The 72,089-nt window shown below is 44.7% G+C and overlaps 4 protein-coding genes across 5 annotated transcripts in view; all 4 read right to left on the reverse strand.

Annotated features, from left to right (window-relative positions):
• Positions 1-6,287: 6,287 nt before the first annotated feature.
• LOC120049522 lies at positions 6,288-30,184 on the reverse strand. Its single transcript, XM_038995774.1, has 18 exons — positions 30,088-30,184; positions 29,567-29,725; positions 25,360-25,449; positions 25,004-25,131; positions 24,766-24,909; positions 24,311-24,487; positions 23,988-24,084; positions 23,575-23,798; positions 23,244-23,397; positions 22,948-23,156; positions 22,687-22,804; positions 22,314-22,519; positions 22,102-22,219; positions 21,833-21,999; positions 21,071-21,153; positions 9,480-9,554; positions 6,657-7,051; positions 6,288-6,532 (listed from the first exon to the last, which is right to left on the reverse strand). Exons 1-18 carry the CDS (start codon positions 30,182-30,184, stop codon positions 6,288-6,290), a joined length of 2,886 nt encoding a protein of 961 aa, XP_038851702.1.
• Positions 30,185-33,462: 3,278 nt separating this feature from the next.
• LOC120049523 lies at positions 33,463-38,701 on the reverse strand. The gene is made up of 16 exons (XM_038995775.1): positions 38,686-38,701; positions 38,353-38,480; positions 38,001-38,144; positions 37,840-37,911; positions 37,566-37,742; positions 37,242-37,338; positions 36,817-37,040; positions 36,495-36,648; positions 36,196-36,407; positions 35,452-35,569; positions 35,079-35,284; positions 34,867-34,984; positions 34,600-34,769; positions 33,949-34,046; positions 33,722-33,837; positions 33,463-33,638 (listed from the first exon to the last, which is right to left on the reverse strand). Exons 1-16 carry the CDS (start codon positions 38,699-38,701, stop codon positions 33,463-33,465), a joined length of 2,226 nt encoding a protein of 741 aa, XP_038851703.1.
• Positions 38,702-45,864: 7,163 nt separating this feature from the next.
• On the reverse strand, positions 45,865-59,480 carry LOC120049525. The gene is made up of 17 exons (XM_038995776.1): positions 59,384-59,480; positions 58,863-59,021; positions 54,756-54,845; positions 54,400-54,527; positions 54,162-54,305; positions 53,707-53,883; positions 53,384-53,480; positions 52,971-53,194; positions 52,640-52,793; positions 52,344-52,552; positions 52,083-52,200; positions 51,710-51,915; positions 51,497-51,614; positions 51,228-51,394; positions 50,473-50,555; positions 46,234-46,622; positions 45,865-46,109 (listed from the first exon to the last, which is right to left on the reverse strand). The coding sequence occupies exons 1-17, from the start codon at positions 59,478-59,480 to the stop codon at positions 45,865-45,867; spliced, it is 2,805 nt and encodes a 934-aa protein (XP_038851704.1).
• A 12,154-nt stretch (positions 59,481-71,634) lies between these two features.
• LOC120049679 overlaps positions 71,635-72,089 on the reverse strand; it is a 5,957-nt gene continuing 5,502 nt past the window's right edge. For both annotated transcript variants that reach the window (XM_038996029.1, XM_038996028.1), the window contains one exon: positions 71,635-72,089. This exon is cut by the window's right edge and continues 944 nt beyond it. The gene's annotated coding sequence lies outside the window, so the exon portion shown is untranslated.

Genomic DNA, 72,089 nt, shown 5'->3' on the forward strand with positions numbered 1-72,089 from the left:
TTTCTCCTTTGCCAAGATAATCCATCCACTTGACAGCTGTGGCATATCAAGAAGCTGATTAAACAGCATGATCATTACACAGGTGCACCTTGTGCTGGGGACAATAAAAGGCCACTCTAAAATTTGTCACACAACATAATACCACAGATATCTCAAGTTTTGAAGGAGAGTGCAATTGGCATGCTGACTGCAAGAATGTCCACCAGAGCTGTTGCCAGAGAATTGAATGTTCATTTCTCTACCATAAGCCGCATCCATCCGGCCTCACAACCACAGACCACGTGTACGGCGTCGTGTGGGTGAGTGGTTTGCTGATGTTAACGTTGTGAACCGAGTGCCCATGGTGGCGGTGGGGTTATGGTATTGGCGGCATAAGCTACGGACAACAAACACAATTGCATTTTATCGATGGCAATTTGAATGCACAGAGATACCGTGATGAGATCCTGAGGCCCGTTGTAGTGCCATTTATCCACTGCCATCACCTCCTGTTTCAGCATAATAATGCACAGCCCCATGTCGCAAGGATTTGTGCACAATTCCTGGAATCTGAAAATGTCCCAGTTCTTCCATGGCCTGCATACTTATCAGACATGTCACCCATTGACCATGTGTGGGATGCTCTGAATCGATGTGTATGACAGTGTGTTCCAGTTCTCGCCAATAGCTTGGCACAGCCATTGAAGAGGGGTTGGACAACAGCCTGATCAACTCTATGTGAAGGAAATGTGTTGCGCTGCATGAGGCAAATGGTGCTCACACAAGATACTGACTGGTTTTCTGATCCACCACCCTACTTTTTTTTAAGGTATCTGTGACCAACTGATCCATATCTGTATTCCCAGTCATGTGAAACCCATAGATTAGGTCCTAATTGATTTGATGTTGCATTTATATTTTTGTTCAGTATACATAGTCTATGATTGATATTTATACATGTCATTTCATATTCATGGTACAGATTAATCCTTCACTATGGCTGCATTTACACAGGCAGCCCAATTCTGATATTTTTTTCCACTAATTGGTCTTTTGACCGATCACATCAGATATTTTTCAGAGCTGATCTGATAATGTCAAAAAAATATCAAAATTGGGCTGCCTGTGTAAACACAGCCTTTTTAGTGACCCAAGTCAAGAGTTATATTTTCACTTGGCTATGGGCTCATTATATGAAATACATTTAGTTGGGATTTTAACCAACTTCACAAATTTGCAAACATGTTTTCATGTTTTATTGGGCATTCAACAGAGCATCTTCCCTGTAGCAGCAATCAAAGCAAGAACCAATATCATTCAATCAAGATCATTCACCACATAACATATTCAAACAGTTACAAAAACATTACAGCTATGGTATTTTGAATCTGAAAATAGTCACATTTATAGGTACATTTTGTTCTTGGATCCCAACTATCACCACACCCACATACTGCCCACTGCCCTGACCTCTGCTGGAGACTAGTGTATTAAATAGGCAGCAGAGGTTAGAGGGCAAAGGTTGAGTTGACAGGGTGTTCAATAAAGACAGTGACGGTGTCATTGGCAGGGTAGGGACATTGAATGGTCAGCCTGAAACAAAACACAATTGTTAAGAGAACTGAACATTTGAATGTTAGTGTGTAAATAGTGTGTGTGCGTGCATGCATGTGTGTTGTTACCTGTAGGGAGAGTCTGTGGATGAGGCCCTCCCTCACCCTTCCTTTGGCAAATCAGACCATGACTATCTACCTGCTTCCTGTTTACAGACAAAATCTCAAAACAGGAAGTACCAGTGACGCGCTCAATACAGAAGTGGTCCGTTGAAGCAGACACAAGGCTACAAGACTGTTTTGCTAGTACAGACTGGAATATGTTCTGGGATTCATCCAATAGCATCAAGGTGTTTACCACATCAGTCACGGGCTTCATCAATAAGTGCATAGATGACTTCATCCCCACAGCGACTACGCGAACGAATCCAAACCAAAAACCATGGATTACAGGCAATATCGGTGCTCTGCTAAAGGCTATAGCTACTGCTTACAAGAAAGCCCGCTACGATCTCCGATGAGACATCAAACATTCAAAAGGACAATATAGGAGGAAGGTGGAATCCTATTAGACCGGATCTCACTCTCCGTGGCTGATGATAGTAAAGCTTTTAAAATGTTTAAACTCACAAGGCCACCGGGCCAGACGGAATACCAGTGAGCATTCTTGGAGAATGTGCAGACCAGCAAGTGTCTTCACTGACATTTCCACTCTCTCCTTGTCCCAGTCGTTAATCCCAACATGTTTCAAATGACCACCATTGTCCCTGTTCCCAAGAACTCCAAGGTAACCTGCCTAAATGAATATCGCCCTGTAGCGCTCAACTGTAATTATGAAGTTCTTTGAAAAGGCTGGTCATGACACATCATCACCATCATCCTAGACACCCTGAACCCACTTCAATTTTCATATCTCCCCAACAGTTCCACAGATTACGCAATCTCAAATGCACTTCACAATGCCCTCTCCTACCTGGACAACAGGAGAAATAACTGTGAGAATGCTGTTTGTAGATTACCATTCATAGACTGATGGGCCAGCCCCAGGTGTTGAGGGTAGGCAACAACATCTCTGCCACGCTAACCCTCAACACAGGGGCCCCTCAGAGGTGCGTGCTTAGTTCCCTCCTGTTCACCCAAGACTGCGTGGCCACGCACGATTCCAAAACCATCAAGTTCGCTGACAACACAATGGTGGTAGGCCTGATCCCCGACGGCAATGAGACAGCCTACAGGGAGGTCAGAGACTTGCCAGTGTGGTGCCAGGACAACAACCTCACCCTCGATGTCAGTAAGACCAAGGAGCTGATTGTGGAAGAGCATGCCCCATCCACATCGACGGGGCTGTAGTGGAGCGGGTCGAGAGCTTCACGTTACTTGTCATCCACATCACTTAGGACTTAACGTGGTCCACACACACGCACAGTCATAAAGAGGTCACGACAGCACCTCTTCCCCCTTAGAAGGCTGGAAAGATTTTGCGTGGGCCCCCAGATCCTCGAACAGTTCTACAGCTACACAATTGAGAGCATCTTGACTGGCTGCATCATCGCTTGGTATGGCAAAAGCACCACCCTCGACCGTAAAGCGCTACAGAGACGGGGGGGGGGGGGTATGGACAGCCCGTTACAACACTGGGGCCAAGCCCTCTGCCATCCAGGACCTCTGTATCTGGCGGTGTCAGAGGAAGGACTGAAAAATTGCCAAAGACTTCAGCCACCCAAGTCATAGACCGTTCACTCTGCTTCCGTCCGGCAATCGGTACCGGAGCATCGGCTCTCAGACCGACAGGCTCAGAGACCGCTTCTACCACCAAGCCATAAGACTGCTAAATACTTAATGAAATGGTTACACAGACTATCTGCATTGACCCTATCTTGCACTGACTCTATGCACACTCACAAGTATTCAGCGCATGTGACAAGTATAATATTTTTTTTTTCATTTTAGTCATTTAGCAGACACTCTCATCCAGAGCAATTAGAGTTAAGTGTCTTGCTCAAGGGCACAGTGGCAGATATTTTACCTAGTCGGCACTGGGATCTGAACCAGCAACCTTTCGGTTACTGGCACAACGCTCTTAACCGTTGAAGTTGCAAATGCATTCTGTCATTACTAAAAGTGTAGGTATTTTAACATTACTATTGTTTAACAGACAACACTTTTGATCAATTAAATATTTAATCAGTCGTCTTCCTCAAATGAAGGGGATGATGAAATCTTTGCAAAAGGGAGGGAATCTGATTTCATTGGTCCTCAAGTCACGGCTCAGGCAATATATTCAGGATAAATTGAGTTAACCCTGAGTAAGCCTGCCCCAAGCAGGTTATTTATGAAAGATTAATTGCCATAAAATTTTACCTGGCTAAGAAGGTGAGCCACTTTCACGGTACTGGTTATCCCGAGTTGAACTCAGAGTTGACCAAAGTTACCTATAACTCCTGAAATCTGATTCGTAGTATCGGGCTCTGATTCTCATACAGTACACTAGCAAATTCCCCTCAACCTAGATGAGACATAATATATACTCAACACGTATGTTTATTTCATAACTCCAACTGGAACTGGTGATATGCCCACAGACGTTTGTATTGACCATTATGTTGGTAACAATTGAATAAACTTGAACCAACAACTGTATTCCAACGAGAAGTAAGAGAAGTCTGATTTCCAACTGTGGCTCAACACACACACACACTCTCACGGTAGATACAGCCTGTCTCAGACTAGACGTAACATTGTAAATGTAAATCTGGGACGCTAATTAGTATGATATTGTAATGACCTCGATAAATCATAAATGAGCGAATGTCCACAACAGTTCTTGAGTCCTCGAATGAAAACTCTCACAGGCTACTGCAACAAGTACCATGCACAAAGAAAAAGCCAGGTTATAAATTGCGGTGCCCCGACCCCCTGCCCAGATCCCCTGCCCCCCACATAACTGACCAGGAGGGTCACTACACAGCCCCCTCACCACAAAGTCCCTTGTTCCAGGGGGAACAAAAAGTCCCGGAGGTCTCCTTTTTTCTGCGCGGGCGTGATGGGGCTCACAGGCAAAGGGGGTTCAGTCTGTGGTAGGGGGCTATCCCTCTGGGGCACCCGGAGGTCTCCTTTTTTCTGCGCGGGCGTGATGGGGCTCACAGGCAAAGGGGGTTCAGTCTGTGGTAGGGGGCTATCCCTCCGGGGCACCGGGGACACAGCCTGTGGCTCTGGGGAACCACTCAGTGACACAGGGGGTATAGGAGGAGCGGGCCATCTGGAGCTCTAATTGTGGGGAGAATGTCATTTCCAGAGGGAGGGGTTGTTGGGGTTTTTTGGGGCGAAGAGGCCCCTCTGTATGGAGCTTACCTGTCCAGGTGGTGCAGTGCCACATTTCTCCCTCTGGGGAGCAGCTTGACCCAGTACACCATCTTCTCCCATCCTATCCAGGACCATGCACCGCCCCACCCAGTGACTGTCCAGCTTGGGGCAACTACGTTTCTTTCTTTCTTTCTCATCAGCGATGATGGCCAGCTGCTGTGCTAGCGTTTTGTTGAAGCGCTCCACGAGGCCATCGCTCTACGGGTGAAGCGGAGTGGTGCGGATTCTGTGCCTATCCAGTCGCTCACACATGGTGGCGAACACACGGGACTGTCGCTGTGAATGGACTCAGCGCCAAACCTGCTGAACATATGGCTGTGAGGGCGTCGACGATGGTCTCTGCTTCCTGGAGTGTAGGTTTCAGGCCATTTTGTGAAATAGTCCATGGTCGAGAAACACCCAGCGGTTTCCACGGTCTGTGGTGGGGTACGGCCCGACTACATCCACTCCCAAACTGTCCAATCCCTACTCCTCCACGCATGCCCTGGAGCACAGCCTCCCACAGTGCTTTGGGGACCACCACCTGCCACCTATCCTCTCCTGTAGCTGGCTCCTTCCATGCTCACTGTAGCATGCCATCAGCCAGCCGCACCTCCACCCACTGTAGCACTGGCTGCAGGTCTGTGTCCTGCTGCTGCCTCCATTTAACCAATTTGACAGCCTGCAGCTCACAGCAGACAGGCACGCTCACCTGGCATACTGAGGCACCGACCCCCTCCTCCGCACACAGCTTCTCTCATGGGCCTCTCAGCTCCCGTGTGCAGTACAGGGCCGGCGTTAGAGTGGCCAGATGTACAACTGTGAAGTCGTATAGCTGAAGATCCTCCAACCAGCATGCGACCTGCCCCTCTGGCTCTTTAAAAAACATGAGACTGGAGAGCGGAGTGATAACTCCTTACAGTGAAGGGCAGGCCACACAGGTAGTACTTGAAGTGTTTGATGGACTCCACTACAGTGAGGAGCTCTCGCCATGTGACACAGTAGCAGTGTGTGTTTGTTGAATGTCTTGCTGAAGTACGCCACTACTCTCTCCCCTTCTGGCCCCACCTGGGCCAGCACCCCACCCATGCCCACATTGCTCGCATCTGTGTCCAGGAAAAAGGGCAAGGTGGGGGAGGTGAGCACATGGGCCTCGATCAGTGCACGCTAGAGGGTGTTGGAGACCTCCTGCCACTCTGCTGTCCTTCGGCAGCAGGCGGTTCAAGGGAGCGGCGACACTGGAGAAGCCCCGTACAAACCTCCTGTAGTACGGGACCGGGAAGCTCTTCAGCTGCTGCTGGTTAGTGGTAATGGGCCAGTCTTGGACAGCCCACACTTTGTCCTCCATAGTGCTGATTCCCTCTTCCCCTACTTGGTGCCCCAAGGACACCTCTCCTCATGAAGTGGAATTTCTCAGGGTGGCACTTCAGGCCTGCGGCAGCCACCCTTTCCAACACTCCATAGCGCCCCCAGGACAGACTGGAAGGAGCTGCCATGGGCCAGGATGTCGTCGAGGTAGACCAGACACTCCTGTCGGGGAATGCCAGCCAGCACCCTATCAATCAACTGCCCAAAAGTAGCTGGAGCGTTGAGCAAGCCGAAGCACAGGACCTTGAACTGCCAGTGCCCTCTGTTGGTGGGCGAAAGCAGTCTTGGCTCTGGGGAGAGGAGAACCTGCCAGTGACCACTGCGGAGGTCCAGTGAGGAGAGCTAGGAGGACGTCCTAACCAGGTTCAGTGACTCATCGATACATGATATAGAGTATGACTCCTTCATGGTTACCGCATTCAGCCGCACAAAACCTCAGCTTATCCCCCTTCTTAGGAATCATGACTATTGGTGCCGCCCAGGGGCTGCCTGAGGGCTCAATGAAGTCTGCCCACTGCATCTCCAACGGCCTTGTCTGCTGCCTCCTGGTGTGCCAGTGGGATATGGCTGGGATGCATCTTGATGGGCCGAGCATCCCCTCGTGCTGCACCAGAATCTGACCCACCTCCTCTTCACTCAGAGCAAAGCTGTCTCTGAATTCCAACAGCAACAGCTGTTCCTGCTGCTCGGGGTCAAGACCATCACAGCTCCTCTCCCATATCTCTCTCACTGTGGACAGTGTCCTCTTCTCTCCCATCTGGGGTGGCCGGTCTGGCCCAGGCTCACAGAGGGACGTTTCATGGAGGTAGCTGGTGAAAGTAACACACAGATGGGGGAGGGCTGTGCGGAGCTGCACAGTTGTGGGCTTGAACCGAGTCCAACCTGGTACAATGTCTGGCCTCACCAGGGTTACTGTGGACTCAGTGTCCATCAGGGCAGGGCACCCCCTCCACAGTGACAGCGAAGTGACAAAAGTCCCCAACACCGTTCCGGCCCACCACAACAACAGGCTCCATTCACATGCAGTAGTCTGCTCCTGAGCTCTGTGGGACATTGGGTAATCCCTGCGTAGATGGCCTGGCTGGCCACACCCCCAGCAGACCAAGTGGCCAGAGCGTGTGCTGCATGCTGTCTGTAGTGCAATAGAACGATTGAGTTTAGTTATTTTCACGCAGGTTTTTCCGGCTCTGGGCTGCACTGCACCACAGCCCACACAGTGGGTGTACTGTATTGACATGCCCCCACGGAAGCTCCAGTCCACACAATCTCCAAGGCTTTCTGTAATGAATCAAACACGACAGCGTCTAGGGTTTACCGAGAATGGTGCGACCCCCCCCAAAATCTAGTCAGCTGCAGTCCTGTACGCAAAAGGGTGGGGAATGGAACTAAAACATTTACAGAGGGGGGGGGGGGGGGGGGGTATTTCTCGGGGAACTATGGGAGGGGAATCTTGGGGGGCTGGTGGTCTGGCAGTTGGGAGCTTGGGCCGGTGGCTGATGGGGACCCGAACCAGCAATCTGTTTTTTGGCCTTGTGGGAGATCTGTCAACGTGCCCTTGATTAGGGCGGTGACCCTGGTTGCTTCTGTGGGTCACTCTGGAAGATGGCTAATGTGATGTAGATGTTGAGCAGCTTCACTGCAAGTAGATATCATTTTTTTTATTGAATACTACAACATAAAGAAAAATAATTACAAAAAAAAGATTAGTGCAAGCTAATATATACGGGCCACAAACAGGCAAATAACGGTGCAGCACAAAAGTGTTGTGCAAAACGGCATCTCGGAATGCACAACTCATCGGTGCTTGTCACAGATGGGCTAATGCAGCAGACAACCACACCGGGTTCCACTCATATCAGCTAAAATCAAGAAGAACTGTGGGCACGCAACCACCAACACTGAACAATTGAGGAGCGGAAAAACATTGCTTGGTCCGACAAATCCCGGTTCCATCATGATGGCAGAGTCCCGATTTGGTTTAAGTAGCATGAGTCAATGGCCCCATCCTGTCTGTTGACAACAGTGGTGTAATGCTGTGGTGGATGTTTTCCTGGCACACGTTAGGTCCAACACCGTTCACCTGACGACCGAGGTCAGCCTGCAGGCGCCCGGCCTGCCACAAGGAGTCACTAAAACGATGAGTCAAATTAAGCCCGCCCGGCCAAACCCTCCCCTGGACAATGCTGGGCCAATTGTGTGCGACCCTATGGGAGCCCCGATCACGATCGAACCCGGGTCTGTAGTAGCACCTCCAGCACAGTGATGCAGTGCCTTAGACGGCTGCGCCACACAGGAGGCCCCTTTAGCGGGCTCTCTTGTATGCGGCCATGTCCCATTCCTTGTAAGTGGTAGATTAGCCTTTAGCCCAGCACTGATATTGTCTGTAATCCATGGTTTATTTTGGATACATTCGTAGTCACTGTAGGGATGACAGTCTATGCACTTATTGAAGCCTGTGACTGTTGGTGGTAAACTCAATGTCTGCGTATTGTCATCACAGGATGACAATCTTGCACTTGCTGAGTGCAAGAAGACTCTTAATGTCTGGAATAGAGCAAATGAAACAGCTGGAAACCATGTATTTGATACCATTCTACTCCAGCCATTAACACGAGCCAGTCCTCTCCAAATAAAAGGTGCCACCAACCTCCTGTGAGTCATGTATATCGTCCTAAGGTCATGATTTTGTTGCTCGTATTGTTTGGTTTAATAATTTTTTTTATATTTGAAGAATCCCGAAACATATCCCAATCTGTGCTAGCGAAAGTCTTGTAGCCTCGCGTTTGTCGTCCTACCACTTCCGTATTGAGCGCATCACTGGTACTTCCTGTTTGAAAAACAGTAAAACAGAATCACGTTTAGATTTGCTGAAGGACCTTATGCGTAATGACTCGGGATGATCCAGCTGGGTATGTGTGACGCACCGTAGGAAAGTGTAAGAAATTGTATTAGATATTGGTAACTTGTTTTAACAACTGCTCAACATTAGCTATACTTGACACAACATGCACACACCCCCTCTTTCTCTTGGACATATGCTGGTCTCATTAGACGACAACCATAGACACACACACAACTCCCCTCCCCCATGACAATCACAGACACACACAACTCAAGGTTGGAGCACAAGACAAAGGACTGTGGGAAGAGCCAATGGAATGTCGACATCAGGTCCGGACAGGACAACCCACGACCCAGATCGACCAATCGGAAGGCCAGACGACAAGATCAACCTACTTTGCTAGTTGACTATATAATCTGAATGTACTGTTTAGAGCGCTCTCTTTTCCTGACGATTCCATACGAATCAGACAGAAGGAGCCGTGCTGCACGCTTTGCCTAATATTTTTACACTTGAATAAACCTGCCTTATTATACAATTATCCACCTCGTCCTATGTCTCCACTTGTTCTCCTGTCTCCAGTAAACGTTTTATCAACAGAAACTTGGTAAGCAGAGGATGGTTAAGACATCTTTGAATTCGGTCCAATAGAAAGTTGATCAGACAGGAGACGCGTGGGAGAAAGATTCCAGAAGGAGAGGTGACCTGTTTTGAAGGAGAATCGCGATTCAACTCACCCAGGAAACTGATCAAAAGAGCTCGAAACTAAAGGTAAGCAGATGCCTGTTTAATCAAAATCTGTATATTGTATTATAGCCAATATCTAAATTCAATGATCAGAAGTACTGTGGTGAGTGTGAATTGTTGCTAAATTTATGTGGAATTGTTTAGAATCTAAGGCATTGTGTAAAGATATTTGCGAAGTATAAAATCAAGTCGTATTAGTAATCTGGAACTAGTTGAATTGTTCTTCAACTAGGAGTATCGGGGATAAATCTAAGCTTGATGCTGTTCAAGTCGAATTAGTAATCTGGGGCTAGTGGACATGGCACCCCACTAGGAGCATCGGTGATAAATCTAAGCTTGAACTAGGAGTAATGGTATTAAACCTGAAACTCAAAGTGTTGAAATGTAATGTAGTCTGTTCAAGTCGTATTAGTAATCTGGGGCTAGTGGAAATGGCACCCCACTAGGAGCATCGGTGATAAATCTAAGCTTGGCGTATCGGGATTCAAGTTGCATTAGTAATCTGGGACTAGTCGAAATATTCTTCAACTAGGAGCATCGGTGATAAATCTAAGCTTGAACTAGGAGTAATGGTATTAAACCTGAAACTCTCCAAATTAATGTGAGTGATTGAACGTTCCACGAGACCGATTGCTACTAATTAGCTATATGCTAAGTTCAGGCTGTGTTTAGAGTGACCGCCGAGTCAGAATGTCTGAGCTGCTGTGGAGCAGCTATTTTCTGCTGATGAGTTGACCTGGTTTTTCCCTCTCGTGCTGTTGGTAAATCCTTAAGGGTTAGAATTAATTTGACAATTATTTTAGGAGCGCTTGAATTCATTAGTATATTGTTCCCAAAGGACAGTTCTGAAATATTTTGCCAAAGTATTTAATTAATTGAATAAGCGAAAAGCAATAATAATTTTTATAATATAAGTACCTAAAACTGTCATTCCAATTATATCAGGAGCGCGTGAATATATTCGTATATTGTTTCAAAAAGATATAGCTGAATTATTGTTGGAAAACGAAAATAATTCATCGAATACACGGTAATAAAATTCTTTGTGCACGCGGGTCGGACACGAGATTGGTGGGTGTTAGAGCCAAGAATACATCGCTGGTTTCGATCAGTGACGGGCTAAAGTATACAAAGATATTAATAGACCCAGACATAGCTTAACGACAAAATGACTACGACTATCGTCCCCAAACACAAATTCAATGAATACTTAGATCAGAGAATGAAAGACAGAGCAGGGGGGAGATTACATTTTAAGGACATAAAGAGGGTTTGGGAAGAAGTGAGGCTAAAATGGACGCAGGCAGGTTATCTTAGTGGGGCGACCCCATCAAAAGGGCAACTCCTCACTATGGAGAGAGAATTAGAGGAAGCAGTGAAGGAAGGGATACAAAGTGAAGTTGAAAAGAATAAGAGTCACTTATTTAAAAAGGAAGGAACAAAGCATAGGGAAAGAGCAGAGGCTGAGCTGAAAATAGGAATTTGGGCAATTGAAGAGATTAGGAGAGCTCTCCCTTACAGGAAACCTGACACGATGGGGGTGGTCACTGGAGCACCAACTGACACAAAAGAGGGCAGGCCCAACAATAATGATGCCCCACCTACCACCACAGCAGCCCCATCGGCCCCCACCCATCTATACCCAGAACTGCCACAGGGAGAGAGAAAAAAACACCACCTCCCTATTTTCAAAATCCATTCACTCACCTCCCTCAAAACCCTTTTTTGACCCCTGCTGTGGTACAGGCACCGGTGTTTGTGGTGCATGAAGGACACCTAAAAGGAAGCATGACTTTGGGGATCCAAGAAGGGCAACTCGTGTGTGAAGAGAGGCCTGATCATCAAGACAGGGAGGAAAGGGATAGAGCATACACACAGGGACGTGGGGGGGGTTCGAACTCCGCCTCACTACAGGGACACGGTGAGTCTCTACCAACCTACCCACAAGGACGGGGTGGTGGGTCTCAACCAGGCCCTTTGAAGAAAGAAGACAGAGAGCTGATTCAGTTTTCTTCCACTCCAAACCCAGACTGGTTCAGAAACAGAACACGGGGGGATAGTCAAATAGTCTCTGAAGGGTCATGGTCGCCACCAGGACAATGTTCCTCTGGGGCCTCATTAAGAGGGAACCACAGCAAGGACAATGAAGGTGAGAACAGAACAGGACAAGATGAAGAGGAGGTGAAGCGAGACCTCAGGGAGTCAGTGGCACTGGCCAGATCTATGATTGAAGATGCTGAACATGGAGAGGGCTCGTACCATCAAAGGCTTTTGCACTCTTGAAAACAGATCTCTAAGTGGCAGCAGCCTTAACAGCACCTGACTAAAAAAACAAGTTCCATCTGGATGTTTCTGAAAAGGAAGGATTCACATCATCCATCCTTTTTCAGAAACAAGAGGGGGAGAGAAGAGTGTTGATGTATCACTCCTCCAAATTGGACCACATTGAAGTAGGACAAACCACGTGTTCCAGGTATGTGGCTGCAGTGGCAAAAGCTATTGAAAAAACAGCCCACCTGGTAATGTGCCATCCATTGGAAATCCACACCCACCATGGGGTTGCAGCATATCTGATGAGCAAAGAATTCACGTTCAGCGCTGAAAGGAAAACGAAAATCCAGAATAAATGCACACAATCACACATCACATTTGTCAACACTGACAAAAACATGGCAGACGCACTCAATGCTGAAGAAGGTCTACCCCACTCCTGTGCAGAAAGAGCTGCACAGGAACTGAAACTGAGACCTGACCTGGGGAACGAACCACTCACCAACCCGGACCTATGGTTATACACAGATGGATGCTGCTATAGAGGAGAGGAAGGAAACATAGCAGCATACGCAGTGGTGCAGCAGCTCCCGGATAGATCACATGTGACTTTGGAATCTGCCATCATCACACAACCTGCATCAGCCCAGTTAGCTGAAATCATAGGTTTGACACAAGCTCTGGAAAGAGCTGAAGGAAAGACTGTAAACATCTACACCGACTCAGCGTATGCTCATGGAGCAGTCCATACTGATGGACCACAATGGGTTAGACGCAACTTCACCACCACAGGAAACCTGCCAATCAAACACAAGACACAGATGGAAAAACTGATTAAATCAGTCTCACTACCTAAGAAGGTGGCCATCCTGAAGTGTAAAGGACATCAACAACTGAAAAACAGAGTCAGCGAGGGAAATGATGCAGCTGACAAAGCAGCCAAGAAAGCTGGTGGATACACCCCGAGACAAATGATACTTCAGATCCAACCAGCTCGGACTGAGCTCACAGGGCAACACATAAAAGAACTCCAGTTTTCAGCAGGACCCTATGAACACTCAGTATGGGGACAGAAAGGGGCCACCAAAGGACCTGATGAACTGTGGAGATGCCATGATGGCAGACTAGTGGCCCCTGCAAACCTCTGTCCAGAACTAATACGAGAAGCACATGGGCCCACACACGAAGGCAAACTGAAGACTTTACAAAAGGTGTCCCACATCTGGTGGCACCCCCACATGAAAGACATGACAGATTTGTTTTGTGACGAGTGTAGCATTTGTGGTAGCCACAATCCAAAGAAACCATATCAAACGCCCATGGGTTCATACCCAGTCCCAAATGCTTGTTTTCAGGACATCAGCATAGATTACACAGATATGGGGCAAGACAATGTGACAAATGGAAAAAGGTACCTGTTAGTTATGGTAGACAGGTTCTCTAAATGGGTTGAGGCAATACCAACAGCAAGGGAGGATGCAAAATCGGTCATTAAGTGGCTCCAAACCGAACTCATACCAAGGTATGGAGTTCCAAGGCAAATCAGATCCGACAAACGGGTCCCATTTCAGTAACCAACACCTGAGACAGGTGGAGGAAAGATTGGGTATTGTACACAAGTTTGGGTTAGTGTACAGGCCACAATCTCAAAAGTCTCGTGGAACGCGCCAATCAAATGTATGTGCAGGTTTGAAGTTGATTTGGGTTGAAGCCCTGCCCCTGGCGTTGCTGGCCATGAGAGCCTCTCCAGGTGCAGGCACCCATCTCTCTCCTCATGAGATAATGGTTGGAAGAATTATGCTTGGTCCACCAAGGGAGGGAGGTCATATGCCCGCCCTTGATGTATAACAAATTGTAATGTCTGATAATTGACGGAACTTTCTGCAGCTCTCTCCACACAGATTCACAAGGTCCAAATGGGGAAGCTGACAGGAGATCCGCCATCACTGAAGGTAAAAATTGGTGACTGGGTGGGGTAAAAGTCCACAAGAGAAAGTGGCTGGAACCCAGGTGGACTGAACTGTACGAAGTGAAGGAGGTTACTTCACACTCAGTTCAGGTCAAAGGTAAATCAGGCGCACCTTGGCACCACCTCACACATTGCACTCCAGCTCCAATTCCTTCTAGAACACTGACAGAAGTCAGAGCTGATTTAAACAGCTAAATTCGGTTTTAAATTAAGACATTCCTGACTCAGGGGATGCGGCATCAAACTCCGCCTCCCCTGCAAAAAGAAACCTCGCCCAGTTAGAGGGACATTTCTCCCTCCCTGGGCAAGGCTAGGGATATCTGGCCCCTTATTTGTGATATTCCTACTGATATTTGGGGTGTCCCTGGGCACTTTCACATGGTTAATAGAATAACTATAACCGGATCCCCATGGATGTATGTCACGGACGCTCTAGTCTAACTAGGTAATAACAGATCAAGAAAAATCAAAAATTTGTAAAACAACAGTTAAAATAAGAAACTAATATGGCTCAAATTGAGAAGGTTGAATAAGAGTGGGTGGAGAGCTATGCAGAGAATGGACAGAAGATGGCAGTATTGCAGCACTCAACGGTCTCCCAGCCGACGGGGAGCCTGGTTGAATGCTGGTGACATAATTTTGTTTTTGTAGTAAATGTTTAGGATAAGGGTTTCCGTGTTCCCAGAGACAAAATATCTTAAAGGAATACACTCATATTGGAATAGGAGTTTTACTTTCTGAGTTTTATTTAGGCAAGGGACTTTGAGAAGATAAAGGGTTCTTTTGGTATGTCTGGATATGGTATGGAACACGAATGTAGGTGTAACCTTTTGATCTATTTTCTGTTTTCGTTGCATTTTCCGGTGACTTGATCACTCACGGGGAAATGTAGTGAGAATAATGAATTTGTGTCATTTGGGATACTAGTTTTGAGGTAAATTGATTATAATAGAGTTTATAACTCTTGACCATAAGGTAAGCATTTGTATTGGCCATTAGAAGATAGAGATAGGTTTATTAAGGTTATGTAAGGACTTTAGAGATTGACACTATAAGACATGTTGTTATTTTTAAATCCATGATTTCAGATAAAGTCAAAACAGTGAGACACTTAGTTAATATTGCAAAGGAACACATAGTTGTTATTGACTATTATTAAAAAAGGGCAGACAGAGGGGTCTACCCCGCACTGTTGAGACCTTGAAGGTTTGAGAGCAGAGTGAAGAGGGTGGACCAGGAAATGAGCAAGGTAGGCTGTGAAATAAGATAGGAGAGAAAGGGTTTAACATATATAAGCAGCACAGATACATTTCAAAGTAGATAAGTCACTTGACAGAGAATTGGAAAAGAATAGATATGAATGTACGCCCAAGGGAGAATTGGATATGCGGCGAATAAAAGGGACGTTCCTATAATATGATGTACTAAGTCATTATTTAGAGTAGGTAAGGTTGATACCTGGCCAGAGCCAGGTATCAAACGGGGGAGGGTACATTGTGGTCTAGGATAGGATGGGGCCTATTGGATAATAAACTTATTTAAAATTAAAAATTTCTAGCTACAAAATAGGCATAGAAGTTAAATATATAATCAGAAAGAACAAATGAGAAACTGTTTGTTAACCAAACCTGTATGTCCAAGATTTTATGCATTGCAGGTGAATTAAGGGAGAAGGTGAATCACTCGACCTGGGGGCATATCGCACTTGGAGGGTGAGACACACTGACACTGCCGAATGATCACAGAGTTAAGGAGAAGAACCGTTGCTAATAGAGCTCGGGGATCAACTCCTTAATGAAGAATTCCCTGCCCCCGACCTTTCCTCACTGTGTACGTTCATATAAGTGAAAGTGTTGCTTGATCTCTGGCTGGTGATGTGTGCTCTGGGAGAGGATGGGGCTTTACAGGACTGCTTGGGGTCCTGAGCTGTCTGTTTGGGATACGATGGGGATGATACTATCACAGTACCGCCAGAACCACCACCAGTTCCAACAGACCAGGGTTCAGCCGGCCTCCTCCACCACTTCAAGACCAAGTCCCACACCACCACCTAAGCTCTCCAATCCGGTACAGATAATAAATATAAAAGACAGCTCAGATAGTGAACATTTGGGGACTGAAACTGGTTATGAGGAAAGGGAGAATATGTGGTTGGCCTACAAAACACTTAATAGAAAGGACTGTGTCGTATGTGGGCATGCCAGACCTATTCTGGCTGCTCACCCATTTGTCCTAAGTAATGGGGTAGGTTGGATGTGCATATTGGAAAGTTCAAGCCAAATTCAACTCTGTGTAAAACTCTGAGTCTTGTGTTCCCAGAAGTCCCTCCCCAGAAGGTACCGTGGGGAGTTAAGGCATATGGGGGATATAACAGCTATATCACTGGTACAGGTAGGGGTATAGACTATGGGAGGCTCCCTACTATTACCCGCATCACTAATGCCACTATTAACTAGAGGTGTTGCTGATGTATGGTGGATGTGTGGACCTGCCAGGCGGTTGACCCCATTTTTGAAAGGAAATTGTCATTGCACATGTGTTTTGGCCAGTCTGATACCACCATTGCCTATTATTGAGGTTATAGCTAATTAACTTCTGGGAGCTGCACATGACACAGAGGCTTGGGACCAACCCAGGAGACGGCAGAAACGTGACGCTCCTTGGTCCGAGGGTACAGATAACATGCACACCAACCTGTTGGGGGTCCCAATAGGGGTCCCCCACGAATTCCAGACATTAAACAGGAATGATGGCCTGTGGCATCTGATGCCCATCATTGGCCCAGCTATTGTTGATGCTAAAACAAAAGGTCTGGATCATTTATATCTACTATAATTAATGATGATTTGTTAAACACACCCACACAGCACTTACAGGGATGGCTGAACAATTGGATGCTACCTCTAAAACCAGTAGACACAATAGACTAACACTGGACATAAGTCTGGCCAACCAGGGAGGTGTATGTAAAAAGATTGTAGAACAGTGTTGCACGTTTGTTCCTAACAATACTAGTCCGGATGGGAGCATTTCAAAAGCTCTGAGTGGGTTGGCAAGGTTATCAGTGGAGATGAAGGGTCTTGCAGGTGTGGAGGAGAGTGGACTGTTCCCCTGGCTGGGTGGTTGTTTTGGTAAGTACACTGCAATGATGATTACTGGATTTCTGACACTAGTTGTTGTTTTTCATTTCTGTGTTGCCTGTATCATACCTTGTTTGAAGAAGTTTGTTACAGATGTGTAAGGGGCCTCTGGTATGATGCCGTTGCTTGATGCTCCAGTTGGAGAGGCTGATATGAAAACAAGCTTCCGCAGGAGAGTGAGCTGACAGAGGAGGACCCTTGGTTTGCTGTAGATGATGTTGTCGAATGAATAAAAAGTGATGTTTGTCCTCCCTATTGTGAAGGTTTGAAGTTCCCGGGTGGCGACGAGCCCACCTGGTACAGGTTGTATAGAGGGATGGACCTGAGGGTTTAACATATTCTCGTTTTTTGGGTTACTAATGTGTGGTTGGCCACTCCAGGTGTAGTTATTGGAGTGGTCTCCTTTTTGGTCCTTGCTCATTTACGACTCAACTTACATTGATGCTATTGGTGTCCCTAGGGGGTGCCAGATGAATATAAACTGGTGGACCAAGTGACAGCTGGGTTTGAATCTTCTGTCTGTTGGTGGTGTACAGTTAATAAAAATGTGGACAGAATTAACTATATTCATTTTAATGTCCAGAAACTGGGCAATTGGACTCAACAAGGCTTCGAGGCGGTCCATGGACAATTGGCAGCCACATCCCTGATGGCATTTCAAAATAGAATCGCGGTTGATATGTTATTGGCTGAACGCGGGGGGGTCTGTGCAATGTTTGGTGAGCAGTGTTGTACTTTCATTCCCAATAACACAGCTACGGATGGGAGTCTGACTGTAGCATTAGAGGGACTTCGTGCCCTTAATGGTAAGATGAAACAGCATTCTGGAGTGGACACTTCTATGTGGGACTCATGGATGGATGCTTTTGGTAAATATAAGACGCTGGTTTCCTCTATCCTAGTATCTATTTCCGTTTTTGCAGGCATTCTTGTACTTTGTGGATGCTGTTGCATTCCATGTGCGCGGACGCTTGCTAGCCGTGTTATCACTGCCGCCATAGACCCTAATCAGGAAAGGGCCCAAATGTTCCCATTGCTTGATGATGGGGAAGCTGGACCTGTCTATCTATTTGAGGACTAAGATACTTTTATGTCACGTCTCTTGTGAGACGTGAAGAGGGGGAATCAAAATTTGTCTTCTGACAAATTTTAACTAGTTTATTCACGTCTATAAGACGTGAAGAGGGGGATTTGTAAGAAATTGTATTAGATATTGGTAACTTGTTTTAACAACTGCTCAACATTAGCTATACTTGACACAACATGAACACACCCCCTCTTTCTCTTGGACATATGCTGGTCTCATTAGACGACAACCATAGACACACACACAACTCCCCTCCCCCATGACAATCACAGACACACACAACTCAAGGTTGGAGCACAAGACAAAGGACTGTGGGAAGAGCCAATGGAATGTCGACATCAGGTCCGGACAGGACAACCCACGACCCAGATCGACCAATCGGAAGGCCAGACGACAAGATCAACCTACTTTGCTAGTTGACTATATAATCTGAATGTACTGTTTAGAGCGCTCTCTTTTCCTGACGATTCCATACGAATCAGACAGAAGGAGCCGTGCTGCACGCTTTGCCTAATATTTTTACACTTGAATAAACCTGCCTTATTATACAATTATCCACCTCGTCCTATGTCTCCACTTGTTCTCCTGTCTCCAGTAAACGTTTTATCAACAAAAGTCTTTGTTCTGCGGCAGGTAGCCTAGTCTTTAGAGCATTGGACTAGAAACCGAAAGGTTGCCAGATTGAATCCGAGCTGACAAGGTAAAAAAATAAGTCGTTCTGCCCCTGAACAAGGCGGTTAACCCACTGTTCCTAGACAGTCATTGAAAATAAGAATTTGTTCAACGACAAAAACATTTAATTTATTTTTTTAATCTGTTGACGTCCCAGATTGCTCTGTGGGAGGGAGGGGAGAAACGCCAAGAATCAGACAACGCCACCGTCTGTCCGCCCACTGGACTCCGCACCCATGCCCACTTCATCCACCTAGCAGACTTGAGCCCCGCTGCCCTTAGCCAGATCCGATGTCCACCCACAAGCATTCCAGTGATCCTACACCACCTTGAAGTATTGTCCCTTTCCACTGCTAGGCTAATCCACATTGCCAGCCACTATAGTCCACTAGTGCAATTTCAGTTTACTTGACACCAATATAATAACCTTGGTGTTCAGGCTACTGTGTGGCTGTAGCCCACAACCACCCTAAAGAAACAGAACTGTTGGGACTAGAGATAAAAGGAAAAGCCTGGTTATAACTTGCAGTCCCCCCCCCCCCCCCCCAAGTCAGTTGCATCTACCCTAGTCCAGGTTGGTTGCTGTGGTACCATAAGAGTCCTGTTAGAAGTTGAATGGTGGGGTGCCCACCTGTTTAATTACCCCTTTTAAAAGGAAATGGGTTTTTACAGGGGCAGTGATCAATTAATTTCATAACCATTTCTGTAATGTAGGATCTTTGAGACACTTTAGTCATAGTCTCCCAATTCATTACACTACAAGGCATTTTACCAGTCAACTTAACCCCAGTTTCCACTGGCATTTAAAAGGGCCAAATAGCTGGCTCCAATAAAATTCTCAACTTCAAGCTGGGTCAAGGGAAACCTGGGCCAGCGCAGCCCAGTTTAATTGGTGCCAGCTTGATTAGATTTAGGGCTTTGACTTTACACAACCATCAAGCTGATCACTGCTAGACACTGACAAAGGTTAGCTAGTGCATGGAAAAGCAGTAGTCATACATGGGGAATTACCACCATAAATCCATCCTTAATAAAATGTTTTAACTATACAAAACAGAGCAGTCAGCCCTTTAATGCTAGCAAGTCAGTTAGGAGAGCGCAGGAATTCGTTTACCAGGTCATATTGAAAACTAGCCAGAGCATATCAAATCTGTCTGGTTTCTAGTTGGTGAATGCCATGGCAAGCAAGGAATTAAGCTAGCAACACTAACCATTTAGTTAGATCATCTATTTAGCTTGCTAATGTTCACTGAGTCAGACTAGCAGGAGTATGGGGTAAAGTTCTAACATGGTAAATTATGCAAGTCAACATCTTGCTAGCTACATTAGTGACGCCAGCTCGTCACATATTGGCTACCTAAGGTAGCATCATGGCAATCTTATTTCTGGAGGCAATGGAAATAGCATTCGAGTTAGCCCACCCAGGGTTGACTTCAGTGCCAATGTTAGAGCTTTAGTGTTAATTAATTAGTATTCACTTGGGGTATAATCCAAACTGAATGAAGCCACATCAGGACAAGCTACAGAGATTTGCAAGATTTTATTTAAGACATTTACACTCAATACTCTTAACATTCAGTCACTTCATTAGTTCCTACGGAGAGAGGGAAAAAAAAAAAGTTAGCTCAGTTTGAAATGTAACACCATACTAGTAGTCATTGTATGTCATAAAATTGTTGCGTGACTTGTGGGCCAAATGCCAGCTTAGCCTTATAATGCAGGCATTTCTCCCAGGAGTACCTCCTGTTTGAGGTATAATGGTGGGCTGAAATAATTTGTGGACAGTCAGGAGTAAATATCTCCACTTTTTAGATGCATGACACAAAGTATTGAACACTTACTTTACAGGAACTCTAGTCAAGATGGTGCCATGTCCTGGTGAGTCTGCTTCAAACCGCCGATACGCAAACAGCTTGTATAGGCCACTCAGTGGATAGACACACCGCACTGTTAACCTAACGAGAACACAATTGAACAGTGTACATTAAAGCCACAAGAGCCTGTAGTGAGAGTTATTGACTGATAATATTTATTGTACTTGTGTTTGAACAAATGAGACAGTATATTATTAGTGAAGTCATGTACACAAAGGCAGTATACCTGGTTGAGACTGGTGCTTCCACAGATTGGCTTGTGTGCTCAACGGTTATCTCATTTTCATAGGTAAGGTGCTGGTAATCAAACTGCAACACAAGAGGTCAAAACAAACCGGAATTTAATAAGTCAACCATTAACCTGTTGAAAGCCATGTCTAAACGCTTAGGGTTGTTCTCTTGTCAGGCCTCATGAGAAATCAAGACAGTTTAAGTCTAAATATTAATATAAATAGTTGGCCTGTATGCTGAAAGTTCTTGAGTTAAACCAGGGTTTCCCCAAACTCAGTCCTGGGGCACATACTTTGCCCTGGCATTACAGATTCAAATACCAACTCAGCAAGCTTTGAATAAGCTGTGTAGCACATAAGTAAAAAAAAATAAAAAATAAAAAAATAAAAAAAGTCCCAGGGGCCCTAGAATAAAGTTTGGGAACACCGAGTTAAAGGCACTCATCTCTTGGACCGATTCTGCACATGTAGTATAACTAGATGGGTTATTCTGGTGTTCAAATTATTTGGCCAGATTAGGATATGGGGCAAAGGTTGTGCTTAAACAATTTAAGCTAAATGAGGGCTTCAGCTGAGTCCTTTGGTAAGAGTGGAGGCTTCAAACCAAAAAACTAAAACCCGCAGCTGACAAATTTATCAAGATTGTTATTGGTTAAGATTGAAGACCGTTGGAACTTTAATTTTAAATACCGATCACTCGTAGAGCCAGACAACTGAATGCAGTTATGACTAATTCTATGGGTTGGACAGTGCTATACCTTGACCCTGGTTCCACAGGTGTCGAGTCTAAAGCTAAAGAGAACCCTGGTGTCATCCATCTCTTGGGGCCTGCAGGTGGAGTCCAGGAGGGAGGTTCTGCTGGGTTCAGATCCAGGGATGGCCAAAATCACAGACACCACTGTCATCACACCTTCAGTGGAACACACTGGAGAGAGGAAGGCCTGTTAGTGCTGATCAATCCTATAAAAGCGTCACCAGGCAAAAGCAATCGAAGCTGCAGGTCAATATATGACCAACTAGTAGTTACCTATGACCTCAGTAGTCTGGAAGAGACACGCTTTGGCCAAGGAGCTCTTGACCGCCAAGGTCTTTGGAACCCTTGAGAGAATTTCAAAAGTGCCACGGAACTGCTTCAAATTGATGTCCTGGGGAAAAAAAGAGCAGGTACATTTTAAAATTATAACTCCTACTTTTCCCAACGACAAGTCAGTTTAAGCGCTTGACCAATGAGCATCTCACCTTATAAGTGTAGCCAACAGTGAAGAGGGGCACTTCCAGGGTCAGACTCTTGCTGTCATTCTGCATGATGTATCCACGCTTGGCTGCCAGATTTGTGGTCAGAAGGTATGGGCCAACACCCACCTCCCACAGGTAGTCAAATGGCTTATGGTCCATCTGGAAATGGATGCTTTTCTCTTTGCAGATGCCTTTGAAGACCGGAGGAACTGTTGAAGGAAAGCCAAATAGTTAGTCAATAGTGACAAGATGACGTTAGGGGTAAACATGGGGAAGTGTAGTGGTTGGTTGTTGGGCTGCGTCATCTGAACCAGAAGACTAAGAATACCATCGTGCAGCCCAAGTCTCTTATAGTTGAATGTTTTAGTCAACTTACAGACATCATTGAACTGAGCCACGACTGAGGCCAGGTAGTAGTAGGGCTCCTCCTGAGGCAGGATTACCAACGTGTAGTTGATGTCCAACGAGTACTCAAGAAGCCCCTCTGTAGGGTACTATGGACAGGAACACAACTCATTAAGAAACAGCACAAGCCTTCCAATTCACCTCTTAAAACCATTGGAGAAAGTTGAGGCGAGGAACCCCCTGTACTCCAATGTTGAGGAAAAGCCGAGAGACAAGTAGCTAATATCATTACCAGCTTGTGAATAACGGCGTCAAATGGCACCCTGAGAATGTAGGCATGTAGGTTACTATTGGGCTGGGGGACCATGGTTATGACGAGGCCACTTTTATTCGCCTCTAGTATGGTGAAGTTGTGACCATTGAGCTTCACAGCCACCAGGTCAACATCGTAGGAGAGGTTCCCCAGGTAAACAGTAAACACACGATCCTCAAGGACTGTTTCTGTGGTGGGGAAGGACAACAGGGTCATTAGCAATCATGACCATGGCACTGAAGAGCCACTTCGGATTGGCTAGTAGAACTCCTTACGGTTAATGATGGAGGTGTGCTGGATCAGAAGGGGTGTGATCATGGGCCTGTGGAGGCGGAGTCTGGTCTCGGCACCGGAGTCATCAAGAAAGGTTTGTTCATAGTAGAGACGGACCACGTAGAACTCATGGTACATGTTGTCCATCACAAAGCTCTGGAAGAGTTGAAACCGTTATGAAGCATCTGCCATTAGGTTATAGGGTACAAAGTAGAATATTCAAGGTGTACAGAGGACATGAGCGACTGAAGCCATTTGCAGCTTCTCTGCTTCAGAATACAAGGTAAACGTCTGCATGTGAAAGGGCAGATGCGGGCCTAGTATGCTACTGACTTTCCTGTATCCTCCGGCAGCGTTGAAGGGGATGCTGATCTGGACAGTGGTGTCACTGATGTCCATGCTGTAGCCTCGCTCTGCTGTGATGGGCTTATCCAGGAGCTGACCATCCACCCCCATTGAGATCTTGCTGCTCTCCAACCCAGAGAGGCCAGACACCAGCGGGGACAGCAGAGTGGGGGTCTGCCAGACCAGCCCCACCCCATCATACATTCCTTCATCTGGAAAGAGGTTATACATAGACGCTTTAAGACTGATGAACACTTCCTGGTTTAGTGATCAATCAGTGCAGTGATCTGAAATTACTTTATAGGTGAAAATAGTCACTAGATTGAGCAATCACTATTGCTTTAGCCCATCCAGTCCTTTGAACCTTGAATGGTCAGGGCTGATATGTCACGGAATCTTACCAGTGCTGCAAGCAACCGCCAAGTTCACCATGATGACCAACCATCTCTGCCTGGAGACCAGTATTGGATAGACCATCTCAACCAACATACCATTCACCTGGAATTAGATAATGATTTGGTACCTGCCAACAATACAGTATGAAGATAGCTTTTCAGTTATGTAAATAAGTCCAGTATTCCAGCCTAAACAAGTTATATTTTAAGAGATCCTACAGGAAAGCATGACCCTACCCATCAAAACATTTAATGTAATTTGAGATGGGGAAAGCCTCATGCCACCATTGAGACATACCCAAGATTACTGCATCCATTTAAATCCTCACCATGGTGACAGACCCCATGACAGAGCCTGGCGTGTAGGGTGAACGGAACACCAGCCTCCCCTGGGTGAGGTAGAACACGTAGCCCAGCTCCCGAGCCTCTGAGAGGGACATGGGAGTCAGCTGCTGCCCATCGTGCTGGAACATCACCTGCCAGGTAGACGTGGCAGAGCTGTGGGCCTGATGGGGAACAAGAGACAGGTCATGCATGGTGGTATTGGGGACAAACTGGTGGAGCTCATCTAATTGAGAATTTGCCAAATAGCCTTTAGCTTACTATAGCAAGGGCAGCAGTCCAGTCATCTGCTTTTGTACCAGGTAGACCAGACACATCACCCCTCACTGACACCTACAGGGGAAGATATGACCATACTCCTATAAAAAGGTTAAGGATAGTCTAGGCCAGCATCAGCACAAATATAACCCTGGATGCACAGTCTAGATCCATGCATCAGTACCTCCATATAGTTCTCCTCACAGCTGACTTCTCTGGTGGACCAGGGTAAAGGGAGGGAGCAGTTTGCATTCACAGTGTAGGTGGTTTCCACTCCATTCGCATCAATTGTGATCAAGTTAAAGCTAAAAGTGAACACCTCATCATCCTAAAACACAAGACCTTCAACTTTAAGAAATGCAAATAAAGTGTTTAAAAACCCTCCTAGCTTGGAAAAGATTTTCATGTGTGGTGATATGAACCTGGTTGTCAGTGTGGCAGGAGAAGTAGGAGGCTCTGAGTTCAGCATGGCCAGGCAGAGGGAGGATACTGAACATGTAGCCACACACTGACCCATACTGCTTAGTGATGGGGTGAACACCATCAGCATCTAGATGGGGAAAAGGACTGGGTTAAATGATTTGAATATGCTCAAGTCAGGAAGAAATACAATTTCAACTTCATAAGTGGTCCAACAGCACAGTGAGAGACTGAAATATACTGCAGGGTGCTATCAGCACCAGCTACCAAACACTGGCCAAGACACCAAGTTCTTGAGCTGACCAAACCTGATTTCAAGCCCATTTTGCATCAGAATTAAGGTTAAAAGCATACTTACCAACCGCTTCAAAGCGAGGTTCATTCCCAGCGAATGAGAGTTGGGTTGTTACCAACAGGTATCGATCCCGACACGCAGTCTCAATGGCCCCTACATAGACACACAAGGTGAGTATCTGAAGGGTGGAAGCTATATGATTCTGACCAACAATTAATACTAGTGTTACATAGGTTGTACAAAAGGCAAATCTGACCCAATTTCAGTTTCTTACCTCTTGGCAGGTCAGAACATCTTACACTAGGCCATACAGAGAGGAGTACAAATACTCTGTAAGAAAAACATAAGCATAGGTCAACAAAGTGTGCTAGTGTCAAAACACTTACTCAAAACATTTATGCCCACCACCAAACTTACCCCAACCAACACCCAAAAGCCATTGCCACTGAGCAGTGTCTAATCCTAGCCAGGAACAACTAGCAAACTACACTTGCTAACTAACCAAAGCTAACATAAACCATGTGCTTGCAGTATCCTGGACCAAACAGCAGTTGATGAGTGGCACATTCTCTCTCTGGCACTTGTATATAGGAGTGGTGGTTTGCTTGACCAATTACAAGCTTTCTGGAGTTAATGTGCAGGTAATTCATTTGATAATTGGGTCACATGGTTGGGCAGTTTACCAGAGCCTAAGGGTGCATCTCAATAGTCTAATGTGGATTCCTCTCCTCGTCTCCTCTCATTCCCCCCTTCTTAGGACATGTTTTCCATCTCCATAGTCTGTAATTTATATTTATACATATCATTTCATGTTCTTGGTACAGATAAATCCTTGACTTTGGGGAATCAGCTTTGTGATCAAGTCCAGTTTTATATTTTTACTTGGCAATGGGCTCATTATATGAAAAACATTAAGTAGGGATTTGAATAAACTTCACAGATTTGCAAACATGTTTATATTTTTTAATGGGCATTCAACAGAACATCTTCACTGTAGCACACCCACCACTGCCACATACTGCCCTGACCTCTGTTGGAGGCCTCTATGAGTGCATTTCAGTGAATGCCAAACCACCTCCTCACCCCTACCAACTCGCTCTGAGGGCCCTCCATTGTCATGCAAACTCACAAGGGTGACTTCCAGAGAGTGCTGAGTGGATCAATAAATCTTTCAACTTCGGGACACACTCCTGACTTGAATGATGCAATTAATGTTCCACAATTATATAATAAAACCAGCATGAAATTAAAATTAATAAATCCCCGTTGTTTTACAAAATATAAACATCAGTACCAGTTAAACATTAATTGGGGATGTACTTCGATGGCAGGGTATCGACACTGGATTGTCGGCCTGAAATAAACAAAATAGTTTGTAGAAATATACATTTGAATTGTGGGAAAAGAGAGCGTGTGTGTGTGTTTACCTGTAAGGGGAGTCTCTTGGCGGTACCGCACCTGGTTCTCATACACTAGGGAATGTCCCTCAACCTAGGTGAGGTAGAACATGTATGACTGAGTTAACACATAACATGTAACATGATGAATCATAAGGATTTAACAATTCACCCATACGCATCGGTTCCCGATTCAAATGTTTAAGATATGACTGCATCCCCAACGATATGACCCCAACGTTACAAATCGCTGATTCACACGTTTATTTTTTTAATCATATTTCTTTATTTCTACCTTCCGAAAATACCTCATATTTTATGACAACTGGTGCGCCTCTCCTTCAGTGACGAACTAAGCATGTAACTGTGTTGACAGTCATTGATTTACAAGTCATTTTGCAATCCGAACAATCCCAGGCAATATCAGTAGCCTAGTCAAACCGTTCTCTAAAACGTATCATTCCTCTATCGTATCACATGTATTTACTAGATACATATTTTATTTAATCGTCTTGAACGGGAAGTATGCACATCCCTAATGAATCAACATGTGTTAGCACACCAAGGTTATTAAAGTAAACTAAAACTAATCGTGAAAAAATTTATTGGGGGGGTAAAGTATAACAGGGTTTTCAAGCTCCAAATGAAGATTTACTTTATAATGGAAAGGTAGACTCAGTGAGATGACGTTGCCATGAGCAGCGCCACAGATATTGGGTGCGTTTGAGTGGTAAAGCAACCGACTCTAGACGAAAGTCAAAGAGTGAATTCGGGGGAGGTGCATTTGCGACTGACAACAGTTAGACACACTAATGTGGTTTTCCAACAGCAAGGCTCAGATCAACATGGCAGTGTTGCCACTGTTCATAAAATGTTTTCTTTATAAAGTTTGAAATAAACATGTATCCAACCCCCATATCACACACTCACAAACTGAAATCATAATATAAAATTGTGTACACATTTTACAATCAATTAGTGAGAGAGCCTCAAATATCACATTTATTTGTATATATCTACTGTACACATAAATCACAACAAATTGGTTCCTGTTTCAGTCATGTCTTTGGTCACGTTCACATGGGTCCATCAAAAACACCCTAATGATTGGTTGACAATAAAGCCTCCAACAATGCAGGCGATGGCTGCAGAATGAAGTTGGTGAAGAGCAACTACAGAAACTTGTAGTCAACTGCAGTCAAAACTTCATGACCTTTGATCACACCATTTTTATTTCCAGAATGCAACACACATTGAAAGGCAGTGACCAACGATGGTCACAGACTTGACAAAAGTGATCCTCTCGAACGCGCCCATTGACATGCGCATTTATGCAAGATTTTGCTCTCACAGTCACACACTGTCTGTCGCCTCAAATTTGTTTCTCAACCTGTGTGCACTTACGTTGTAAACTTTAATTCATAGGCTAAGTTGTAGCAACCTCATGATGGGCATAGGGAAAATTTGAGTATCATGTTTAGCCTCGCACTTCAACGCTCCTGGTTGTTGCTGAAATTGACCCATCTATAATTGACCCATCTCACTGTCTACCTTTAAACCTAACCTTTGACCTGTCCCATCACCTTATGCATTAGCGCCCCACAGTGGAAAGAAGTGACATCCCAAAAAACACAAAAACTGTCTCCTAGCCTCCTACGCTTCTTTCTGTACTATCACTAAAACTGAAACTGAATAATATAAAAACGAATTATAAATGTTTTATAAAACTTAAACTAAATAAAAACTAGCAAAGTGGATTTGAAAACTAACTGAACTAAAATGAATTTCAAATAAAAATCTTAAACCGAAATGTTTTTAAAATACTTAAACTAAATAAAAACGAGTAAAGCAGATCTGAAAACTAACTGAACTAAATTGAATTTAAAAAAAATAATCTTAAAACAACTAGAAATAAAAACTAATATAAAAACACACAACTATAATAACCTTATAGCGCACACTCAGGTTGCTGTGGTACCACAGTAATCCAGGGAGAAGTTGAATAGGGCCCTGATGCTGTCCTTCTCTTCGGGGACACAGCTGAGGTCAAATATGGTGGTGCAGTTTGGTTGGGTGGGCGGGCAGGATTGTACCTGTCAGTCATTATCATCATCCTGGTAAGCACACTGGAAGTCAAGAGTTGAAGGATCGGTTTTAACAGTGTTTGAATGAGGTCACTTCGGTCATTATTTTCAATAGTATACCACATGTGTGTGTGTGTTACGCAGTAGCTCCCTGACAGGGAAGGTGCAGAGCTGGATAAGGCTGTCCTCCACTCTGTGTGTATGTTCACCACACTCACCTCCAACCTGCATACTCAGTTCCTACAAGGGGATGCAGCGAGCGAGAAAGGGGAGGTTTTCATAATGAAAGCATCCCCTGCATTGACTTAGATGTAAAGAAAAATTATATACGTTTTAAATATATTTATCAAATAACTTTCCCTAATGGTATGTTTAAGCTCTCAAAATCCTCAACAAATGCTTATATACTCTCTGATTCACAAATTCATTCTTAATTAATCCAACAAAGAGTGTACCAAGATCTGTGGGGCTTTAATGAGATTGTGATTAGGAATCACTTGAATGAATTACAGATTAAAAGACCCACATTAAGGCTGGTTAAAACAAGTTTCCAAAGCCTACATATCGCATGCAATCCAACAGTTGGATGCCCCCTCAAACGTGTAGTGAGGGTATTGTAGGTGAGTTTCATAGCTCCAGCCAATAGGTGGCGCCACATCACCATTTTCCTTGGTTTCATATTAACAACATTTGACAAAATATGAAACTCACAAAGTGTGTGTGTGTGTGTGTGTGCGCCCGCACGCGTGCACCTTAACGTGTTCCCTCGGCTCCAAATGGAACGCTGACCTCTATCATCATGCCCCCTCTCATTGATCACACACTCACTCAGGGCAAACGTCTCCACCCCTATCCTCATGCCCATGTCCCTGAACCGCACATGGACCAGGGGGTAGAGGACATGGGGGACAGGCCAGAGCAGGTGGGAACCATCCACTGTCGCCTCATCTGGTGGAGTTGAGAGAGGGCGGGATAGATGGAGGGGGAGAGGAGGAAAGAGAGGTAGGGATAAAGGAGATTTTCAAAAGAAGGCATGGCAGATAGGACCCCAGTCAAAACTATCACTTAGACAGAAAACATGGACTGACTAATAGAGCAGGCTGTTGTGGCATCAATGGCAAGGACCTTCCCTTGATGTGGGTACCGGAATGTGGCATTGACCACCTCCAACTCCACCCATTTGTCCTGTTTGTGCATAGATCCTGCTAAGAGGCAAAAAAACAGAGTTACTCCATCTCTAACCGTATACATTAAAGCACACATAAACTGAGCACCATAAACCCCCTGCCTACATAGATGTAACCTCTGACCTTGATGGTGTAGGAGGGATGAGGAGTAGGGGCAGCGGAGGATGATCCTGGAGCCTGAATCAGAGATGTGGTAACCCAGGGCACTGGCCTCCGTCATGTGCCTGGGTCTATACTCCTCCTGCAGTTGGCCTGGTCTGTGAACATCATGTTCCTATCTCCCTCCTCCTCCTTCGACTGCTCAGATTCTAACACAGCTGGGACTGGTCGCTTTATGGACACCTTGGAGACATATTAAAGGAGAGACAGACGGTGTAAGTGAAATTAAAACATTGCTGATTTGAAACACGTAAGTTTGACATGGACATTTGGCAAAGTTCCACACTCAGATGGACAGTAATGCTCTTGGGGTGGCAGGTAGCCTAGTGGTTAGAGATTTGGACTTGTAATCGAAAGGTTGCAAGATCGAATCCCCGAGCTGACAAAGTAAAAATATGTAATTCTGCCCCTGAACAAGGCAGTTAACGCACTGTTCCTAGGCCATCATTGTAAATAAGAATATGTTCTTAACTGACTTGCCTAGTTATGATTAGTATGTCCTGTGTTTTTGTTGTTGCGAAGAGGTATAATTTGTTGCCAGTATTTTTGTAGCCGGTATACTAAGGTATGTCTATGACAAAAGGACTTTTTGATTGTGAAATTGTTTGTAAAATTCTGGTTCTTTTGTTCCCAGGGGGGTAAGGGGAAGGCACCTAGGGAGTGCTTAGGCAAGAGGCCCGCGGGCATACATATACCCGTAGTATATTCACTGTCTAGGCACACTAGGTAAGTGTGCCTAGTCCCACTCCTCTACAATGGCTGTGCGAAGTTGCTGGATATTGGAGGGAACTGAAACACGCTGTCGTACACGTCGATCCAGAGCATCCCAAACATGCTCAATGGGTGACATGTCTGGTGAGTATGCAGGCCAAGGAAGAAATGGGACATTTTCAGCTTCCATGAATTGTCTACAGATCCTTGCGACATTGGGCCGTGCATTACCATGCTGAAACATGGGGTGATGGCGGCTGATGAATGGCACGACAATGGGCCTCAGGAGCTCGTCACAGTATCTCTGCGCATTCAAATTACCATTGATATAATACAATTGTGTTCATTGTCCGTAGCTTATGCCTGCCCATACCATAACCCCACGGCCACTCTGTTCACAACGTTGACATCAGCAAACCGCTCACCCACAAGATGTCTACCATCTGCCCGGTTCATTTGAAACCTGGATTAATCCGTGTAAAGCACACATCTCCAGCATGCCAGTGGCCATTGAAGGTGAGCATTTGCACACTGAAGTTGGTTACAACACCAAACTGCAGCCAGGTCAAGACCCTGGTGAGGACTACAAGCATACAGATGATCTTCCCTGAGATTGTATCTGACAGTTTGTGCAGAAATTCTTCAGTTGTCTAAACCCACAGTTTCATCAGCTGTCCGGGTAGCTGGTCTCATACGATCCCGCAGGTGAAGCCGGAGGTCATGGGCTGGCGTGGTTACACATGGTCTGCGGTTGTGAGGCCGGTTGGACATACTCCAAATTCTGTAAAACGACGTTGAACGCAGCTTATGGTAGAGAAATGAATATGTAATTGTCTGGCAACAGCTCTGGTGGACGTTCCTGCAATCATGCAAATTGCACACTCCCTCAACTTGAGACATCTGTGGCATTGTGTTGTGACAAAACTACACCATTTAGTGTGGCCTTTTATCCCCAGCGGTTTAATCAGCTTCTTGACATGCCACACCTGTCAGGTGGATGGATTATCTCTGCAAAGTTGAAATGGTCATTAACAGGTATGTAAATAATTTGTGCACATAACATATTAAATAAGCTTTGTGTGTATGGAACATTTCAGCTCATGAAACATGGGACCAACACTTTACGTTATTTATATTTTTGTTCAGTTTCAGTCCCTATACCCACAATGTATTTGTCTGAAAAAGTGGGTAAACTGCCTACCCTCTCAGCAGAGGCAATTTTACACAAACACATGAAAAACAGGTAGCCTACATGAAATATAATACGAGTTCAATCATAACGTCGACACCCTAGTTCGAGCTGTCAATAGTTGAATGCTTGGCGTCTTCACCGATCATGCGACAAAACACTACCTTTCATTACATGGTTCTGTAATTACGCATTTGAATTAGAAAATTGAACTTGCGATTCCTGGATCTCTGAAAATGCCGGTCACATGTCTCACTTTGAGAATAGTTCTCATGTGCACACAAATCCAAAAATATAGGCCTATGCCATTGCACAAATGCTTCTAACCAAAAGCCAACTATAGGCCATTGTTGGATGAACATCTAGCTGTAGGCATCTAGCTGTAGGCTAGTTGTCTGGAGCAATTTAGCCAGTCAAACGCAATTCTGATTATCAAAGCAACTATGCTGACAAGTAGCCTGTTAATGACACTTCCATCAATGAACAAGCTTGACCACCACCAACTTCAAAGATTTTAAATTGGCTGATGCACTTCTACCAGGATATGACTTTTGCCACCTGTTGTAGTGCAATCTAGACCTATGCCACGTTCTGATGGGACCAGTTACAATTTAGCATTTCAATCACATGCAACTTGACACTGGCTGATGCAGTGTGTTGTGTAACCTATTTACAGCCTTAAAGCATCCAGGTAAAATGTTTATAATTTGACAGTGTATGAGCCTTAAATACTAGGCATAACCAAGTCAGACACTTATTCTAGCAACACCCTTTGAATTCAAAGACGTTGAAACAGCATCGTAAAAGCAGCAATAGCCTGTCATTGCTCTGTCTACAGAAGCTTTGTAAATTATAGAATACCCCTTAATCAATCTGTAGTTATGCCATTCATTTGGACTATTTTTTTTAATATAACTTAATGCCTCGAGCTTCCTTTACTCCATTTCTAGTAACACTAGCCTCAACATGGTCAATTATTTTCAATCTCATGGTCACGCCTTGCTACCAAAAAGCAGTCTATGAAGCCGAGTGCTTAAATTAGTCAAACCCCATCCTGCAGCAGTTGCCCAAAAGTGGCAGGGTGGCCACGGTTAGAACTGCTGATCACCCCTTAAAGGCCAACATGCATCTTAAGTGACTGAGATGAAAGCATCACACACAAAGCATTTGCCGTTACCAAATAAAGTCCTCACTTGTGATATAATCCCCAAACTGGATGCAGCCACACCAATCAGGACAAGGTACAGATTGTAAGAAAATATTTATTAAGAACCAGACTTATTTATATTTTTAAAAACACCGCAATCACTCCCAAATCAGTCAGTTGTTTCATTAGTTCCTGTGGAGAGAATAAAATCAAGTTATAACTCAAGAAATATGACATGTAGAACAGATTTCTCCATCTCATACCATTGTATGGAGAGCGACTGGGGTCTGGGCTAAGTGGTTCCTGTAGGTTGGTTCATTTGCCAGCTGAAGACTTTGACATATTTAGCCCTAGGCTGGATGCCAGGCATGTCCCTCCCAGGACTCAGGCCTGTGTTGGAAGTAGTTGTGGAGGTCAACGGTCTTCTGGTGGTGGCGAGGGTAGTGGGTGGATAGGTGGGCTGAAATACTATGATTGGACAGAGAGTCAGGTGTAAAAACGCTGTAGCAGTTTTACCACCCTCTTTAGCTGCACAACAACCGAACACTTACTTTTTACAGGAACTCTAGTCAAGATGGTGCCAACTCCTGGAGAGTCTGCCTCAAACTGCCAATATGCAAACAGCTTGTATAGGTCACTCAGTGGATAGACACACCGAACTGTCATCCTAAAAAGAGATCTGAACATTAAAACCACAAGTGCCTGTAGTGAGAGAGTTGACTGACGTGATTATTTATTTCAACCAATGAGGCAGTAGATTATTAGTGAAGTCACGTACACAGAGGCAGTAACCCTGGTTTCGAATGGTGCTTTCACAGATTGGCTCTTATGCTCAACGTTGATCTCATTTTCGTAGGTAACGTGCTGATGGTCAACCTAACAACAAGAGGATGTCACAAGCCTGAACATAATTCAATGACAATCAATAAGCTGTTGCAAGCCATGTCTACAAACTAAATGGTTGTTCTTGTCAGGCCTCATGATAAATATAGACACCTGTCAGTCAAAGTTTGAATATTAATTTAAATATTTCAGCCTGTATGCTGACAGTTTGAGATGGAGGCTTGCTAATCTCGAGGACCGATTCTGCGCCTGAACCAATGACGGGATGCATTGATAACAGCAGTAGTTCCGGTGTTGTTTTTGCAGATTATTTGGACGCATCAGGATTGGGCGATGGGGTGCATGAACAATTGGGATGGTAAACATGTGAAATTAGGGGGACTTTAGCTGAGATACATCACACTAGATGAAGTGGCAATTTCTAAGACAAATGTAACCAGAACTAAGTTATGCAGCTGAACAAATTAAGCAAGATTATTTCTGGGTTAACAGATTAGATGACAAACTTTTATTTGAAGAAGTCATTGGTAGGGCCAGTCACTTAATCATTTTAATGATTCAAATTTTATGGGTTGGACAGTTATACCTGGACCCTGGTACCACAGGTGTGGAGTCCAAAGCTAAAGAGAGCCCTGGTGTCATCTGTCTCTTGAGGCCTGCAGGTGGAGTCCAGGAGAAAGGTTCCGTTGGGTTCAGCTCCAGGGATAGCCAGAGTCACATCAGTAACCACTGTCACCACCCCTTTAGTGGAACACACTAGAGAAAGTTGTGTTAGAGCAAAGTGAATGATCGACGCTATAAACAGTCAGGCAATACATTAAGCTGCAGGCAAAGATGAGGCACTAGTAGTTACCTATGACCTCAGTAGTCTGAAAGAGACAGGCTTTGGCCAAGGAACTCTTGACATCCAAGGTCTTGGGAAGTCGCGAGTGAATTTCAAATGAGCCGTAGAACTGCTTCAAATTGATATCCTGGAATAAAAAGAGCCGGTACATTTTAAATAATTATAACTCCTACTTTACCAAACACAATTCAGTTTAAGCACTTGACCAATGAGCATCTCACCTTATAAGTGTAGCCAACAGTGAAGAGGGGCACTTCCAGGGTCAGACTCTTGCTGTCATTCTGCATGATGTAGCCCCGCTTGGCTGCCAGATTTGTGGTCAGAAGATATGGGCCAACACCCACCTCCCACAGGTAGTCAAATGGCTTATGGTCCATCTGGAAATGGATGCTTTTCTCATTGCAGACGCCTTTGAAGACCGGAGGAACTGACGAAGAAAAGACCGGCCCAATAGTGCCAAGATGACATCAGGGGTAAACAGTGGTAGATAGCTGGGCTGCGTCCATATTTGGCAGAACCAGAAGGCTAGGAAGACCATCGTGAGAAATATCGCTTCCAGCCCAGGTCTCTTAAATAAAGTTCAAGTCAACTTACAGACATCAATGAACTGAGCCACAACTGAAGCCAGGTAGTAGTAGGGCTCCTCCTGAGGCAGGATGACCAAAGTGTAGTTGGTGTCCAATGAGAACTGAAGACGACCCTCTGTAGAGTACTATGGATATGAACACTCATTTAAAAACATAATCTTACATCCACATACTAGGGGAGAATCTCAGGTCCCCAAAACCCATTGGAGAATGTTTGAGGGGAGGAACCTTGGATCTCCTCCAATGAGAAGTGTCATGAGAATTTTCAATCCCAATGATAACTAACAATCAATTAAGCTTTGACCAATTCCCGAGGTTTGTAAGACCCTGGGTTTAATATTAATAATTTGGCCAAGACTCAGCTTATGCAAAAGGTATGGTCCTTTATCCACGAGAAGGTGCTGAAAACCATATAATGCGCACAGCCTTTTATATAACTCCTACAAATGAATCTGTTCCTCCCTGGGTGAAGGAACTTTCTCCTGGCCTTCGTCACAGTACCAAAACATGTCTTTTGTCAGTTCCTCTTTATCACACACAAACAATGTTCCCACTGTCTCACAATATTCTAGTATTATGTCTAAACTTCTGTAACTATTAGGGTGAAATACTTAATTAAGTCATTACTCTTAATGTCATTCAGATTCTCTTATCATTACTTTAAACATAAATTCCCTTATCAAGAAGTCATGAGGAAATGCTGAAAAAAACAGTAGTTCATTAAAGAGTAAACATAAATATTTCTCTTTACCAGTTTGTGAACAACGGCATCATCAAATGGCACCCTGAGAATGTAGGCATGTAGGTTACTATTGGGCTGGGGGACCATGGTTATGACGAGGCCACTTTTATTCGCCTCTAGTATGGTGAAGTTGTGACCATTGAGCTTCACAGCCACCAGGTCAACATCGTAGGAGAGGTTCCCCAGGTAAACAGTAAACACACGATCCTCAAGGACTGTTTCTGTGGTGGGGAAGGACATCAGGGTCATTAGCAATCATGACCATGGCACTGAAGAGCCACTTCGGATTGGCTAGTAGAACTCCTTACGGTTAATGATGGAGGTGTGCTGGATCAGAAGGGGTGTGTTCATGGGCCTGTGGAGGCGGAGTCTGGTCTCCACACCGCAGTCATCAAGAAAGGTTTGTTCATAGTAGAGACGGAACACATAGAACTCATGGTACATGTTGTCCATCACAAAGCTCTGGAAGAGTTGAAACCGTTATGAAGCATCTGCCATTAGGTTATAGGGTACAAAGTAGAATATTCAAGGTGTACAGAGGACATGAGCGACTGAAGCCATTTGCCGCTTCAGAATACAAGATAAACGTCTGCATGTGAAGGGCAGATGCGGGCCTAGTATGCTACTGACTTTTCTGTATCCTCCGGCAGCGTTGAAGGGGATGCTGATCTGGACAGTGGTGTCACTGATGTCCATGCTGTAGCCTCGCTCTGCTGTGATGGGCTTATCCAGGAGCTGACCATCCACCCCCATTGAGATCTTGATGCTCTCCAACCCAGAGAGGCCAGAGACCAGCGGGGACAGCAGAGTGGGGGTCTGCCAGACCAGCCCCACCCCATCATACATTCCTTCATCTGGAAAGATTACAAGTGTTAAGACCCAGTGAGCAATTCTGCCTCTGCAACTGATTGATCGAAACATCTCACTGATCTGAAATAACTTCATAGGTGAAAGTAGTATTTGCTTAACTGAGCCATCACTATTGCTTAAGAGAATCCAGTCCCTTCAGGTCTGAACCTTGATTATGTGGAGCCTGATATTTCACTGGAACTTACTAGTGCTGCACACAACAATCCAGTCCACCATCATAACCACCCATCTCTGCTTGGAGAACAGTATGGGATGGACCACCTCCACCACTGAACCATTCACCTGGAATTGAAGAATGGATGAAGTGTACTTGCCAACAGTACAAAAGGAGGCATTTCAGTAGTCTAAATAAGCAGCTTCCTTACGATCCTGCATAACCCTGGTTTTAAACATTACGCAATGTAAGACCCTCTCAGAATACAGCCACCAGTCTAGGTAGTTAAATTAAGCAAGCTTGACGACACAACCAAGATAAAGGAAGCCATTGAACAGGACATTTAAATCCTCACCATGGAGACAGACCCCATGACAGACCGTGGTGTGTAGGGCGAGCGGAACACCAGCCTCCCCTGGGTGAGGTGGAACACGTAGCCCAGCTCCCGAGCGTCTGAGAAGGACATGGGAATCAGCTGTTGCCCCTCCTGCTGGAACATCACCTGCCAGGTAGACGTGGCAGAGCTGTGGGCCTGATGGGGAACAAGAGACAGGGCATGCATGGTGGTATTGGGGACAAACTGGTGGAGCTCATCTAATTGAGAATTTGCCAAATAGCCTTTAGCTTACTGTAGCAAGGGCAGCAGTCCAGGCATCCGTTGTTGTACCAGATAGACAGGACACGTCACTCCTCATTGACACCTACAGTGTAACATAACACTCTACTATAAAAATACACATGCCCACCTCCACGAGCCCTGGATACACATTCTAGATCCATGCATCAGTACCTCCATATAGTTCTCCTCACAGCTGACTTCTCTGGGGGACCAGGGTAAAGGGAGGGAGCAGGTTGCATTCACAGTGTAGGTGTTTCCCACTCCACTTGCAGCAGTTGTGATCAAGTTAAAGCTAAAAGTGAACACCTCATCGTCCTAAGATACAAAAAGCAAGACCTTCAACTGAGATATTTGGTAGCAATTTAACTAAAAAATATCATTTAAAAACCCTCCCATGGGCACAGATATCAATTCAATGTCTATGCCTGTTAACTGTAATTTCATTGAAATGGAAATGTTGATTTAACCAGTGGGCCCATGGGTTGTGGCTTCGAAAAGACCACAATGCACAGAAGATATGAACCTGGTTGTCAGTGTGGCAGGAGAAGTAGGAGGCTCTGAGTTCAGCATGGCCAGGCAGAGGGAGGATACTGAACATGTAGCCACACTCTGACCCATACTGCTTAGTGATGGGGTGGACACCATCAGCATCTAGATGGGGGTAAAGGACTGAGTCAAACCAAATAATTTGAATATGCGCAAGTCCAATACAGAATAAAAATATATTTCTTCCTAATTGGTCCAACAGGCACAGTGAGAGACTGAAATGCACTACAGGGAGAGACTTCCTGTCAGCACCAGCTACCAAACACTGGCCAAGACATGTTAAGATGCCAAGTTCATGAGCTGACCAAACCTGATTTCAGGCCCATTTTGCGTCAGAATTAAGGTTAAAAGGCTACTTACCAACCGCTTCAAAGCGAGGTTCATTCCCAGCGAATGAGAGTTGGGTTGTTACCAACAGGTATCGATCCCGACACGCAGTCTCAATGGCCCCTACATAGACACACAAGGTGAGTATCTGAAGGGTGGAAGCTATATGATGCTGACCAACAATTCATACAAGTGTTCTATAGCTTGTATAAAGGCTCAGCTGACCCAATTTAAGTTTCTTACCTCTTGGAAGGTCAGAACATCTTACACTAGGCCAAACAGACAGGAGTATAAATACTCTGTAAGAAAAACATGAGCACAGGTCAACAAAGTGTGCCAGCATCAAAACACTTACTCAAAACATTTATGCCCACCACCAAACTTACCCCAACCAACACCCAAAAGCCATTGCTCCGTAGAAGTGTCTAACCCTAGCCAGGAACAGCTAGTAAACTACACCTGCTAGACAACACAACATCAACTACCACGTACTGACAGTTTCCTAGCCAAAACAACAGTTGATGAGTAGAATGTTCTCTCTCTGGCACTTTTGTATGGGGGTGGTGCCGTGATTGAGGTAATTAATTAGCTAATTGGGTCGCATGGTTGGCCAGCTTGCCAGAGCCTAGGGGCGCAGCTAAATAGTCTGAAGTGGATTCCTCTCCTCATCTCCTCTCCTTCCCCCTTTCTTAGGATGTGTTTTCCATCTCCACTGAACAACAATATAAACGGATCATATAAAGTGTTGGTTCCATGTTTCATGAGCAGAAATAAAAGATCCCAGACGTTTTCCATACGCACGAAAAGCTTATTTCTATCAAACTTTGTGCACATATTTGTTTATATCCCTGTTAAGGAGCATTTCTCCTTTGCCAAGATAATCCATCCACTTGACAGCTGTGGCATATCAAGAAGCTGATTAAACAGCATTATCATTACACAGGTGCACCTTGTGCTGGGAGACAATAAAAGGCCACTCTAAAATTTGTCACACAACACAATGCCACAGATATCTCAAGTTTTGAAGGAGAGTGCAATTGGCATGCTGACTGCAAGAATGTCCACCAGAGCTGTTGCCAGAGAATTGAATGTTCATTTCTCTACCATAAGCCGCATCCATCCGGCCTCACAACCACAGACCACGTGTACGGCGTCGTGTGGGCGAGTGGTTTGCTGATGTTAACGTTGTGAACCGAGAGCCCATGGTGGCGGTGGGGTTATGGTATTGGCGGCATAAGCTACGGACAACAAACACAATTGCATTTTATCGATGGCAATTTTAATGCACAGAGATACCGTGATGAGATCCTGAGGCCCGTTGTAGTGCCATTTATCCACCGCCATCACCTCCTGTTTCAGCATAATAATGCACAGCCCCATGTCGCAAGGATTTGTGCACAATTCCTGGAAGCTGAAAATGTCCCAGTTCTTCCATGGCCTGCATACTCACCAGACATGTCACCCATTGAGCATGTGTGGGATGCTCTGAATCAATGTGTATGACAGTGTGTTCCAGTTCTCGCCAATAGCTTCGCACAGCCATTGAAGAGGGGTTGGACAACAGCCTGATCAACTCTATGTGAAGGAAATGTGTTGCTCACACAAGATACTGACTGGTTTTCTGATCCACCACCCTACTTCTTTTAAGGTATCTGTGACCAACTGATCCATATCTGTATTCCCAGTCATGTGAAACCCATAGATTTGGTCCTAATTTATTTATTTTAATTGACTGATTTTCTGTAACTCAGTAAAATCTTTGTTGCATGTTGCATTTATATTTTTGTTCAGTATACATAGTCTATGATTGATATTTATACATGTCATTTCATATTCATGGTACAGATTAATCCTTCACTATGGCTGCATTTACACAGGCAGCCCAATTCTGATATTTTTTTCCACTAATTGGTCTTTTGACCGATCACATCAGATATTTTTCAGAGCTGATCTGATATGTCAAAAAAATATCAAAATTGGGCTGCCTGTGTAAACACAGCCTTTTTGGTGAGTTTAGTGACCCAAGTCAAGAGTTATATTTTCACTTGGCTATGGGCTCATTATATGAAATACATTTAGTTGGGATTTTAACCAACTTCACAAATTTGCAAACATGTTTTCATGTTTTATTGGGCATTCAACAGAGCATCTTCCCTGTAGCAGCAATCAAAGCAAGAACCAATATCATTCAATCAAGATCATTCACCACATAACATATTCAAACAGTTACAAAAACATTACAGCTATGGTATTTTGAATCTGAAAATAGTCACATTTATAGGTACATTTTGTTCTTGGATCCCAACTATCGCCACACCCACATACTGCCCTGACCTCTGTTGGAGACTAGTGTATTAAATAGGCAGCAGAGGTTAGAGGGCAAAGGTTGAGTTGACAGGGTGTTTAATAAAGACAGTGACGGTGTCATTGGCAGGGTAGGGACACTGAATGGTCAGCCTGAAACAAAACACAATTGTTAAGAGAACTGAACATTTGAATGTTAGTGTGTAAATAGTGTGTGTGCGTGCATGCATGTGTGTTGTTACCTGTAGGGAGAGTCTGTGGATGAGGCCCTCCCTCACCCTTCCTTTGGCAAATCAGACCATGACTATCTACCTGCTTCCTGTTTACAGACAAAATCTCAAAACAGGAAGTACCAGTGACGCGCTCAATACGGAAGTGGTCCGTTGAAGCAGACACAAGGCTACAAGACTGTTTTGCTAGTACAGACTGGAATATGTTCTGGGATTCATCCAATAGCATCAAGGTGTTTACCACATCAGTCACGGGCTTCATCAATAAGTGCATAGATGACTTCATCCCCACAGCGACTACGCGAACGAATCCAAACCAAAAACCATGGATTACAGGCAATATCGGTGCTCTGCTAAAGGCTATAGCTACTGCTTACAAGAAAGCCCGCTACGATCTCCGATGAGACATTAAACATTCAAAAGGACAATATAGGAGGAAGGTGGAATCCTATTAGACCGGATCTCACTCTCCGTGGCTGATGATAGTAAAGCTTTTAAAATGTTAAACTCACAAGGCCACCGGGCCAGACGGAATACCAGTGAGCGTTCTTGGAGAATGTGCAGACCAGCAAGTGTCTTCACTGACATTTCCACTCTCTCCTTGTCCCAGTCGTTAATCCCAACATGTTTCAAATGACCACCATTGTCCCTGTTCCCAAGAACTCCAAGGTAACCTGCCTAAATGAATATCGCCCTGTAGCGCTCAACTATAATTATGAAGTTCTTTGAAAAGGCTGGTCATGACACATCATCACCATCATCCTAGACACCCTGAACCCACTTCAATTTTCATATCTCCCCAACAGTTCCACAGATTACGCAATCTCAAATGCACTTCACAATGCCCTCTCCTACCTGGACAACAGGAGAAATAACTGTGAGAATGCTGTTTGTAGACTACCATTCATAGACTGATGGGCCAGCCCCAGGTGTTGAGGGTAGGCAACAACATCTCTGCCACGCTAACCCTCAACACAGGGGCCCCTCAGAGGTGCGTGCTTAGTTCCCTCCTGTTCACCCAAGACTGCGTGGCCACGCACGATTCCAAAACCATCAAGTTCGCTGACAACACAATGGTGGTAGGCCTGATCCCCGACGGCAATGAGACAGCCTACAGGGAGGTCAGAGACTTGCCAGTGTGGTGCCAGGACAACAACCTCACCCTCGATGTCAGTAAGACCAAGGAGCTGATTGTGGAAGAGCATGCCCCATCCACATCGACGGGGCTGTAGTGGAGCGGGTCGAGAGCTTCACGTCACTTGTCATCCACATCACTTAGGACTTAACGTGGTCCACACACACGCACAGTCATAAAGAGGTCACGACAGCACCTCTTCCCCCTCAGAAGGCTGGAAAGATTTGGCGTGGGCCCCCAGATCCTCGAAAAGTTCTACAGCTACACAATTGAGAGCATCTTGACTGGCTGCATCATTGCTTGGTATGGCAAATGCACCACCCTCGACCGTAAAGCGCTACAGAGAAGGGGGGGAGGGGTATGGACAGCCCGTTACAACACTGGGGCCAAGCCCTCTGCCATCCAGGACCTCTGTATCTGGCGGTGTCAGAGGAAGGACTGAAAAATTGCCAAAGACTTTAGCCACCCAAGTCATAGACCGTTCACTCTGCTTCCGTCCGGCAATCGGTACCGGAGCATCGGCTCTCAGACCGACAGGCTCAGAGACCGCTTCTACCACCAAGCCATAAGACTGCTAAATACTTAATGAAATGGTTACACAGACTATCTGCATTGACCCTATCTTGCACTGACTCTATGCACACTCACAAGTATTCAGCGCATGTGACAAGTATAATATTTTTTTTTACATTTTAGTCATTTAGCAGACACTCTTATCCAGAGCAATTAGAGTTAAGTGTCTTGCTCAAGGGCACAGTGGCAGATATTTGACCTAGTCGGCACTGGGATCTGAACCAGCAACCTTTCGGTTACTGGCACAACGCTCTTAACCGTTGAAGTTGCAAATGCATTCTGTCAATACTAAAAGTGTAGGTATTTTAACATTACTATTGTTTAACAGACAACACTTTTGATCAATGAAATATTTAATCAGTCGTCTTCCTCAAATGAAGGGGATGATGAAATCTTTGCAAGAGGGAGGGAATCTGATTTCACTGGTCCTCAAGTCGTGGCTCAGGCAATATATTCAGGATAAATTGAGTTAACCCTGAGTAAGCCTGCCCCAAGCAGGTTATTTATGAAAGATTAATTGCCATAAAATTTTACCTGGCTAAGAAGGTGAGCCACTTTCACGGTACTGGTTATCCCGAGTTGACCAAAGTTACCTATAACTCCTGAAATCTGATTCGTAGTATCGGGCTCTGATTCTCATACAGTACACTAGCAAATTCCCCTCAACCTAGATGAGACATAATATATACTCAACACGTATGTTTATTTCATAACTCCAACTGGAACTGGTGATATGCCCACAGACGTTTGTATTGACCATTATGTTGGTAACAATTGAATAAACTTGAACCAACAACTGTATTCCAACGAGAAGTAAGAGAAGTCTGATTTCCAACTGTGGCTCAACACACACACACACTCTCACGGTAGATACAGCCTGTCTCAGACTAGACGTAACATTGTAAATGTAAATCTGGGACACTAATTAGTATGATATTGTAATGACCTCGATAAATCATAAATGAGCGAATGTCCACAACAGTTCTTGAGTCCTCGAATGAAAACTCTCACAGGCTACTGCAACAAGTACCATGCACAAAGAAAAAGCCAGGTTATAAATTGCGGTGCCCCGACCCCCTGCCCCCCACATAACTGACCAGGAGGGTCACTACACAGCCCCCTCACCACAAAGTCCCTTGTTCCAGGGGGAACAAAAAGTCCCGGAGGTCTCCTTTTTTCTGCACGGGCGTGATGGGGCTCACAGGCAAAGGGGGTTCAGTCTGTGGTAGGGGGCTATCCCTCTGGGGCACCCGGAGGTCTCCTTTTTTCTGCGCGGGCGTGATGGGGCTCACAGGCAAAGGGGGTTCAGTCTGTGGTCGGGGGCTATCCCTCTGGGGCACCGGGGACACAGCCTGTGGCTCTGGGGAACCACTCAGTGACACAGGGGGTATAGGAGGAGCGGGCCATCTGGAGCTCTAATTGTGGGGAGAATGTCATTTCCAGAGGGAGGGGTTGTTGGGGTCAGTGGGGTTTTTTGGGGCGAAGAGGCCCCTCTGTATGGAGCTTACCTGTCCAGGTGGTGCAGTGCCACATTTCTCCCTCTGGGGAGCAGCTTGACCCAGTACACCATCTTTTCCCATCCTATCCAGGACCATGCACCGCCCCACCCAGTGACTGTCCAGCTTGGGGCAACTACGTTTCTTTCTTTCTTTCTTTCTTTCTCATCAGCGATGATGGCCAGCTGCTGTGCTAGCGTTTTGTTGAAGCGCTCCACGAGGCCATCGCTCTACGGGTGGAGCGGAGTGGTGCGGATTCTGTGCCTATCCAGCCGCTCACACATGGTGGCGAACACACGGGACTGTCGCTGTGAATGGACTCAGCGCCAAACCTGCTGAACATATGGCTGTGAGGGCGTCGACGATGGTCTCTGCTTCCTGGAGTGTAGGTTTCAGGCCATTTTGTGAAATAGTCCATGGTCGAGAAACACCCAGCGGTTTCCACGGTCTGTGGTGGGGTACGGCCCGACTACATCCACTCCCAAACTGTCCAATCCCTACTCCTCCACGCATGCCCTGGAGCACAGCCTCCCACAGTGCTTTGGGGACCACCACCTGCCACCTATCCTCTCCTGTAGCTGGCTCCTTCCATGCTCACTGTAGCATGCCATCAGCCAGCCGCACCTCCACCCACTGTAGCACTGGCTGCAGGTCTGTGTCCTGCTGCTGCCTCCATTTAACCAATTTGACAGCCTGCAGCTCACAGCAGACAGGCACGCTCACCTGGCATACTGAGGCACCGACCCCCTCCTCCGCACACAGCTTCTCTCATGGGCCTCTCAGCTCCCGTGTGCAGTACAGGGCCGGCGTTAGAGTGGCCAGATGTACAACTGTGAAGTCGTATAGCTGAAGATCCTCCAACCAGCATGCGACCTGCCCCTCTGGCTCTTTAAAAAACATGAGACTGGAGAGCGGAGTGATAACTCCTTACAGTGAAGGGCAGGCCACACAGGTAGTACTTGAAGTGTTTGATGGACTCCACTACAGTGAGGAGCTCTCGCCATGTGACACAGTAGCAGTGTGTGTTTGTTGAATGTCTTGCTGAAGTACGCCACTACTCTCTCCCCTTCTGGCCCCACCTGGGCCAGCACCCCACCCATGCCCACATTGCTCGCATCTGTGTCCAGGAAAAAGGGCAAGGTGGGGGAGGTGAGCACATGGGCCTCGATCAGTGCACGCTAGAGGGTGTTGGAGACCTCCTGCCACTCTGCTGTCCTTCGGCAGCAGGCGGTTCAAGGGAGCGGCGACACTGGAGAAGCCCCGTACAAACCTCCTGTAGTACGGGACCAGGAAGCTCTTCAGCTGCTGCTGGTTAGTGGGAATGGGCCAGTCTTGGACAGCCCACACTTTGTCCTCCATAGTGCTGATTCCCTCTTCCCCTACTTGGTGCCCCAAGGACACCTCTCCTCATGAAGTGGAATTTCTCAGGGTGGCACTTCAGGCCTGCGGCAGCCACCCTTTCCAACACTCCATAGCGCCCCCAGGACAGACTGGAAGGAGCTGCCATGGGCCAGGATGTCGTCGAGGTAGACCAGACACTCCTGTCGGGGAATGCCAGCCAGCACCCTATCAATCAACTGCCCAAAAGTAGCTGGAGCGTTGAGCAAGCCGAAGCACAGGACCTTGAACTGCCAGTGCCCTCTGTTGGTGGGCGAAAGCAGTCTTGGCTCTGGGGAGAGGAGAACCTGCCAGTGACCACTGCGGAGGTCCAGTGAGGAGAGCTAGGAGGACGTCCTAACCAGGTTCAGTGACTCATCGATACATGATATAGAGTATGACTCCTTCATGGTTACCGCATTCAGCCGCACAAAACCTCAGCTTATCCCCCTTCTTAGGAATCATGACTATTGGTGCCGCCCAGGGGCTGCCTGAGGGCTCAATGAAGTCTGCCCACTGCATCTCCAACGGCCTTGTCTGCTGCCTCCTGGTGTGCCAGTGGGATATGGCTGGGATGCATCTTGATGGGCCGAGCGTCCCCTCGTGCTGCACCAGAATCTGACCCACCTCCTCGTCACTCAGAGCAAAGCTGTCTCTGAATTCCAACAGCTGTTCCTGCTGCTCGGGGTCAAGACCATCACAGCTCCTCTCCCATATCTCTCTCACTGTGGACAGTGTCCTCTTCTCTCCCATCTGGGGTGGCCGGTCTGGCCCAGGCTCACAGAGGGACGTTTCATGGAGGTAGCTGGTGAAAGTAACACACAGATGGGGGAGGGCTGTGCGGAGCTGCACAGTTGTGGGCTTGAACCGAGTCCAACCTGGTACAATGTCTGGCCTCACCAGGGTTACTGTGGACTCAGTGTCCATCAGGGCAGGGCACCCCCTCCACAGTGACAGCGAAGTGACAAAAGTCCCCAACACCGTTCCGGCCCACCACAACAACAGGCTCCATCCACATGCAGTAGTCTGCTCCTGAGCTCTGTGGGACATTGGGTAATCCCTGCGTAGATGGCCTGGCTGGCCACACCCCCAGCAGACCAAGTGGCCAGAGCGTGTGGTGCATGCTGTCTGTAGTGCAATAGAACGATTGAGTTTAGTTATTTTCACGCAGGTTTTTCCGGCTCTGGGCTGCACTGCACCACAGCCCACACAGTGGGTGTACTGTATTGACATGCCCCCACGGAAGCTCCAGTCCACACAATCTCCAAGGCTTTCTGTAATGAATCAAACACGACAGCGTCTAGGGTTTACCGAGAATGGTGCGACCACCCCCAAAAATCTAGGCAGCTGCAGTCCTGTACGCAAAAGGGTGGGGAATGGAACTAAAACATTTACAGAGGGGGGGGGGGGGGGGGGGGGGTTGAGGGGCAGCTCACGGGGAACTATGGGAGGGGAATCTTGGGGGGCTGGTGGTCTGGCAGTTGGGAGCTTGGGCCGGTGGCTGATGGGAACCAGAACCAGCGATCTGTTTTTTGGCCTTGTGGGAGATCTGTCAACGTGCCCTTGATTAGGGCGGTGACCCTGGTTGCTTCTGTGGGTCACTCTGGAAGATGGCTAATGTGATGCAGTGAAGCTGCTCAACATCTACAAGTAGATACCATTTTTTTTATTGAATACTACAACATAAAGAAAAATAATTACAAAAAAAAGATCAGTGCAAGCTAATATATACGGGCCACAAACAGGCAAATAACGGTGCAGCACAAAAGTGTTGTGCAAAACGGCATCTCGGAATGCACAACTCATCGGTGCTTGTCACAGATGGGCTAATGGAGCAGACAACCACACCGGGTTCCACTCATATCAGCTAAAATCAAGAAGAACTGTGGGCACGCAACCACCAACACTGAACAATTGAGGAGCGGAAAAACATTGCTCGGTCGGACAAATCCCGGTTCCATCATGATGGCAGAGTCCCGATTTGGTTTAAGTAGCATGAGTCAATGGCCCCATCCTGTCTGTTGACAACAGTGGTGTAATGCTGTGGTGGATGTTTTCCTGGCACACGTTAGGTCCAACATCGTTCACCTGACGACCGAGGTCAGCCTGCAGGCGCCCGGCCTGCCACAAGGAGTCACTAGAGCGCGATGAGTCAACTTAAGCCCACCCGGCCAAACCCTCCCCTGGACAATGCTGGGCCAATTGTGTGCGACCCTATGGGAGCCCCGATCACGATCGAACCCGGGTCTGTAGTAGCACCTCCAGCACAGTGATGCAGTGCCTTAGACGGCTGCGCCACACAGGAGGCCCCTTTAGCGGGCTCTCTTGTATGCGTCCATGTCCCATTCCTTGTAAGTGGTAGATTAGCCTTTAGCCCAGCACTGATATTGTCTGTAATCCATGGTTTATTTGGATACATTCGTAGTCACTGTAGGGACAACAGTCTATGCACTTATTGAAGCCTGTGACTGTTGGTGGTAAACTCAATGTCTGCGTATTGTCATCACAGGAGGCTGCTGAGTGTAAGAAGACTCTTAATGTCTGGAATAGAGCAAATGAAACAGCTGGAAACCATGTATTTGATACCATTCTACTCCAGCCATTAACACGAGCGTCCTCCAAATAAAAGGTGCCACCAACCTCCTGTGAGTCATGTATATCATCCTAAAGTCATGATTTTGTTTCTCGTATTGTTTGGTTTAATACATTTTTTATATTTGAAGAATACCGAAACATATCCCAATCTGTGCTAGCGAAAGTCTTGTAGCCTCGCGTTTGTCGTCCTACCACTTCCGTATTGAGCGCATCACTGGTACTTCCTATTTGAAAAACAGAATCACGTTTAGATTTGCTTAAGGACCTTATGCGTAATGACTCGGGATGATCCAGCTGGGTATGTGTGACGCACCGTAGGAAAGTCTTTGTTCTGCGGCAGGTAGCCTAGTCGTTAGAGCATTGGACTAGAAACCGAAAGGTTGCCAGATTGAATCCGAGCTGACAAGGTAAAATCTTTTGAGTCGTTCTGCCCCTAGACAGTCATTGAAAATAAGAATTTGTTCAACGACAAAAACATTTAATTAATTTTTTTAATCTGTTGACGTCCCAGATTGCTCTGTGGGAGGGAGGGGAGAAACGCCAAGAATCAGACATCAACGCCACCGTCTGTCCGCCCACTGGACTCCGCACCCATGCCCACTTCATCCACCTAGCAGACTTGAGCCCCGCTGCCCTTAGCCAGATCCCGATGTCCACCCACAAGCATTCCAGTGATCCTACACTCAGGCCACCTTGAAGTATTGTCCCTTTCCACTGCTAGGCTAATCCACAATGCCAGCCACTATAGTCCACTAGTGCAATTTCAGTTTACTTGACACCAATATAATAACCTTGGTGTTCAGGCTACTGTGTGGCTGTAGCCCACAAACACCCTAAAGAAACAGAACTGTTGGGACTAAAGATGAAATGAAAAGCCTGGTTATAACTTGCAGATTTAGGGCTTTGACTTCACACAACCATCAAGCTGACCACTGCTCGACACTGACAAAGGTTAGCTAGTGCATGGAAAAGCAGTAGTCATACATGGGGAATTACCACCATAAATCCATCCTTAATAAAATGTTTTAACTATACAAAACAGAGCAGTCAGCCCTTTAATGCTAGCAAGTCAGTTAGGAGAGCGCAGGAATTCATTTACCAGGTCATATTGAAAACTAGCCAGAGCATATCAAATCTGTCTGGTTTCTAGTTGGCGAATGCCATGGCAAGCAAGGAATTAAGCTAGCAACACTAACACTTGCTAATGTTCACTGAGTCAGACTAGCAGGAGTATGGGGTAAAGTTCTAACATGGTAAATTATGCAAGTCAACATCTTGCTAGCTACATTAGTGACGCCAGCTCGTCACATATTGGCTACCTAAGGTAGCATCATGGCAATCTTATTTCTGGAGGCAATGGAAATAGCATTTGAGTTAGCCCACCCAGGGTTGACTTCAGTGCCAATGTTAGAGCTTTAGTGTTAATTAATTAGTATTCACTTGGGGTATAATCCAAACTGAATGAAGCCACATCAGGACAAGCTACAGAGATTTGCAAGATTTTATTTAAGACATTTACACTCAATACTCTTAACATTCAGTCACTTCATTAGTTCCTACGGAGAGAGGGAAAAAAAAAAAGTTAGCTCAGTTTGAAATGTAACACCATACTAGTAGTCATTGTATGTCATAAAATTGTTGCGTGACTTGTGGGCCAAATGCCAGCTTAGCCTTATAATGCAGGCATTTCTCCCAGGAGTACCTCCTGTTTGAGGTATGGTGGGCTGAAATAATTTGTGGACAGTCAGGAGTAAATATCTCCACTTTTTAGATGCATGACACAAAGTATTGAACACTTACTTTACAGGAACTCTAGTCAAGATGGTGCCATGTCCTGGTGAGTCTGCTTCAAACCGCCGATACGCAAACAGCTTGTATAGGCCACTCAGTGGATAGACACACCGCACTGTTAACCTAACGAGAAAACAATTTAACAATGTACATTAAAGCCACAAGAGCCTGTAGTGAGAGTTATTGACTGATGAATATTTATTGTACTTGTGTTTGAACCAATGAGACAGTATATTATTAGTGAAGTCATGTACACAAAGGCAGTATACCTGGTTGAGACTGGTGCTTCCACAGATTGGCTTGTGTGCTCAACGGTTATCTCATTTTCATAGGTAAGGTGCTGGTAATCAAACTGCAACACAAGAGGTCAAAACAAACCGGAATTTAATAAGTCAACCATTAACCTGTTGAAAGCCATGTCTAAACGCTTAGGGTTGTTCTCTTGTCAGGCCTCATGAGAAATCAAGACAGTTTAAGTCTAAATATTAATATAAATAGTTGGCCTGTATGCTGAAAGTTCTTGAGTTAAACCAGGGTTTCCCCAAACTCAGTCCTGGGGCACATACTTTGCCCTGGCATTACAGATTCAAATACCAACTCAGCAAGCTTTGAATAAGCTGTGTAGCACATAAATGTTTGTTTTTTTAAAAGGTCCCAGGGGCCCTAGAATAAAGTTTGGGAACACCGAGTTAAAGGCACACTCATCACTTGGACCGATTCTGCACATGTAGTATAACTAGATGGGTTATTCTGGTGTTCAAATTATTTGGCCAGATTAGCATATGGGGCAAAGGTTGTGCTTAAACAATTTAAGTTAAATGAGGGCTTCAGCTGAGTCCTTTGGTAAGAGTGGAGGCTTCAAACCAAAAATCCAGAACTAAAACCCGCAGCTGACAAATTTATCAAGATTGTTATTGGTTAAGATTGAAGACCGTTGGAACTTTAATTTTAAATACCGATCACTCGTAGAGCCAGACAACTGAATGCAGTTATGACTAATTCTATGGGTTGGACAGTGCTATACCTTGACCCTGGTTCCACATGTGTCGAGTCTAAAGCTAAAGAGAACCCTGGTGTCATCCATCTCTTGGGGCCTGCAGGTGGAGTCCAGGAGGGAGGTTCTGCTGGGTTCAGATCCAGGGATGGCCAAAATCACAGACACCACTGTCATCACACCTTCAGTGGAACACACTGGAGAGAGGAAGGTCTGTTAGTGCTGATCAATCCTATAAAAGCGTCACCAGGCAAAAGCAATCGAAGCTGCAGGTCAATATATGACCAACTAGTAGTTACCTATGACCTCAGTAGTCTGGAAGAGACACGCTTTTGCCAAGGAGCTCTTGACCGCCAAGGTCTTTGGAACCCTTGAGAGAATTTCAAAAGTGCCACGGAACTGCTTCAAATTGATGTCCTGGGGAAAAAAGAGCAGGTACATTTTAAATAATTATAACTCCTACTTTACCCAACGACAAGTCAGTTTAAGCGCTTGACCAATGAGCATCTCACCTTATAAGTGTAACCAACAGTGAAGAGGGGCACTTCCAGGGTCAGACTCTTGCTGTCATTCCACATAATGTAGCCCCGCTTGGCTGCCAGATTTGGGGTCAGAAGGTATGGGCCAACACCCACCTCCCACAGGTAGTCAAATGGCTTATGGTCCATCTGGAAATGGATGCTTTTCTCTTTGCAGATGCCTTTGAAGACCGGAGGAACTGATGAAGGAAAGCCAAATAGTTAGTCAATAGTGACAAGATGACGTTAGGGGTAAACATGGGGAAGTGTAGTGGTTGGTTGTTGGGCTGCGTCATCTGAACCAGAAGACTAAGAATACCATCGTGCAGCCCAAGTCTCTTATAGTTGAATGTTTTAGTCAACTTACAGACATCATTGAACTGAGCCACGACTGAGGCCAGGTAGTAGTAGGGCTCCTCCTGAGGCAGGATTACCAACGTGTAGTTGATGTCCAACGAGTACTCAAGAAGCCCCTCTGTAGGGTACTATGGACAGGAACACAACTCATTAAGAAACAGCACAAGCCTTCCAATTCACCTCTTAAAACCATTGGAGAAAGTTGAGGCGAGGAACCCCCTGTACTCCAATGTTGAGGAAAAGCCGAGAGACAAGTAGCTAATATCATTACCAGCTTGTGAATAACGGCGTCAAATGGCACCCTGAGAATGTAGGCATGTAGGTTACTATTGGGCTGGGGGACCATGGTTATGACGAGGCCACTTTTATTCGCCTCTAGTATGGTGAAGTTGTGACCATTGAGCTTCACAGCCACCAGGTCAACATCGTAGGAGAGGTTCCCCAGGTAAACAGTAAACACACGATCCTCAAGGACTGTTTCTGTGGTGGGGAAGGACAACAGGGTCATTAGCAATCATGACCATGGCACTGAAGAGCCACTTCGGATTGGCTAGTAGAACTCCTTACGGTTAATGATGGAGGTGTGCTGGATCAGAAGGGGTGTGATCATGGGCCTGTGGAGGCGGAGTCTGGTCTCGGCACCGGAGTCATCAAGAAAGGTTTGTTCATAGTAGAGACGGACCACGTAGAACTCATGGTACATGTTGTCCATCACAAAGCTCTGGAAGAGTTGAAACCGTTATGAAGCATCTGCCATTAGGTTATAGGGTACAAAGTAGAATATTCAAGGTGTACAGAGGACATGAGCGACTGAAGCCATTTGCAGCTTCTCTGCTTCAGAATACAAGGTAAACGTCTGCATGTGAAAGGGCAGATGCGGGCCTAGTATGCTACTGACTTTCCTGTATCCTCCGGCAGCGTTGAAGGGGATGCTGATCTGGACAGTGGTGTCACTGATGTCCATGCTGTAGCCTCGCTCTGCTGTGATGGGCTTATCCAGGAGCTGACCATCCACCCCCATTGAGATCTTGCTGCTCTCCAACCCAGAGAGGCCAGACACCAGCGGGGACAGCAGAGTGGGGGTCTGCCAGACCAGCCCCACCCCATCATACATTCCTTCATCTGGAAAGAGGTTATACATAGACGCTTTAAGACTGATGAACACTTCCTGGTTTAGTGATCAATCAGTGCAGTGATCTGAAATTACTTTATAGGTGAAAATAGTCACTAGATTGAGCAATCACTATTGCTTTAGCCCATCCAGTCCTTTGAACCTTGAATGGTCAGGGCTGATATGTCACGGAATCTTACCAGTGCTGCAAGCAACCGCCAAGTTCACCATGATGACCAACCATCTCTGCCTGGAGACCAGTATTGGATAGACCATCTCAACCAACATACCATTCACCTGGAATTAGATAATGATTTGGTACCTGCCAACAATACAGTATGAAGATAGCTTTTCAGTTATGTAAATAAGTCCAGTATTCCAGCCTAAACAACTTATATTTTAAGAGATCCTACAGGAAAGCATGACCCTACCCATCAAAACATTTAATGTAATTTGAGATGGGGAAAGCCTCATGCCACCATTGAGACATACCCAAGATTACTGCATCCATTTAAATCCTCACCATGGTGACAGACCCCATGACAGAGCCTGGCGTGTAGGGTGAACGGAACACCAGCCTCCCCTGGGTGAGGTAGAACACGTAGCCCAGCTCCCGAGCCTCTGAGAGGGACATGGGAGTCAGCTGCTGCCCATCGTGCTGGAACATCACCTGCCAGGTAGACGTGGCAGAGCTGTGGGCCTGATGGGGAACAAGAGACAGGTCATGCATGGTGGTATTGGGGACAAACTGGTGGAGCTCATCTAATTGAGAATTTGCCAAATAGCCTTTAGCTTACTATAGCAAGGGCAGCAGTCCAGTCATCTGCTTTTGTACCAGGTAGACCAGACACATCACCCCTCACTGACACCTACAGGGGAAGATATGACCATACTCCTATAAAAAGGTTAAGGATAGTCTAGGCCAGCATCAGCACAAATATAACCCTGGATGCACAGTCTAGATCCATGCATCAGTACCTCCATATAGTTCTCCTCACAGCTGACTTCTCTGGTGGACCAGGGTAAAGGGAGGGAGCAGTTTGCATTCACAGTGTAGGTGGTTTCCACTCCATTCGCATCAATTGTGATCAAGTTAAAGCTAAAAGTGAACACCTCATCATCCTAAAACACAAGACCTTCAACTTTAAGAAATGCAAATAAAGTGTTTAAAAACCCTTCTAGCTTGGAAAAGATTTTCATGTGTGGTGATATGAACCTGGTTGTCAGTGTGGCAGGAGAAGTAGGAGGCTCTGAGTTCAGCATGGCCAGGCAGAGGGAGGATACTGAACATGTAGCCACACACTGACCCATACTGCTTAGTGATGGGGTGAACACCATCAGCATCTAGATGGGGAAAAGGACTGGGTTAAATGATTTGAATATGCTCAAGTCAGGAAGAAATACAATTTCAACTTCATAAGTGGTCCAACAGCACAGTGAGAGACTGAAATATACTGCAGGGTGCTATCAGCACCAGCTACCAAACACTGGCCAAGACACCAAGTTCTTGAGTTGACCAAACCTGATTTCAAGCCCATTTTGCATCAGAATTAAGGTTAAAAGCATACTTACCAACCGCTTCAAAGCGAGGTTCATTCCCAGCGAATGAGAGTTGGGTTGTTACCAACAGGTATCGATCCCGACACGCAGTCTCAATGGCCCCTACATAGACACACAAGGTGAGTATCTGAAGGGTGGAAGCTATATGATTCTGACCAACAATTAATACTAGTGTTACATAGGTTGTACAAAAGGCAAATCTGACCCAATTTCAGTTTCTTACCTCTTGGCAGGTCAGAACATCTTACACTAGGCCATACAGAGAGGAGTACAAATACTCTGTAAGAAAAACATAAGCATAGGTCAACAAAGTGTGCTAGTGTCAAAACACTTACTCAAAACATTTATGCCCACCACCAAACTTACCCCAACCAACACCCAAAAGCCATTGCCACTGAGCAGTGTCTAATCCTAGCCAGGAACAACTAGCAAACTACACTTGCTAACTAACCAAAGCTAACATAAACCATGTGCTTGCAGTATCCTGGACCAAACAGCAGTTGATGAGTGGCACATTCTCTCTCTGGCACTTGTATATAGGAGTGGTGGTTTGCTTGACCAATTACAAGCTTTCTGGAGTTAATGTGCAGGTAATTCATTTGATAATTGGGTCACATGGTTGGGCAGTTTACCAGAGCCTAAGGGTGCATCTCAATAGTCTAATGTGGATTCCTCTCCTCGTCTCCTCTCATTCCCCCCTTCTTAGGACATGTTTTCCATCTCCATAGTCTGTAATTTATATTTATACATATCATTTCATGTTCTTGGTACAGATAAATCCTTGACTTTGGGGAATCAGCTTTGTGATCAAGTCCAGTTTTATATTTTTACTTGGCAATGGGCTCATTATATGAAAAACATTAAGTAGGGATTTGAATAAACTTCACAGATTTGCAAACATGTTTATATTTTTTAATGGGCATTCAACAGAACATCTTCACTGTAGCACACCCACCACTGCCACATACTGCCCTGACCTCTGTTGGAGGCCTCTATGAGTGCATTTCAGTGAATGCCAAACCACCTCCTCACCCCTACCAACTCGCTCTGAGGGCCCTCCATTGTCATGCAAACTCACAAGGGTGACTTCCAGAGAGTGCTGAGTGGATCAATAAATCTTTCAACTTCGGGACACACTCCTGACTTGAATGATGCAATTAATGTTCCACAATTATATAATAAAACCAGCATGAAATTAAAATTAATAAATCCCCGTTGTTTTACAAAATATAAACATCAGTACCAGTTAAACATTAATTGGGGATGTACTTCGATGGCAGGGTATCGACACTGGATTGTCGGCCTGAAATAAACAAAATAGTTTGTAGAAATATACATTTGAATTGTGGGAAAAGAGAGCGTGTGTGTGTGTTTACCTGTAAGGGGAGTCTCTTGGCGGTACCGCACCTGGTTCTCATACACTAGGGAATGTCCCTCAACCTAGGTGAGGTAGAACATGTATGACTGAGTTAACACATAACATGTAACATGATGAATCATAAGGATTTAACAATTCACCCATACGCATCGGTTCCCGATTCAAATGTTTAAGATATGACTGCATCCCCAACGATATGACCCCAACGTTACAAATCGCTGATTCACACGTTTATTTTTTTAATCATATTTCTTTATTTCTACCTTCCGAAAATACCTCATATTTTATGACAACTGGTGCGCCTCTCCTTCAGTGACGAACTAAGCATGTAACTGTGTTGACAGTCATTGATTTACAAGTCATTTTGCAATCCGAACAATCCCAGGCAATATCAGTAGCCTAGTCAAACCGTTCTCTAAAACGTATCATTCCTCTATCGTATCACATGTATTTACTAGATACATATTTTATTTAATCGTCTTGAACGGGAAGTATGCACATCCCTAATGAATCAACATGTGTTAGCACACCAAGGTTATTAAAGTAAACTAAAACTAATCGTGAAAAAATTTATTGGGGGGGTAAAGTATAACAGGGTTTTCAAGCTCCAAATGAAGATTTACTTTATAATGGAAAGGTAGACTCAGTGAGATGACGTTGCCATGAGCAGCGCCACAGATATTGGGTGCGTTTGAGTGGTAAAGCAACCGACTCTAGACGAAAGTCAAAGAGTGAATTCGGGGGAGGTGCATTTGCGACTGACAACAGTTAGACACACTAATGTGGTTTTCCAACAGCAAGGCTCAGATCAACATGGCAGTGTTGCCACTGTTCATAAAATGTTTTCTTTATAAAGTTTGAAATAAACATGTATCCAACCCCCATATCACACACTCACAAACTGAAATCATAATATAAAATTGTGTACACATTTTACAATCAATTAGTGAGAGAGCCTCAAATATCACATTTATTTGTATATATCTACTGTACACATAAATCACAACAAATTGGTTCCTGTTTCAGTCATGTCTTTGGTCACGTTCACATGGGTCCATCAAAAACACCCTAATGATTGGTTGACAATAAAGCCTCCAACAATGCAGGCGATGGCTGCAGAATGAAGTTGGTGAAGAGCAACTACAGAAACTTGTAGTCAACTGCAGTCAAAACTTCATGACCTTTGATCACACCATTTTTATTTCCAGAATGCAACACACATTGAAAGGCAGTGACCAACGATGGTCACAGACTTGACAAAAGTGATCCTCTCGAACGCGCCCATTGACATGCGCATTTATGCAAGATTTTGCTCTCACAGTCACACACTGTCTGTCGCCTCAAATTTGTTTCTCAACCTGTGTGCACTTACGTTGTAAACTTTAATTCATAGGCTAAGTTGTAGCAACCTCATGATGGGCATAGGGAAAATTTGAGTATCATGTTTAGCCTCGCACTTCAACGCTCCTGGTTGTTGCTGAAATTGACCCATCTATAATTGACCCATCTCACTGTCTACCTTTAAACCTAACCTTTGACCTGTCCCATCACCTTATGCATTAGCGCCCCACAGTGGAAAGAAGTGACATCCCAAAAAACACAAAAACTGTCTCCTAGCCTCCTACGCTTCTTTCTGTACTATCACTAAAACTGAAACTGAATAATATAAAAACGAATTATAAATGTTTTATAAAACTTAAACTAAATAAAAACGAGTAAAGCAGATCTGAAAACTAACTGAACTAAATTGAATTTAAAAATACTAATCTTAAAACGACTAGAAATATAAACTAATACAAAAACACACAACTATAATAACCTTATAGCGCACACTCAGGTTGCTGTGGTACCACAGTAATCCAGGGAGAAGTTGAATAGGGCCCTGATGCTGTCCGTCTCTTCGGGGACACAGCTGAGGTCAAATATGGTGGTGCAGTTTGGTTGGGTGGGCGGGCAGGATTGTACCTGTCAGTCATTATCATCATCCTGGTAAGCACACTGGAAGTCAAGAGTTGAAGGATCGGTTTTAACAGTGTTTGAATGAGGTCACTTCGGTCATTATTTTCAATAGTATACCACATGTGTGTGTGTGTTACGCAGTAGCTCCCTGACAGGGAAGGTGCAGAGCTGGATAAGGCTGTCCTCCACTCTGTGTGTATGTTCACCACACTCACCTCCAACCTGAATACTCAGTTCCTACAAGGGGATGCAGCGAGCGAGAAAGGGGAGGTTTTCATAATGAAAGCATCCCCTGCATTGACTTAGATGTAAAGAAAAATTATATACGTTTTAAATATATTTATCAAATAACTTTCCCTAATGGTATGTTTAAGCTCTCAAAATACTCAACAAATGCTTATATACTCTCTGATTCACAAATGAATTCTTAATTAATCCAACAAAGAGTGTACCAAGATCTGTGGGGCTTTAATGAGATTGTGATTAGGAATCACTTGACTGAATTACAGATTAAAAGACCCACATTAAGGCTGGTTAAGACAAGTTTCCAAAGCCTACATATCGCATGCAATCCAACAGTTGGATGCCCCCTCAAACGTGTAATGAGGGTATTGTAGGTGAGTTTTGTAGCTACAGCCAATAGGTGGCGCCACATCACCATTTTCCTTGGTTTCATATTAACAACATTTGACAAAATATGAAACTCACAAAGTGTGTGTGTGTGTGTGCGCCCGCACGCGTGCACCTTAACGTGTTCCCTCGGCTCCAAATGGAACGCTGACCTCTATCATCATGCCCCCTCTCATTGATCACACACTCACTCAGGGCAAACGTCTCCACCCCTATCCTCATGCCCATGTCCCTGAACCTCACATGGACCAGGGGGTAGAGGACATGGGGGACAGGCCAGAGCAGGTGGGACCTATCCACTGTCGCCTCATCTGGTGGAGTTGAGAGAGGGCGGGATAGATGGAGGAGGAGAGGAGGAAAGAGAGGTAGGGATAAAGGAGATTTTCAAAAGAAGGCATGGCAGATAGGACCCCAGTCAAAACTATCACTTAGACAGAAAACATGGACTGACTAATAGAGCAGGCTGTTGTGGCATCAATGGCAAGGACCTTCCCTTGATGTGGGTACAGGAATGTGGCATTGACCACCTCCAACTCCACCCATTTGTCCTGTTTGTGCATAGATCCTGCTAAGAGGCAAAAAAACAGAGTTACTCCATCTCTAACCATATACATTAAAGCACACATAAACTGAGCACCATGAACCCCCTGCCTACATAGAAGTAACCTCTGACCTTGATGGTGTAGGAGGGATGAGGAGTAGGGGCAGCGGAGGATGATCCTGGAGCCTGAATCAGAGATGTGGTAACCCAGGGCACTGGCCTCCGTCATGTGCCTGGGTCTATACTCCTCCTGCAGTTGGCCTGGTCTGTGAACATCATGTTCCTATCTCCCTCCTCCTCCTTCGACTGCTCAGATTCTAACACAGCTGGGACTGGTCGCTTTATGGACACCTTGGAGACATATTAAAGGAGAGACAGACGGTGTAAGTGAAATTAAAACATTGCTGATTTGAAACACGTAAGTTTGACATGGACATTTGGCAAAGTTCCACGCTCAGATGGACAGTAATGCTCTCGGGGTGGCAGGTAGCCTAGTGGTTAGAGATTTGGACTTGTAATCGAAAGGTTGCAAGATCGAATCCCCAAGCTGACAAAGTAAAAATATGTAATTCTGCCCCTGAACAAGGCAGTTAACGCACTGTTCCTAGGCCATCATTGTAAATAAGAATATGTTCTTAACTGACTTGCCTAGTTATGATTAGTATGTCCTGTGTTTTTGTTGTTGCGAAGAGGTATAATTTGTTGCCAGTATTTTTGTAGCCGGTCCTACTAAGGTATGTCTATGACAAAAGGACTTTTTGATTGTGAAATTGTTTGTAAAATTCTGGTTCTTTTGTTCCCAGGGGGGTAAGGGGAAGGCACCTAGGGAGTGCTTAGGCAAGAGGCCCGCGGGCATACATATACCCGTAGTATAATTCACTGTCTAGGCACACTAGGTAAGTCCTGGGCGGACCACCCCCTGTATTTTGGTTAGCGCACCAGGTGGTGCTATGTTAGGTAAGTAGTGGGTAGGCAGGTAAGGTAGGAGAGGGGGCTTTGATATTTACTTTCTTTTCTTTGGTTCCGTCCAGCCTCTTTTCCCCAAAATTACCGTGTGAAGGAATAAATTCCTTGTAAACGGTACAATTCTCTGCCTTTTGTCATCCTTACTCGCACCTACAGTCCATACCTCTTTCACTTCACTGAGTTGTAGCAGGGTGTTGCGTTCCCTCTTCATAGAGGTGTGCGTAACAGTGTGTAAATTTTATTCAAGCAACCAGTGTTCAATGACTATGTACATAGGGCAGCAGTCTCTAAGGTGCATGGTTGAGTATCGGGTGGTAGCCGGCTACTAACAGCGACTAAGTTTCAGGGCAGGGTACTGGGCGGAGGCCGGCTAGTGGTGACTATTTAACAGTCTAATAGCCTGGAGATAGAAGCTGTTTTTCAGTCTCTTGATCCCAGCTTTGATGCACATGTACCGTCTCTGCCTTCTAGATGGTTGCAGGGTGAACAGGCCATGGCTCGGATGGTGAGGTCCTTGAGGATCTTCCTGTGACACCGGGTGCTGTAGATGTCTTAGAGGGCAGGCAGTGTGCCCCTGGTGATGCGTTACGCTGCCTAAACCACCCTCTGGAGAACCCTGCGATTGCGGAAGTTGAAATTGCTGTACCAGGCAATTGGTGCATGGTGCATCTGTAGAAGCTTGTGAGGGTCTTAGGGCCAAGCTGAATTTCTGTAATTGACTGCCGAATAGAGTCAATGACACACAAAGAAACGTACCAAAATATATTTAGTGGGATTCATTGTTGAGTGCAACATTAGTGGATGAGGTAAGTTTTCCACCCCAACCTAGTGTAAAAAAAGGACTTTATCAACCCAAAGTGATTATATCACAAATAAGGAAATTCCAATATGGGTCAACCTAGTCGCCGACGTGGCAGGCTGACCAGACAGGAAGTTGACTCCATGGTGGTCTGAAGACATCAGAGGTTTACAGGAAGTGAACGTCAATATTCACAGTGCACCTAGCTTACTCTAAGGGGACACAAAATAGTGTTATTTAATTGAATGATGTCTGAACCATCACCATTTTCAACCAATAACATTGCACTTTCACTATCAACTTCGAATCTGGGCAGTGGGAGCCAGACACTCAGACTGGAATGTTCCTTTAACACAGGACAGATGGAATCATTACCATAAACTCATTGACACAAAACAAGTTGTATTTGGTATGAGTCAGTAATTAAAGCAAGGAGGCTGATCAACAGTGGCATGTGTTTCACAGATTGTTTGTTTATGGTGTTTCCATCCGTCTAACCATATGCAACCACAAGAACATGGTGAATGAATAACACTGAGATTCTGTACAGTTTCATGTGTTTCCTGTCTGACAGGTTTATTTTCCAATCCTGTCAGATATACAGTACCAGTCAAAAGTTTGGACACACCTACTCATTCAAGGGGTTCTCTTTATTTTTACTATTTTCTACATTGTAGAATAATGGTGAAGTCATCAATAACTATGAAATAACACATATGGAATCATGTAGTAACCCAAAAAAGTGTTAAACATATCAAAATATATTTTAAATTCTTCAAAGTAGCCACCCTTTGCCTTGATGACAGCTTTGCACACTCTTGGCATTCTCAACCAGCTTCATGAGGTAGTCACCTGGAATATATTTAAATTAACAGGTGTGCCTTGTTAAAAGTTAATTTGTGGAATTTCTTTCCTTAATGTGTTTGAACCAATCAGCTATGTTGTGACAAGGTAGGGTTGGTAAACAGAAGATAGGCCTATTTGGTAAAAGACCAAGTCCATAATATGGTAAGAACAGCTCAAATAAGCAAAGAGAAACGACAGTCCATCATTACTTTAAGACATGAAGGTCAGTCAATGCGGAAAATGTCAAGAACTTTGAACGTTTTTTCAAGTGTAGTCGGAAAAACAATCAAACGCTATGATGAAACTGGCTCTCATGAGGACCGCCACAGGAAAGGAAGACCCAGAGTTACCTCTGTTACAGAGGATACGTTCATTAGAGTTACCAGACTCAGAAATTGCAGCCCAAATAAATGCTTCACAGAGTTCAAGTAACAGACACATTTGTTCAGAGGAGGCTGTGTGTATCAGGCCTTCATAGTCAAATTGCTGCAAAGAAACCACTACTAAAGGCCACAAATAATAATAAGAGACTTTCTTGACCCAAGAAACACGAGCAATGGACATTAGACCGGTGGAAATCTGTCCTTGAGATTTTTGGTTCCAACCGACGTGTCTTTGTGAGACGCAGAGTAGCTGAACGGATGATCTCCGCATGTGTGGTTCCCACCGTGAAGCATGGAAGAGAAAGTGTGATGTATGTGGGTGCTTTGCTTGTGACACTGTCTATGAAGTATTTAGAATTCAAACCACACTTAACCAGCATGGCTACCACAGCATTCTGCAGCGATACGCCATCACATCTGGTGTGCGGTTAGTGGGACTATCATTTGTTTTTCAACAGGACAATGACCCAAAACACACCTCCAGACTGTGTAAGTGCTATTTGACATAGGAGAGTGATTGAGTGCTGCATCAGATGACCTGGCCTTCACAATCACCCGACCTCAATCCAATTGAGAAGGTTTGGGATGAGTTGGACCGAAGAGTGAAGGAAAAGCAGCCAACAAGTGCTCATCATATGTGGGAACTTCTTCAAGACTGTTGGAAAAGCATTCCAGGTGAAGCTGGTTGAGAGAATGCGAAGAGTGTGCAAAGATGTCATCAAGGCAAGGGTGGCTACTTTGAAGAATCTAAAATCTAAAATATATTTTGATTTGTAGAACACTTTATTGGTTACTACATGATTCCATGTTATTTCATAGTTTTGATGTCTTCACTATTATTCTACAATGTAGGAAATAGTTTTAAAAAATAAAGAAAAACCCTTAAATGAGTAGGTGTCCAAACTTTTGACTGGTACTATACATGCATAATTTAAGTGCATCTGAGACTCACTTTTATTGTGAATCTTCTATTGGATGTTGTCCTAATAAAATATCTCTGTTTTTGCATTAGAGCGTCAGTTTTGGATTTGTCCACATTTTCGACAGTGTGCGGGTCTCCATCTCTCCTACAAATCTAGAGACAAAGCACTTGACTGAAGTCTCCTCTACTGATACTAAGAAAGGTTATGCTGTAGATGGCCACCAGGGGTCGACACTATCATATGACATTTTCAGTAAGAGAAGAAGTCCGGTCGTTCATGTATAAGTTAAATCCGGTGGGTAAGAGCAGCACTGTAAATGTAATCAAATTTAGCAACTGGTACATGAGTATGGGTACTGTTGAGTGTAGCACAGAGTAATAGTATGCTGGGAAAAAGTGAGGAATTAAAATGTATATATTTATATGGAATAACTATTCTATTACTGTGACCAAATACTAGTAGCTTCACAGTCACTACCATCCACTCTCAAAAACTCACCCCAGCATGTTTTTGGGAGACCAAACTTTTACTTAACAATGTATGGTCATGTCTGGTATAGTGTGAAGGTGAAGTGAAAAATAATTGAATTTCTATTTCCTTATATTTTTCTATTTTCTTGTGCAATTAGTCAAACTTACAGTTGTATTGCCGTCCATAACTGGCGCCATTTTGACTATTTGTTAACACCTGTTCGCACCTAATTGGTAGAAAGCTGTTTGCTGTAATAGGATCTGCCAATTAACAAGGCACATTGAATAACCGCTATTTAGCTGCCTGGCCCATGATTAAAAGATACAATTTACAAGGAAATATTCAAACCCCATGCATTAATTGGCCCTCTTATTTCTGAAATCACTTTAGGCTTAAATGTATGTACGCCTACCCAACAGGTCCACATATTATGCCTAAACACGCATTTATCCTACGTTTCTCTGTAACACGGGAAGATACAGATGATCCCTTGCGTGTGAGACAACACCCGAGAGATGAGATCGAAGAACAAGGGATCTTCCGAAATAATATCTATAATGTAGATTTCTGTTTTAAAAGAAAATGCATTTGGCAGATAATTGTATCGCAGAAAGACGCATAAGATTCTGATGCAGAATACGTTAAATTAAGATTAATGAAAAAGAGGGAAGGAATGATGCATTTGCAATTTACTCGTTTTATGTATAGGTGTGACAGCGTACATTAACGCAGTGCAAACGTGCTAAAATACACAGTTCTGGGTTTAGATTTTTACAGACAACAAGATGAGCAGCGGCAGTGTAAGTAACCAATCTAAGGAATCTATTTCTGTTTCGGAAATGAATCATTTGACAATTTAATGTTTCTTGTAGCCTATGTATTCAATCACCCATAAATGAAATATGATCAATGATGTAGTTTTCAAATGTAGTTGTTGATATTATTTGATTTATATTTCCTTTGCATTCATAACCATGCATCTAAATGTCAGTGGATGTATTGTTTGTGCACCATATAGTGGGATACTTGTCAAGGATGCTGAGGTGTTGCTAGGAGATAAGGGGTATTTTATTTTCCATGCACCATACTGAGGTCCTTGCTTTCAGATAAACAACATTTGCTAAAATATGAAATTCACAAAGTGTGTGTGTGTGGCAGAAGCGAGAGAGAGAACAGAGGAAAAAACTGCAGCACTTTCTGACAGACCTGGCCTTATTGGGATCACTGCAGGTTAGTTCTTATAGTTCTAGAACCAGATACATGATAGTTACAGAACACCTAAATAATAATCATTTTAAAGGTCAGAAAACATATATTATCATCAGGATAATCTTGTGTCTCTCCATGTAGGGTTTCCGGTACTTTCAACCTTGGCTGAGGGGGAGAGAGGAGCTACTCCTGACAGTAGTCAATGAAGACCTGGTTAGTGTTGAACTAACTCCACTAATTAACTGCACCTATCTTGTTTTCTCAAACATCCAGAAATCGATGATGAGCCATTCCTTTAAGTCTATATGAGTGGTTCCCAAACTTTATATAGTCCCGTACCCCTTCAAACATTCAACCTCCAGCTGCGTACCCCCTCTAGCACCAGGGTCAGCGCACTCTCAAATGTTGTTTTTTGACATCATTGTAAGCCTGCCACACACACTATACGATACATTTATTGAACATAAGAATGAGTGTGAGTTTTTATCACAACCCGGCTCGTGGGAAGTGACAAAGAGCTCTTATAGGACCAGGGCACAAATAATAATAATAATCAATACATTTGCTTTTTATTTAGCCATCTTACATATAAAACCTTATTTGTTCATCAAAAATTGTGAATAACTCACAACAGGTTAATAAGAAGGGTGTGCTTGAAAGGATGCACATAACTCTGCAATGTTGGGTTGTATTGGAGAGTCTTAAATTATTTTCCACACACAGTCTTTGCCTGTATTTAGTTTTCATGCTAGTGAGGGCCGAGTATCCACTCTCACATACGTACATGGTTGCAAAGGGCATCAGTTTCTTAACAGCGCGATTTGCCAAGGCAAGAAACTCTGAGCGCAGCCTTATCCAGAAATCTGGCAGTGGCTTCTGATTAAATTTTCACAAAACCGCTTTCTTGCAATTTCGATGAGCCTCTCTTGTTCACATATTGGTAAGTGGACTAGAGGCAGGACATGAAAAGGATAACGAATCCAGTTGATTGTGTCATCCGTTTCAGGAAAGTACCAGCGTAATTGCGCACCCAGTTCACTCAGGTGCTTCGCTATATCACATTTTACATTGTCCGTAAGCTTGAGTTCATTTGCACACACAAAATCATACAACGATGGAAAGACCTGTGTGTTGTCCTTGTTAATGCAGACAGAAAAGAGCTCCAACTTCTTAATCATAGCCTCAATTTTGTCCCGCACATTGAATATAGTTGCAGAGAGTCCCTGTAATCCTAGATTCAAATCATTCAGGCGAGGAAAAAACATCACCCAGATAGGCCAGTCTTGTGAGAAACTCGTCATCATGCAAGCGATCAGACAAGTGAAAATTATGGTCAGTAAAGAAAACGTTAAGCTCATCTCTCAATTCAAAAAAACATATCAATACTTTGCCCCTTGATAACCAGCGCATTTCTGTATGTTGTAAAATTGTTACATGGTCGCTGCCCATATCATTGCATAATTCAGAAAATACACGAGAGTTCAGGGGCCTTGCTTTAACAAAGTTAACCATTTTCACTGCAGTGTCCAAAACGTCTTTCAAGCTGTCAGGCATTCCCTTGGCAGCAAGAGCCTCTCGGTGGATGCTGCAGTCCATTTGATGTCACAAAGCTGTCCATTGCTTTAAAGATATCCTCTCATGTTGTCCTGGTTTCCAGTGGTTTGCAGAAGAGGATGTCTTCCTTAATTGACCCCCCCATAAACGTAACGGACATATAGCAGGAGCTGTGCCAGGCCCACCACGTTTGTTGACTCTGTAACGCATATAATTAATTTACTTGTATGCGAAGCAGTAATTGTTTCAAAACATCTCCTTCCATGTCACTGATGCGTTGTGAAACAGTGTTGTTTGATGGAGGTATTGTCTGTATAGTTTTTTGGGCCTTTTCCCCCAGCATTGTCTCAGCCACATCCCCGGCAGCAGAAAGAATTAAGTCCTCCACAATAGTATGCGGCTTGCCTGTCCTAGCCACTCGGTAGCTCACTATATAAGATGCTTCTAGCCCCTTCTTATTAATGGTATCTGTTGCTTTTATACATGTCTTACTACTCGAAAGTTGTCTTAATTCTTGCTAAAAAAACTCCCGTGGCTTATTTTTCAAATGGTCATGTTTCGTTTCTAAATGTCTGCGCAAGAGTGAAGGTTTCCTGCGAGAGAGTAACGGTTAATGTGATTGGATGTTAATTATTTGGCATTGTGTTGTTATTTCGACTGAACACAAGATGGTTTAATTTTATTTTTGGCAGTGAAACGAGGCTACTCAGGTGATAGAAAAAACTCACCCAAATGTATAGCCCCGTTGGAAAATATAAATGTACTATGAAGAATTATTATTATTAATAATATATATTTTTTTTTTATGTGACGTACCCCCAAAGGCATTGCGCGTACCCCCAGTTTGGGAATACCTGGTCTATATTACTGTTAATCTTTTATTCCAGGACAGTAGGGAGAAAACATTTTAAAAGAGAGTGAAACATGGAAATTCTACTTTAACTTGACCAATTTGAACACTGATTTCCATTCCCTGTTCCAAAAACTTTTGCTACAGTGTGCTCTACTGAACACGACCCTGGTCTGCCCCCTCAGGGTTGGCGTTCCCCTGGGTTCATGGTGTCGGCAGCGTCCTCCTTCATTAGCAGTTCCTCATCCAGCAGCACCAGTAGCACTTACAGCCTGGCTAGTGACGCCAGCTCCCCCCTGCCCGGGGACCACCAGGTGCCTCATCAAGGCCCTCAGGGGCCACAAAGCATGCCAAGGAAGCAGCAGCACTCATCACAGGGGCCCAACCACCATGCCCACAAGTGAGGGGTTATGTTTTGCGAGTATTAAAGTACACACACAAATACACACATGCAAATATGAAACACACACAACATGCATGGATTCATGCCCACATGCACACACACAGAATCATTGATCTATCTTTTTCCACAGAGGCAGCAGTGAGGCCCATCTCCTACCAGCCTCCCCCAGTGAGAGGGAGATAGCAGTGCCTGTGAGTATAGTCATCATTGCGTTCCATTCACTTTGAGTTGTAAATAAATCTGTTTTATTCAGACCCTCGCTCATCTCTTCAGGAAGTGAATTGCACTCTTTTCCTATTGGCTGGCTACGCCAAGTATGGTCGCCCATACGCCTGGATAAGGTCCAATCACGAGCGCCTGGTCAACATTGGAGGCACTGATTCGATGGTCAAGGACACGCCCATGAAACTCAAGGCCATCACGGACTGGGGATCACAAGGTTTAGAACGTTTATATTTATGTTTTTCTAGTTTGCACCCTACCATGACAATAATCCATCTGAAACACTGCATCACATACTTGGCTGATCAGCTATCCTCCTTTTCCCTGTTGCTCTTCCTATAGGAATACGGGTATGGGATGTAGTGAGTGAGCTGGTGTGTCTGTGCACCGTTCCATCTCCCTCCAACCCCTTTGCCCTGGACATGCGCTACCTGAAAAGCCTTCCTCTCCCAGAGCGCTTCCTGGTCTCTGGGGCTCTGCTTAACTTTCTGGAAACCTACGCTGTCTATGGCAACCGGGATGAGCTGCACTACAACAAAGGTAAGTCATAATTAAATAAAACTTCCTGGAAACATATCTATTTCTGTACCCAGTATCAAATCGTCAAGACTAGAATAGGCCTATGGTGCTGGGGTTTAGTGAACATTTTCAACACAGAATCAAAACATCCAATTATGAATGTGTTGACCTGCAATGCCAAGTGTTTATAAATGGCTTAAGATGCCTGGGCTACATTTGTATTTATTATCCAACCAATAATATTCATGAACATAATTATTATGATGAGTGTTGCTCTAGTCTATAGTTGCTAGGTGGCACTGTTGGGCTGTATATGTATGGCAAATGGCCTTCCTTTCTTAATCTCCTCACTCTATCTTTCTCTCTCTCAGTCGTAGAAGAGATGAAGTCTCTGAGGCGTCTCCATGTCCAGACTCTGTCTGAGGTCCAAAGAAGACCGGGCAGAAGCACCAGGCCAGCCACTCCCGTTTCAGGAGAGTCCTCAGAGGAAGAGTGACAAGGGTCATATTCTTTAGTGCACAGCACACCGTAGCAAAACGCTTTGCAACGGAAAAAAAATAGTTTCTTATAGGGCAAGTCCAGGGGTGCTTTCAGTTCAATATAACATTTGCTATGGTGCTTAACGGTTTGTACTGAACGACACGTTTCCCCAAAACGTTCAACGTTCTTAAACAAGACTTTGAGGTACGTTTGCTCCGATTGGTAATGTATTTTAAGGGCAGCGGTGCATTTTGAACCCACAAGCCAACCCCTCCCCATTATTCAACTGGTCGTTTCTGAACAGCACCGTTTCCTTTTAATTGAACGCTACACTATTTTTTTCCCAACTGAATGCCGCCCAGGTAGTCTCCCCGTTTCAGGATGTTTTCTTCCTTTTGGTGCCCCTGAACACAACCCTGATGTGGTGGTCAGAGTAGACATTGTAGGATGGAAGGAGATTGAGGGGGTACTAGTATATCCCTAAGTCTGTGCATTTTTAATATAGGTAAACATATAGCCATATTGAATGATTATTTCCCCAAAAGAGATGTGATCAATGTGCCAATAACACAATACAAAGGGAACTATTATTTGTCCCCCCTGAAAAATGCTCTCATTCAAATATGCTAGGCCCATAAATAGGGCACATTTGAATGTATGGTACTCCATTTCAATGTGTTAATGTACTGTAATTTCACCTCTGTCCGAGTGATGTAGAGGTAAATGCCAGTTTAAGCAATTATGAAATGGGTCAGAATAAAGTAAAGTCTCCTAAGAAATAAGCCTCATGACTTTCAGCTTATCCCATGACCCATGATGAACTTCTGCTCTCCAGCTCCATGATGGAATGTGTTCTTTCGAGTCCGAGATATAACGCCCCTTTAAAAAAAGAAAAAAAATGGCAAATAGCCTTTTTAAATAGATACGCCTCAGATTGTTTTGTCTCATTCATCAAACGCTTGGCACCAGGACTAAAGATACAGTACACACTGTAGTGTGGTACAGGAGTCTTGTTTTGGCCTGAGGTTGGCTGTTTTGATGTTCTGCGTCTTCAGTTGAGGTAGAAAAATACATTTTCAAATATACAAGCACATACAGTATCATTGTATAAAAGTTTATTATTCCATAGAATACATATTTAAATATGTGCACAAAGATGTTTCAAACAAGTGCAACATAAAACCAGACCTTAAAGCATGCACTTACTCTCCAAAGATGAGGTTGTGCCATTTGCAGTTTGAGATATATCAGAATACATAGTCATTTAAAATAAATGGTTAAACAAACATCCATTGACATAACCTGTCAGGTCAAATAACATTTTAAAACAGAGGCACCTTTTACTGTAAAACATGCAGATAGCCGTCGCTAACCTTTTCTTGTTTATTTGTCACTAAAATTGTAAGGTGTAATGTGTGGTGGAAGTTTAGGGGTTGGCCTGAGGATAGGTAGGGACTCAAATGTAGAATAGCTCCTATACCACCCCATTCGTAGACAAACAGTCTCCGGTGTAAACTCTATACAAAACACCAGTCAGCTGTCATGAAACTAAATGATACAAAACTGCATACTGTAGTATCACGTCGAGGAATTAAGCTGGGATGTAATGTGACCTTTTCATAATGGTTGCCTGAGTATAGATGTCTTTAATGTATGGAATGAGCGGATGTGGCATGGGGAAGTGTGTGAGGCGCGAGAGAGAGCGTGTGTAAGAGAAACAGGTATTGGAGCTTGGGGCCACACTAACACTATGAAACATGCAAAGTCATGAGGTTACAGTAGGTTAGGCCAGACAGAGAGGAGAGGTTGGGGGCGGGGCCAAGGAGGATTTGTGAACTCTAATGTCCCCATCGGAATGCAGGAGCACGACAGAAGTTCCGAACAGTTCAAACCAACGTTCCTGCCCCACAGAGGAACAGAGGTAGCCTAGCGGTTAGAGCGTTGGGCCAGTAAGTGAAAGGTCGCTGGTTTGAATACCTGAGCCGACAAGGTGAAAAATCTGTCGATGTGCCCTTGAACTAGGCACTTTTTTTTCTCCAGGGCCGCTGAACTACAATATCTGACCCGGGGAACATATTTCACTGCACCTATCCGGTATATGTGACAAAAACATTACTACTTTGCACACACAGGAAGTGGGGAATGAGGAGGGTCACAGATGAGTGATTTTTCCAAATAAAATGCTAATAATATACATCTAACTGGTTCATCATTATTTAAAAAAAAACTGTTCTAGCAAACACTAACGCCTGTAAGGGAGGATTTAGTGTGAATAAGTAGGTTGATATCGCATCTATAGTATACATAGCCGTGAGGCTCATTCAAATTCAGAAGATTTGTGAAGACAGAGTTAGCATAGTCTTGGACTAAGATGCACTGTCAATGACCGGCCACATCATCATCATGATGGTGACACTTTGCTTCTTGAAAGTCCAATATCTTGAAAACTTGACTGCTGACATGGAAAATATTTCAGGACTGTAGCAAGTGGACTATTGAAAAAAATGTACTTGTTTTTGATTGGATTTTCCCTTTAACAGTTCCATTTGAATTCCACAGTCCAGCCAGGCAATTTATAAACTTCTCTCCTGTAAAATAGTGTTAAGACATTATTTCCCCACACTACTAGGCTAGTATTTGGTTTGCAACAGTTGGGGTTTGTCTAAACCTTGCTGCTTGCCTCCGACCTGTGCAACGATGTTGCAGGTTATATTTGCGATCTCCACCGTGCCATCAGAGAGAATGAACGTGACAAGACTGACAGTTTCTCTTAGTCAGGAAAATTTATTTATACAGGGTAATAACAATGGATATGTCAAAAGAAATGGCAATAGAAACAAAGGTAAAACAAACTAAAATGCACATAGTTTGCCATCATTTCAGCTGCTTGATGTGATAGTGTCAGCTTTAGTTAGCTAACTACCAAAGGAAAAGTAGCTAGCCTGCATGGCAACCTTTTTTGGACGACCAGCTCATTTGGCTAGCTACTGCATTATTTCAGAACTAACAACTGGCTTTTGCTCAGACTAGATTGTCTGGTGGAAGGATGAAATAAAACAAATTTACTCATTAAAATAACATTGAATGAAAACACATCTTTAAAAAAAAAAATTGGTAACCGTTTTATAAAAGCAATCAGGCCCCAGGAATTATCGTGAATAACATCCTCCTAAGGGCTGTTTCCCTGATCCTCCATGTTGGGCCTTAGTCGTG

Source organism: Salvelinus namaycush, chromosome 6 (assembly GCF_016432855.1).
Source record: "Salvelinus namaycush isolate Seneca chromosome 6, SaNama_1.0, whole genome shotgun sequence".
In the NCBI taxonomy this organism is placed as follows: domain Eukaryota; kingdom Metazoa; phylum Chordata; class Actinopteri; order Salmoniformes; family Salmonidae; genus Salvelinus; species Salvelinus namaycush.

Coding starts and splice junctions, on each gene's coding strand:
- LOC120049522 (XM_038995774.1), bottom strand. CDS start 30,184: ATGACGGAGGCCAGTGCCCTGGGTTACCACATCTCTGATTCAGGCTCC. Junction 25,450..29,566: donor GAGGGGGCATGATGATAGAG/GTCAGCGTTCCA, acceptor GTGTCTATGTAG/GGGCCATTGAGACTGCGTGT. Junction 22,520..22,686: donor GGCTCAGTTCAATGATGTCT/GTAAGTTGACTA, acceptor TTCCTTCAACAG/TTCCTCCGGTCTTCAAAGGC.
- LOC120049523 (XM_038995775.1), bottom strand. Junction 35,570..36,195: donor ATGCCGTTGTTCACAAACTG/GTAAAGAGAAAT, acceptor TCATATCCATAG/TACTCTACAGAGGGTCGTCT. Junction 34,047..34,599: donor CCTGTGGTACCAGGGTCCAG/GTATAACTGTCC, acceptor TCTTGTTGTTAG/GTTGACCATCAGCACGTTAC.
- LOC120049525 (XM_038995776.1), bottom strand. CDS start 59,480: ATGACGGAGGCCAGTGCCCTGGGTTACCACATCTCTGATTCAGGCTCC. Junction 52,553..52,639: donor GCACACCTCCATCATTAACC/GTAAGGAGTTCT, acceptor TCCCCACCACAG/AAACAGTCCTTGAGGATCGT. Junction 51,615..51,709: donor CTGTTGGTTACACTTATAAG/GTGAGATGCTCA, acceptor TTTTTTCCCCAG/GACATCAATTTGAAGCAGTT.